General features: G+C 42.1%; 2 protein-coding genes across 3 annotated transcripts in view; one reads left to right on the top strand and one right to left on the bottom strand.

Annotated features, from left to right (window-relative positions):
- The window catches only part of IRF5 (interferon regulatory factor 5), a 33,817-nt gene extending 32,176 nt beyond the window's left edge, over window positions 1-1,641 (top strand). The window contains exon 9 of the mRNA XM_075857558.1: window positions 1-1,641. This exon is cut by the window's left edge and continues 532 nt beyond it. The gene's annotated coding sequence lies outside the window, so the exon portion shown is untranslated.
- An 11,029-nt stretch (window positions 1,642-12,670) lies between these two features.
- On the bottom strand, window positions 12,671-49,792 carry TNPO3 (transportin 3). Of its 2 annotated transcripts, none has more exons than XM_075857557.1 (23): window positions 49,382-49,792; window positions 46,270-46,470; window positions 41,267-41,340; window positions 41,029-41,185; window positions 39,549-39,692; window positions 38,661-38,836; window positions 34,749-34,887; window positions 29,810-29,956; window positions 28,777-28,884; window positions 27,950-28,041; window positions 26,747-26,886; window positions 26,345-26,536; window positions 25,740-25,831; window positions 24,746-24,822; window positions 23,620-23,680; window positions 23,356-23,496; window positions 22,421-22,537; window positions 22,195-22,289; window positions 19,781-19,937; window positions 18,635-18,802; window positions 18,352-18,464; window positions 15,394-15,488; window positions 12,671-13,332 (listed from the first exon to the last, which is right to left on the bottom strand). In XM_075857557.1, the coding sequence occupies exons 1-22, from the start codon at window positions 49,493-49,495 to the stop codon at window positions 15,428-15,430; spliced, it is 2,766 nt and encodes a 921-aa protein (XP_075713672.1). In that variant the 5' UTR covers window positions 49,496-49,792; the 3' UTR covers window positions 12,671-13,332; window positions 15,394-15,427. The 2 variants fall into 2 exon arrangements, with proteins under 2 accessions (XP_075713672.1, XP_075713671.1); XM_075857556.1 differs by having other exon boundaries at window positions 23,356-23,511.
- Window positions 49,793-72,089: the final 22,297 nt, after the last annotated feature.

Below are 72,089 nucleotides of genomic sequence, written 5' to 3' on the forward strand. Positions count from 1 at the left end.
TAACTTGGCATTCATAGAGCAGTAATTCATGGTCACCAGAATAGTAAACTACTTTATATTGGTAGTATACATATTATTGGCCACGATCTATGTTCTACTGTTATGTAGAATTTGAACGAGAAGGGGAACAGAATACATTTGGACATGGCTTCCCGTTCTACTTTTCTAAGCTTGTTGCCTATTACTGACGCCTTCTACATCGAAAGAAAAAAATGGCAAGTTTGTAAAGAGGATGTTTTTTAAAAAAAATTGAAAATCTTAGTGTTCTATATTCTACAAAGAACATTTCTTCTACATCTTGCTCGAGTAAAAATGTATTGAACAGAAGATCTACTGTATCATGTGGATGCAAGCTATTTAAAGTGAAACCAGTGCCACTCTTGTTCATGGGCATTGTCTGGTATCACAGTCCATACCCATTCACTCGAATCGGGATAAGCTGTATTACCAAGCACAAAGACTTTTTCCCAATTCTGGCCAACCCCTTTTAAGCTAGTAAGGGTATGTTCACACACAAACTCAAAAACGTCTGAAAATACAGATCGGTTTTCAAGGGAAAAGAGCTCCTGATTTTCAGACGTTTTTAAGCCACTCATGATTTTAACTGCGTTTTTTACGGTCGTATTTGGAGCTGTTTTCTATAGAGTCAATGAAAAACACCTCCAAAAACGTCCCAAGAAGTGACCTGCACTTTTTCTTTTTCGTGGCCGTTTTTCAAAATGGCAGCGTAAAAAAAACGGCCCATCTGACCAGAACGCCGTTTTTCCCATTGACATCAATGGGCAGATGTTTAGAGGCGTTCTGCTTCTGATTTTTCGTGCGTTTACACCCTGAAAAACGGCCGAAAATAGCCTGTGTGAACATACCATAACTCAGGAGCTTCTGCTGTGCATTCCAGCCTAGTTAGGAGCAAACATTCCTAATTGTGTCACCACTATAAAAGGTGTCTGCATATAAACATGTTCTACTAATGGGGAGTTTACATGGGTAGATATCTGCCCATAATGAGCTCCGATCGTTAAAGGTTGATCGGCAGTCATTTATAGGGTATCTGTAAGCAGTTGTGAGGACTCAAAACTGCTGACAGAGCGATATGTGGGAGGGCAGTGTAAATATATCTTTTGTCTCGGTCATGCAAGTTGCATTACCAAGAAAACTATATTTAATTCCAGGTGACATGATCGTAAGTACCACTGACCCGGGACAAGCTGCGCCTCAAAACTGCGGACAAATTCTCCTTAAAGGCTCTTTACATGAGCCAATGTAAACTGAATGTGGATGAATGATCGGTAGTTTGGTCTCTAGTTTACATAATGTCGGCAGCACATCCAGTGTACACAGTGAAATGTGCTGCCGACAAGGATTATTTTCAGAGCAGGATAAAAGAGGAAATCAGCAGCCGAGCAAGTGTTTGCTCATTTGTCAGCTGATCGCTACCATGTTCACGCAGGGCAATGATCGTGAACAAACATTCATACAAGCACTTGGCCTGTGTAAGTGGCAGGCATGTGCATGGTGCGTAAATACAAACACCTTTACAATGGTCCCATAATAGGTATATAGACCACAAAAAGGTCCAGGAACTTGAATGTACAGTGAGAGACCCCCACATCCCCCATTAAATATGCTCTTTCAGATGAATTGTGATCTTTAAACGTACTTCAATTCATATGTGGTGTCGATTTTAATGACTTTATTCAGCATTGTTTTATCATTTAAGAGAATATGCTTCAATCCTTCACATAAATGTCTACATTTCTTCTTAAGTTATCAACCAAGAAACTGGGAAACATGGAACGGTCAATGCCCCGGATTGCAACATTCACGCTTTGGACCTTGAGTAAAGCGTGTTTTATTTGTCTTTTAAATGAGAAAATCTCCCCCGATGCTATAGTTATACATAGAATGTCAGTTTGCATCTAAGGAAACAGTCTATAAGATACGTTTGAATAGTAAGTTGTAGGCTCCGTTCCGTTAGAATGGAGCCCTGACAGACCCAAATGGAAACTACGGAAGTAGACTACGCTATTGGTTCTGTCAAAACTATGGAACCCTTGCACAACTGACACAAACAGAAACCATTTGCACCGGATCACTCACCATTGAAATAAATTGTGACTGAAACCTATGGTTTCCGCTTGTGTCTGTCATGGCTCCGTTCTGACGGAAAAGAGCCCTAGTGCAGATGTGAACAAAGCCTTAGGCTACATTCACATGACCGTTTTCAGAACAATGATGTTCTATGGGTGTATTCACACGGCTGTTCTTTTAACGGCCCGTGAATATTGGCCGTCCAAAAATGGGACATGTCCTATTTTTGGCCATTTTTACTGTCAGACGGCCCCCATAGAAGTCAAGGGATCCATTTTTAACGGCCGTCGATACCTATAACAACCGTTGAAAACGGATCTGTGACATGGGGTTTGGCAAGGGAACTACTAGTTCCCTTGCTGGCTATCGGCAGGACACTCACCGACGCAGCGCCGTTTTCTTCAGATGTGGTGTCTTGTCTTCACGGGTACTGCGAAGGCGATACAGTCTTCGCCGATCCCGTGCACACGAGAGACCACACCTGAAGATGCATCGGAGTATGTAGGGCAGCCAAAAGTTAGGCTACATTCACAGCGTGAATGTGGTCCATTATGCATCGGTGTGCTTGCGAGTGGCAAGTGTTATTCATGCACTAGCAAAGCACTTTTAAAAAAAAAATATTTTCAATTGAATTAATGTGTAAATGACGCACAGCACACAGATGTGCATGATTTTCACACACCCATTGACTTCAATGGGCGATAGATGCATGAAAAATGCACTACTATAGGACATGCAGTGAGTTTTACATAACGGACACACTCTGCGTGAAAACTCCTGCATGTGTGAACAGCCCCATTGAAATCAATGGGTCAGTGCGCTGCACGTGATTTCCCTGCGAGGCACACGGACGTTATTCACGGTCGTCTGAATGAGCCCTTAAATGTAGTGTATTTTTGCGCTCACTACAAGGTGTGGCGCTAGTACAGGAAGCATTGTATGAGAGAGAGAAAGAGTCAAAGTCTACATCAGGGCTGTGTAGCATAGAGCCCATGTAGATAGTCACACCCCCATATATTGCCCCAGTGCCCATGTAGTTAGCACCACACCCATGTAGTTAGCACCACACCCCTGTAGATAGCACACCCACCCTGTAGATGACGTCACTGTAGCTCCCTGCAGGGTCAGAGGGAGGGCGCTGCTCTGGCCGGAGACTCCACAGTTGAAAGCCCGACATCACTCTCCATATATGGATAGTAATGTCAAGGGCTTCCCCGGGCTCAGCGCTCAAAGTAGCGATGTGTGTGAGTAACCCTCAGACAGGATCAGTTTTTACCAGCCATTTCAAGGATTGCTTTATAAAAAAACGGCCGGTAAAAACTGATCCATTGACTTCTATTGGAGCCGTGGGGCCATCAAAACGGTCAAAAATATGACACGTCCTATTTTTTGGCCGGCCAGTTTTCACGGCCGTTAAAAAAACAGCCGTGTGAATACACCCATAGAACTCTATTGTTCTGAAAACAGCCGTGTGAATGTAGCCTTAGACTATCTGCTTCTATACAAAAGATACAACTAGTAGAGATTAAAAAAAAATAAAAAATCCTAAGCAACTGTTAGTTGCAAACGCACCGTTTGTTTGCTGCTCTATATATATTTTGGTGCCTGTTGCAGTAGTTATAAACCACCGGAGGTCAGCCCAACATATTGTAGGGGCCTAGCCACCATTTGGTCATTATTCTAAACAGTGGCTAGATGTTACTATAATTTCCAGGTCCCGTTAGTGACCGCCAATACGCCTTTTCACGGCGGCCACCAACAGGCTTTATTCTGATGCATAAGCCTTTTAACGGCACTGCATCAGAATAAAGTAAACAGAGCAGGGAGCTGTCAAATCTTCCTTCTCTCAGCTGCCAGACGTAGCTGAGGGCTGGGAGCGTCCCTGCTCTGCCGGGTGAGATCGATATTAGTATCTGAGTGAATTTGGGATGAGAGGGAGCTCCCTCCCTCTCTCCACTGACACCCGGCGATAAGATCGCCGAGTGTCTGTGATGGCAGCCGGGGGCCTAATAAAGGTCCCCAGGTCTGCCTGTAATGAATGCCTGCTAGATCATGCTGCAGGCATGACCTAGCAGATGCCTGTCCGTGTTAAACGGACAGGCAGTAATACACTGCAATACAAAAGTATTGCAGTGTATTATAATAGCGATCGGAGGATCGCATAGTGAAGTCCCCCAGTGGGACTAGTAAAAATATTTTAAAAAAAAAAGTTTAATAGAGTTAATAAAAAAAAGTGAAAAAATATGAAAAACCCACTTTTTCCCCTTACAAACTGCTTTAGTATTAAAAAAATAAAAGTAAAAAAGTTACACATATTTGGTATCGCCGCGTCCGTAACGACCCAGACTATAAAGCCATTACATTACTTAACCCGCACGATGAACGCCGTAAAAAATTAAATAAAAACAGACAGAAAAATTGCTGTTTTCTGTGAATCCTGACTTTAAAAAAATGTGATTAAAAAGTGATCAAAAAGTTGCATCTACTCCAAAATGGTACCAATAAAAACTACAAGTCTTCCCGCAAAATAAAAAAGCCCTTATACAACTGCATCGGCGAAAAAATAAAAACGCTACGGCTCTTCAAATATGGAGACACAAAAGTAATTTTGAAAAAAAAAGCGTTTTTACTGTGTGAAACAAAAACATACAAAATCTATATAAATTTGGTATCGTTGCAATCGTAACAACTCGCTGAATAAAGCTATTGTGTTATTTATACCAAACGGTAAACGGCGTCGATTTAGGACGCAAAAAAGTGGCGAAATTTCAGATTTTTTTCTATTCCCCCCCAAAAAAAGTTAATAAAAGTTAATCAATAAATAATATGTACCTCAAAATGGTGCTATTAAAAAATACAACTTGTCCCGCAAAAAACAAGACCTTATACAGCTATGTCGACGCAAAAATAAAAACGTTAAAAATAGCTTGTCATTAAGGTCTAAAATAGGCTGGTCATTAAGGGGTTAAGGTCAACAGGAATGAAGAAAAGACGTGACAGTGTAAAAACTGCAATAGAAGCAGTTAAAGAGGCTCTGTCACCAGATTATAAGTGCCCCATCTCCTACATAATCTGATCGGCGCTGGAATGTAGATAACAGCAGTGGTTTTTATTTTGAAAAACAATAATTTTTTAGCAAGTTATGAGCAATTTTAGATTATCGTTTCTTAAAGACCAACTGGGCGTGTTTTTACTTTTGACCAAGTGGATGTTGTAAAGAAGTGTATGAGGCTGACCAATCAGTGACATACACTTCTCATTGTTCCAGCCCAGCTTCTTTCACTGCACAATCAGACTGTGCCGTGGATCATGCTGGGCTGGAACAATGAGAAGTGTATGACGCTGATTGGTCACTGATTGGTCAGCCTCATACACTCCTCTGTACAACACCCACTTGGTCAAAAGTAAAAACACGCCCAGTTGTCTATTAAGAAACTAATTAGCATAAATTTAAAATTGCTCATAACTTGCTCAAAAATGATCGTTTTTCAAAATAAAAACCACTGCCGTTATCTACATTACAGCGCCGATCTCCTTATGTAGGAGATGCGGCACTTATAATGTGGTGACAGAGCCTCTTTAAGAAAGGATCATAGAGTTTTTAGCTTAAAAAAACTGATGCAAACACAGGAGTGGACATAATAAGAGATGCATTAGCCTTTTCTTTATACTCTTCCTTCCTTTTGGAAACACTTCTGGCTTTCGGCCCAAAACTGTGTGATCCTGGCCTTATAGCAGAGAAATATAGATCACATGACTGTTGCAGTTCCAGGTGTGATAATGGTGGAGTGTAACCATGGCCCTCACTCAACTGCAGCGATTTCATCATAGGAAAGAAGTGTTTAACCCTTAACATTAAAGTGGTTTTATATGGGCCGATCAACGACATGTCCTTCGACGCTTGATTGATATACATGGAGCGATGATCATGGCTATATGGGGATGAACGATCAGGAGTCCCCCTACATTTTGCATATGGTCGGCAGCACATCAGACAAACGTTTTTCGGTCATATTTACACAGGACAACGACTGTGAACAAGCGTTTATTTACCCGATCCTCGGCCCTTGTAAGAGGGCCCATAGAGCTATACAAGTTCCAGCACTAAAACCCTTGAGAATAATGGAACTTGGCACCATCATAGAATACTACCTTCTCAATAAGCCACTTCAGATTTCTTCTAATTGAGGTGTCCCAACCCTCCCCCCATTGAAAACACATGCATGTATTCGGGAGTCTGAAGAAATAGGGTGTATTCACATGGTGTGGTTTGCCGGGTGGTCAAATCCGTACCAAAAAAAAAAACTTGCATTTTTAATTGAAAAATTGTGGCAAATCGCACTAAAATCGCATGCGTTTTTTGGTGCGATTTTCGGCTGCGTGGAAAACTGCACCGTGTGAATACACCCATAGTGTTCAGCCAAATGAGTAGACAGATGTCAGCCGAATAAAGTGTATAGCAACCTTAACCCCTTAGTGACCAGCCCATTTTAGGCCTTAATGACCAAGCTATTTTATTCGTTTTTCTATAGTCGCATTCAAAGAGCTATAACGTTTTTATTTTTTCGTCTACATAGCTGTATGAGGGCTTGTTTTTTGCGGGATTAGTTGTGCTGTTTAATAGCACCATTTTTGGGTACATATAATTTTTATATTAACTTTTATTAACCTTTTTGGGGGGGGATTATAAACAAAAACTGAAATTCCGCCATTGTTCTATGCGTTTTTAAATTGACGCCGTTCACTGTGCGACGTAAGTAACATGTTACCTTTATTCTATGGGTCGGTACGATTACGGCGATACCACATATGTAGAGGTTTTTTTATGTTTTACGACTTTTGCACAATAAAAACACTTTTGAACTAAAATTATTTGTTTTTCCATCGTCGCTTTCCAAGAGCCGTAATTTTTTTATTTTTCCATCAATGTAGTGATTTTTTGGGCTTGTTTTCTGCGGGACAAGACGTAGTTTTGAATGGTACTGTTTTGGGGTACATGGGACTTATTGATTCATTTTTATTATGACTTTTTTGGGGGGCAATGGAAAAAAATTGCAATTTCGCCATAGTTTTTGGCGTTTTTTTTTTACGGTGTTCACTTTGCGGTTTAAATTACATATTAACTTTATTAATGGAGTCATTACGGTCGCGGCGATACCACATATGTGTACTTTTTTTTTTTTTTTTACACTTTTACTAAATAAAACCACTTTTTATGGAAAAAAATGGATTTATTTTTTTACTGTACTTTTTATTAATAATCTTTATTTCACTTTGATGACTGATTTTATTAGTCCCACTAGGGGACTTTACTGTGCGATGTTCCGATCGCTGCTATAATGCTCTGGTATACTTCGTATACCAGAGCATTATTGCCTGTCAGTGTAAATCTGACAGGCAATCTGTTAGGACGTGCCTCCGGCGCGTCCTAACAGGCATATGTCCAGGGCAGACCTGGGGGCTTTTATCAGTCCCCCGGCTGCCATGACACCCCATCGGAGACCCGCGATTGCATTCGCGGGCCGCCGATGGGTGAGAGAGGGAGCGCACTCCCTCTGTAAACAAAGTTAAATGCCGCGGTCGCTATTGACGGCGGCATTTAACGGGTTAAACGGCCGCGATCGAAGTAAACTTCGATCGCGGGCGTTGGAGCAGGAGCTCAGCTGTCATCAGACAGCAGAGCCCCGGCACCAGCCTGCACGGGAGACCCGTGCAGGACTTAGACTAGGCTGACGTGAAAAGGCGTCAGCCTAGCCTAAAGCCCAGTAGTGAATGACGTTAAAAGGCGTATTAGTGGTCACTAAGGGGTTAAGATGGTACCAACACTGCCATCTTGAAGAGTGAACAAAAACAAAAAAGCTTGCCACCTACTTATCCTCAGGTTTTTTTTTTGTGGCTTTACATGGTTCTGGATACTACAGTATGGTGAGAACCACTGGTGGGGTGCATAAAAAAAAACCCCAAAAACAAACACCTGTTTGCTGCAATACTCAGGGTAAGGCCCCATGGGGCGACATTAACCCCTTAACGACCGCCAATACACCTTTTTACGGCGGCCGTTAAGGGTACTTATGCCAGAGCGCCACCTAGCACGGGTGTCCTGTGCCGGCTAAGGCGGTCTAAAGACAGCCGTACACCTGCACTAACGGGTGGGATCGATTTCAACATCGAACTCACCCGTTTAACCCCTTAAATGCGGCGCTCAACATTGCAGGGTGCCAATGGCTTCAATGGCAGCCGCAGGCCTAACAAAGGCCCCCAGATCTGCCTGTAGTGGATGCCTGCTAAGCCATGCCTGAGGCATGACCAAGCAGGTGCCTATTCGTTTTACTCTAAGGCCGGGTTCACACAACCTATTTTCAGGCGTAAACGAGGCGTATTATGCCTCGATTTACGCCTGAAAATACGGCTACAATACGTCGGCAAACATCTGCCCATTCATTTGAATGGGTTTGCCGACGTACTGTGCAGACGACCTGTCATTTACGCGTCGTCGTTTGACAGCTGTCAAACGACGACGCGTAAAATGACTGCCTCGGCAAAGAAGTGCAGGACACTTCTTTGAAACGTAATTTGAGCCGTTTTTCATTCAAGTCAATGAAGAACAGCTCAAGATTACGGGCTTCAAAGACGCCTCGCATAATGCGAGGAGGAGCTTTTACGTCTGAAACGAGGCAGCTGTTTTCTCCTGAAAACAGTCTGTCTTTTCAGACGTAAAAGACAGTTCACGTGTGCACATACCCTAACAGGCAATAATATGATGCAATACAGAAGTATTGCAGTGTATTATACAAGCGATCAGAAAACCGCATAGTGAAGTCCCCTAGTGGGACTAAAAATAAAGTTATCAAAAAGATGAATAAAGTTAAATAGATAAAAAAAAATTATTAAAAACCCACTTTTTCCCTTATAAAATACTTTAACCCCTTAGTGACCCGCCTATTTTAGGTGCTAATGATCAAGCAATTTTTTTCGTTTTTTTTTATAGTCGTATTCAGGACTTTTTTTTGCGGGATTAGTTTTACTTTTTAATGGCACCATTTTGGGGTACATATCATTTTTCGATTAACTTTTAATTAAGTTTGGGGGGGGGATAGAAAAAAACCCCTGAAATTCCGCCATTGTTCTATGCGTTTTAAATTGACGCCGTTCACTGTGCAGCGTAAATAACACATTATCTTTATTCTATGGGTCGGTACAATTAAGACTATACCACATATGTATAGGTTTTTTTTATGTTTTACCGCTTTTGCACAATAAAAACACTTCATTTTTGCATCGTCTCTTTCCAAAGAGCCGTATTTTTTTTTTATGAGATGTAGTTTTGATTGGTCCTGTTTTGGGGTACGTGGGACTGATTAGCTTTTATTATGACTTTTTGGGGTGCATTGGAAATATAGCAATTTCGCCATTGTTTTTTGCGTTTTTTTTTTTTTTACCGTGTTCACCTTGCAGTATAAATTACATATTAACTTTATTGTTTGGGTCATTAGTCGCAGCAATACGATATATGTGTAGTTTTATTTATTTTTTACACTTTTACTAAATAAAACTACTTCTTATGGGGAAAATATTTTTTTACTGTAATTTTTTTTTCACATTTATTACCTATTTTATTAGTCCTACTAGGGGACTTTACTATGTGATCTGTAGATTGCTGCTATAATGCTTTGGTATACTAATTATACCAGAGCATTATTGCCGGTCAGTGTAAATTTGACAGGCATCTGGCACGTCCTAATAGGCATATGCCCAGGGCAGACCAGGGGGCTTTTATCAGGCCCCCAGCTGCCATGACACCCCATCGGAGATCCACGATAGCATTTGCGGGCTGCCGATGGGTGACAGAGCTCCCTCCCTCTGCAAATTCTTTAATTGCCGCAGTCTGTATTGACCGCAGCATTTAACGGGTTAGACGGCTGCGATCGAAGTAAACTTTCATCGTGGCCGGTGGAGCAGGAGCCCGGCTCCAGCCTGCACGGGGCACCCGTGCAGGGCTTAGACTGGGCAACCGTGAAAAGGCGACGGCCTAGCCTAAGGCCCCTTAGTGACTGCCGTGAAAAGGCGTATTGGGAGTTAATAATGGGTTAATATGAAAAAACTAAAAATGAAAACATTACAAATATTTGGTATCGCCGCGTCCGTAAAGACCCCACCTATAAAGTGATTACGTTATTTAACGCTCACGGTAAACGGCGTAAAAACTAAAATAAAAAAAAATGCCAGAATTGCAGTTTTCTGTGAATCCTGCCTTCAAAAAATGTGAGAAAAAGTGATCAAAAAGTCACATGTACTCCAAAATGGTACCAATAAAACCAGAAAAAAAAAAAAAAACAAGCCCTAATACAACTGCATCGACCAAAAAAATAAAACAATTATGGCTCTTAAAACATGGCGACACAAAAAACAAATATTTTTGAAAACAAGTGTTTTATATAGATTTTGTATCTTTTCTTACTTTTACACGGTAAAATTTGGTTTTCGCCACAATTGTAATGACCCACTGAATAAAGTTATGTTATTTATACCACACAGTAAACGGCGTAAATCTAAGATGCAAAAAAGAATGGTGAAATTTATGGGTTTTTTTCCATTACCCCCCCCAAAAAAAGTTAATCAATAAATTATATGTACCCCTAAAAAAATACAACTTGTCCCGCAAATAAGACTATGCAGCTATGTCGACTCAAAAATAAAAAATAAGTTATAGCTCTTGGAATGCGACGATGGAAAAACGCAAAAAATAGCTTGGTCATTAAGGTTTAAAATAGGCTGGTCATTAAGGGGTTAAAGCATAACGCAGCCAAAAACCACACCGACGTGCTGGTTTTCAAACAGTCCGTTAATGGCCCCACGGAGTTGTGTAAAATGGTGTGGTCATTAATGCATGGACTCTTATGGCTGTACGATATTGGTAAACAGCAGTTGTGCCAGCAAAATCATTTTAAAACCAAAAAACATGTCAGCGTGGTTTTCAGCCGCGTTAATGTCGCCCCGCGGGGACTTACCCTAACTTTCAAGTTCCGAATGGTCCGTAAAAGAGATGGCATTTGGCAGGAGCTTTATGGACAGATTATTCAAGCAGTCACATACCAACCTGAGATCACCTAATTTGGGACCGCAAACGCATACAAAGCTTTGGGGTGAATTAGAAGGCCGACTAATCCAGGACTTCACAACCCAACATTTGTGCATCACTTTACTACTACACTTTTGGCTGGATTGGTTTTAAGGCCTGTTCCTAAAACATATAGTGGAACCAGTCAGAAGACTGGAGACTGTAAACATCAACTACAATAGTCATCTATAAAATCCGGGTTAGAAAGAAAAAAAAAAAAAACATTTTGGGGCAGGGTTCTCCCCTTTTTAGCAGAACACGTGAAGAGCATTATTTTCTCACTCCGTAGCTTTGGTTACCCAACCGATTGACCCAGTATACCAAATAATTCCACATAGGAGGATTGTTTACAGACACAGAACGGGTTCATTTGCATGACTGTCTTCAGTCTGGCTTGTGCCCATATATATTTTGCAACTAACAGGTCCCGGAAGAGTCAAGTTTAATAAGGCTAAGTTCACATCTCGTTTAGTGCAAGAAGACGTATGCGTTTTTAAAGTTACAAAAACGTATGCATTTGTAACACCCTTAAGTTTCATTATAGTATACGTTTGTGTCCGTTCTTACTTCAAAAAACGCACACGTATTTTGTTCTTGAGCTAGATCAAACTTTGTAAAGTCAAGATGTCCCATGTATGGTGACAAAAACGTGTAAATTTTACATATGCAAACTTAGGGTTGAAAGGGAAACGGTCACCAGCAGTTCACCTATTGAACTCTACTCACCCCTCACTGGCAGCTGCTGTCAAAAGTTCATTGGCGCTATCCCCTCTCCTAAACTCCTCCTCTGACCGTAAATAACAGTCTGAAAACATTTTGTGCCTTTTATGCTAATAATCCTGCAGTCTCGTTCGTTCCTCTTCTTATGCCCGCCCACTGCTTGATACTGGCCCACCCTGAATGCTGTCAATCAAAAGTAAGCGGTCAATCAAGAGTAAGGAGGCGGAGTTAATCAGAAAGACTTGAGGAATAAAGATATGGCTTTTCAAACGAAGATCTGACCCTTATGCTCATTAGCACAGGTACACTAAAAAACAGAATACTTCGGCTGGGTTCACACGACCTATTTTCAGACGTAATGGAAAAAACCATAGAAGTCAATGTACACGCTTTGACCCCGTTTGACGCGCATGGTTTGACATGAGACGCACAGTAAGAACAAGTGATGACCGTGCAAGGGGGGGGTACAACCCCCCCCACCCACCCTTACTTTTGGAAAGGTTTTCATTGTTCTTCTGCAGAGACCCAAAATAAGGGTGGGGGGGGGGTTGTACCCCCTTGCACGGTCATCACTGGAGTAATAGCGGATTCGGTTTAGTCATAGTGCTTGTAGGTGTAACTGTGTACACAAGTAACGTTATGTACTAGGCTATGGTTTCATTGATGAAGCATGTGGGATACAGAAAACGTCACACAATGCCATCCAGTGTAAACAAGAATAAACCATTGAAGTAAAAATCATTTTTGTAAGTTTTATTTGCACTTTTTCTTTTCACAGAAAGTTTAGCTGCATATTTTTGTTTGCATTCACGCAAATTTTATTTCCGCCAACTGATGATCTCATCCGACGGCTTGCTTTTTTTTTTTTTTCTTATCCATTTCATTTTTTTTAGTATTTTCTTGTATTTTATTTTATTTTAAAACAAGTCCATCAAGGAAAGCTCTAAACCCTCCTAACCCCACCTTCTTCTCCCCCAATCCCTCCCATAACGCATATGTGGCACTTGGGCACACACACAACATTGCCTGGAGAACCCCTTCACCCCCAAATATTAGGACAATGTGGCACTGCGGGGGATTGGGGCATCAGTACACTTCTGGCACGGTTTGCTCATCGAGGTTCTTACTACTGTGGAAGATTCTTACAGAAACCACAGCTCTACAGGGAACATTTGCCTCTGACCAGAAGTGAAGGGGTTTTAACTTTTACGCTTTTTCCCAGTTCTTTTCATTATCTTCAGCACACGTTACATAGGGACGCCATCCACAAAGCTTTCTGGTCGGTTTTTCCCCTTGCTTTGCGTCCCCCATTTGGCATCACACACTATGGGGTATAGAAGCCAATCCACAATGGTTCTCTGTTCGGAAGGTGCCGTCTTAGTGGCCTGGGTAACCTGACTTCACTGAGAGAAAAAATAAATAAAAAAAAAATTACTAGATATCAAATGTACTTAAAAAAAACCAGATACTTGATAAATCTCACTGGTGTCTATGTCTGATGCATCTCTAATGTCACCCAGGAATAAGGTGTGACCGGCCTGCTGTATCTCCGGTCTTCTAAATATATACAAACTTTCTGAAATTCCACGGCACTAGTAATAAATTGCATGGAAGACCCCCGCCCCATTAGCATTGGAAGCTGTTGTAAAACGCAAACCCCTGCTGTTCGCAGTCTCCGTCCAGCTACAGGTGCTTCACAACACTTTATAGCTTCTAATAAGCGGAGCCAGGAGAGGTTAGGTTTCTAGCTTTCATATGCCAATAAGAACCGAGGTGGTAATTCATGTAGTTTATTTAAAGGGGCATCTTTTCTAAATGGTTGGACAATTATTTTAGAAAGATCTAATATATTTTGCTTTATGTGAGATTATCTTCATATAAACCTACAAATTCTTCATCAATTTCAATCAGTATCTTACCCTAAATAGCTGCTCATTAATATGCATTATGGGTTCTGCCCCAGTACACCGTCCTAGAATATATTTAATGAAGGAACTGACTGGCCGGTTATTGCTGAGCAACAGTGAATGGCATTATCTTAACCTTTCAGAATGTGCGCGCACATGAGGAATAATACTATTCAGAACCATAATATGACATATATATGGCCATTTTTTTTAGCAGTTTTCCCCTCTGCAGGCTCTATTTCTCAGTTTTCTCTAAGCAGCTCCAGGAATGATTGTCACTCTGCACCTTCTCCCCCCCCCCCCTCTCCATAGACTTCTATGGGCAGCAATAACCTGATCCTTAGTTGATCTGATACTCCATCTTGGCTAAAACTGGGATTTACACACAGTTCGATGTGCCTATAATGAGCGCCAATCACTGATAATTACAGGTAGATAGTGGAAAGTGAGACAGCACTATCAAATGAGTGGAAAAAGTGATCCGGTTTAATTCCACATGCAACATTTCAGCTCAGTGCGAGCCTTTTTTCACTCATTTTATAGTGCGGTCTCACTTTCATCTATCTACATTAAAGGGTCATTGGACTACGACCTAAGAGGCATGCACCAACTTCAGTTGTGTGTCCAGTGCTGCTGATCCATACCGATAATTACAGGTAGATCGGCACCCATTTAAAGGCCTCTCACACAGGCCAATGTAGACTGTATGGGGATAAAAGATTGAGGAGTTTGATAAGTGGAGAAATACATTTTTCTATAATATGGTATTACAATGTTTCTTATATTCGCTGATACTATTGATTTATGCGAAGATTGTTTAAAGTACAGTGCCCATTGAAGCTTTAGCCATCAGTCAAAAACATCTTTAACTCATTTACTCTTGAGAAGAATTTCCAGAAGACTGAATGGGCACTAAGAACAGTAGCTCGTGTTGCGTGATCTATGTAAGATGGAGTATGTGAGCTTTCTGCACACTTATTATTGTGTTCAATCTAGAACAGTATGCAGTTAGCTCCTAGGCTCCCTATAATGGCAGCTGCAGATAGGCAGAACACGTAATCGCTTCGGGTAGTCTAAAGTCTAATGTAAACGCTTTGTTTTATATACGTAATAATGTTCCTTTTAAAATTTCGCAAAAGCGCCCAAATTATTATTATTATTATTTCTTTTTTTTTAAGCCTGTTGCATTGACCAAGCATTTACCCTGCTGTGTGCAAGTGTTGTGGCCACCATTTACATAAATGGCACAAAAATATCTGGCGCAAAGAGCTGTGGACATAGGCTTGTGTTCTACACTGAAACAGGTGTTCTCAAGTCACCGAGGTGTACACTACATCATTATTTCACCATCATGTACCACCATGACAGACTCTCTTTAAGCAAGTCCACGTTCAATGTAGCTTCATAGGGGTGGCTAGGGAATAGGCTTCAAAACGGAGCTCAAGTTTAAAGCAGGAAGTTAGACCAGATCAGAACCACCTGCCAAATATTCCTATTAAACTAGTTAAAAAATCCACCATATTCCACCGGACTGGATCCAAAACAAACGTAACTCACCGTGACAGACAGGCTGGGTGACGTAGGAGCACAGCTATCGGAATAACCTGGTGAAATCTCTCAGAGCCCAACACACCTGTTTACATTCCTCAGCACTGGAACAAAAACACAAAAAGAGGTGAATATGGTCACGAGTTACACATGTTGTAGTTCCTGCACACAAGTAGGTCACCGATAACGACACAAACAAGAAATACAGGTCAGAAAACAGCTACATTGTAGAAACGTGCAAGATTCCAGAAATGTGTGCTGGCAATAAAGTTACAATGTAGTGCGGCATGTTACACGTGGGTTTCATCTGCTCTTCTTATTTACATGTTTCAACTATTTGTACATTTATACCAAAGCCCTTGTTTCCGGAAGGCTCCTATTGTGTGATGCTGGATGCTCTTGACTAAGCACGGTCCAATTATCGGGCAAACGAGCATTCAAGGAACGCATAATTGCCCTGTGTAAACAGGGCAGCAATCAGCCTATGAACATGCAAACGCTCGTTCATCTGCTGTTCGTATCGTTTTAAACGTGAAAACTATATTCTTTGTCGGCAGCACATGCCAATGTATGGGGACAAGCAATGGGAGTAACGAGCGCTCGTCCCCATACTAGCTCCGTGTGACAGGAGCAAACGAGCGCCGATCAACGATCGGTCTACAAAAATGGGCCGGTGTAAAAAGTACCTTAAAGAGGCTCTGTCACCACATTATAAGTGCCCTGTCTCCTACATAAGGAGATGGGCGCTGTAATGTAGGTGACAGTTTTTTTTAAATAAAAAGCATTACTATCTATTTTCACAACGTTAGGAGATTTTGGTTTATGCTAATGAGCTTTCTAGATGCCCAAGTGGGCGTATTTTTACTTTAGACCAAGTGGGCGTTGTACAGAGGAGTGTATGATGCTGACCAATCGGCATCATGCACTTCTCTCCATTCATTTACACTGCACTAGCGATATAGTTATATCGCTATGTGCAGCCTCATACACAAGCCCTAACATTACTACAGTGTCTTGATAATGAATACACATGAAATCCAGACTGGACGTCATGTGTACTCAGAATCCTGACACTTCTGACTCTTTTCTGTGAGATTCCGGCAAGTGAAACCAAATCTCGTTTAGCTCCGAGATCTCGCGAGATTTCGTATCCGTTGCTGGAATCTCACAGAAAAGATTCAGAAGTATCAGGATTCTGAATACACATGACGTCCAGGCTGGATGGTCATGTGTATTCATTATCAGGACACTGGATTAACGTTAATCAAGCAGAATCGCTGTGTATGTGGCTGCAGATCATGTTCTAGTAAGCACGCGATTCTGCTGTCTAAATGAATGGAGAGGAGTGCATGATGCCGATTGGTCAGCGTCATACACGCCCCTGTACAACGCCCACTTGGTCGAAAGTAAAAATACGCCCACTTGGGCATTAAGAAAGCTCATTAGCATAAACCAAAATCGCTCTCAACGTTGTGAAATAAGATCGTTTTTTTAAAATAAAAAGCATCACTGTCACCTACATTATAGCGCCGATCTCCTTATGTAGGAGACAGGGCACTTATAATGTGGTGACAGAGCCTCTTTAACCCCTTAATGACCGGGCCATTTTGCACGTTAATGACCAAGGATTTTTTGTTTTTTCATGGTCGCATTCCAAGAGTCGTAACTTTTATTCCGCCGACATAGCCGTATAAGGGCTTGTTTTTTGCGGGACGAGTTGTATTTTGTAATTGTACCATTTTTAGATGCTTATAATATATCGATTAACTTTTATTAACTTTATTTTAGGAGAGTATTGAAAATAAGCAGCAATTCCAGCATTGATTTTCACGTTATAAGTTTACGCCGTTTACTATGCAGCATAAATAACATGTTCACTTTATTCTATGGGTCGGCACAATTACGGGGATACCAAATATGTAAAGGTTTTATATGTTTTTCCTACGTTTGCACAATAAAAAGCCTTTTAGAAAAAAATTGCTTGTTTTTGCATCGCCGCATTCCAAGAGCCGTCATTTTTTTATTTTTCCGTCGATGTGGCCGTATGTGGCCTTGATTTTTGCGGGCCAATGTGTAGTTTTCATTAGTACTATTTTGGGGTACATAGGACTTATAGATTAACTTTTATTTTATTTTTTATGGGTGGAATGGGAGAAAAGAGAATTTTGCCGTTGTTTTTTGCAGTTTTTTTGGACGCCGTTCATGCGGCGGTTTAATTAATGTGTTCATTTTGTTGGTCAAGTTGTTACGATCGCGGTGATACCATATATGTGTATGTGTGATTTGTTTTGACACTTTTACTGAATAAAACCACTTTTTGGGCAAAAAAAGTAGTTTTATTTGATTTTGACTGTAATTTTTTTTTTTTTTCCCCACAAACTTTATTTAACAGATTGACATTTTTTTTTAAAGTCCCACCAGGGGACTTCACTATGCGATGTGCCGATCGCATATATAATGCTTTGGTATACTTAGTATACCGAAGCATTATTGCCTGTCAGTGTAAAACTGACAGGCAATCTGTTAGGTCATGCCTCCGGCATCGCCTAACCGGCAGTTGCTGAAGACAGACCTGGGGGTCTTTGTTAGACCCCCGGCTGTCATGGAAACCCGACGGCGACCCGCGATTTGTTTGCGGGGGCGCCGATCGGGTGACAGAGGGAGCTCCCTCCCTCTGTCAAACACATTAGATGCCGTTGTCACTATTGACAGCGGCATTTAATGGGTTAAACTGCCGGAATCGGAGCGCGCTTCGATTCCGGCAGTTGCAGCAGGAGCCAGGCTGAGTATAACAGCCGTGCTCCTGCTGCTGATCGCGTGGGTACAGTCTCAGTACCCGCGCCATCACAGGACGGATATATCCGTCCTCCTGCGCGAAGTAGCAGCTGCTGAGGACGGATATATCCGTCCTTCGGCGTTAAGGAGTTAATGCATGGTGACCATCGTGCTTCGTAATCGGTGTCTCACCTTGTGACTTGCTTATGGAAGTCTGTTAACTGTTTATGAGTCACCGTGATAGCACCCCCTGACATCTCCTTTGGTAAACTTTTCAACGATGTTTCCAGCCACCTACAAAATGTCTAAAAAGGAGAAATAAAATGGTGTATACATTTCCAAAACAAGAATAGAATATCCGAAACAAGAAACTTGTATGTGTTTATATCATTTTGACTTGCTTTGAATTCTCACACTATTAATTCCAGGACTATACAACTCGAGAAAGGAGATTCATAGAATTGGTTTTTCTTACCGGCCTGTCGAAGATCATGATCTCCCAGATGACTTCAGCCACATCAGGCAAGGTGTAAGGTGGGAGGCAGAAACAGCACGCATGGAGTAGCTGACTAATCAGTTGCTGCCCAAACTGGTTCAGCACCTGTTGGATCAGGTCCTTCCGTACCTCAAAGTTTTCTTCATGCTGGGTATTGAGACAGATGAGACAAGACTTGAAAAGCTTCTCTGCTTTCTCTGATGGGATCCAATCCCGTTCCGTGGCCCACATCATATGGATTTCACACGCACCATTTCATATGAAGCCTTACTCAACAGAAATGGTCCGAATATTGGGCTGCATTTAAGGGGGATTTCCTGTTTTATGTAAATAAAGACGAATCATTGTATAATGAAAACCTGTGCAACTAGTATACTTTGTATTTCCACTCCTCAAGGTCTCTGCTTGATGTCAGTGAATGGAAACATTCTGGTATAAGCTAGGTCCACACTTGCTATATTGTTTTTTTTCCTCTGAAGTGGTTGAATCAGTTAAAAGTGGATGACAAACTGACTTCAGTTTGCATCGGTTTTATTCAATATGTCACCAACTGACCTCCAATTGAAAAAGTATATTAAAAAGATGCGGAACTATTATACAATGATTAAGCTTTCTTCACATAAAACTGGAAAACCCCTTTAAGAAATAAAAATAAAATGCACATTTATTTTCTGTCCTGTTTACAATGGCTTTGAAAAACGTATGTTGCTATTTCTACTATAAGAAAGAAAATAGGACAATGGAAGAGATAAATGTCAAAATGTATTTTGCAAAATCTAGAGCTAATCCTAAAGCTCTGAGCACAAGGCTGTATATTTAGTGTCCTGTACAATGAGGACAGGAAAGACTTTCACAAATCTTGCTTTGGGAAAAGTTTCCCGATCTCACAGCACATGATCTGATCATGCCCTTGGCACTTAATATACAGCGCCCACTGAAGCCTTAAATTAACTGAATAACCCCTGAATTACATCACTAGCTTCTCCTATGAAAATTAAATTGATACAAAAAAAAAAGAAAAAACACATAAATGAAAATCACTATTACAGATCAAACACCATAAAGAAGCGCTATGTCACGTCCTGGAGAAACCAGCCAGCACATGGTAACAGAATGTGAACTTACATCATTAGCCACCCCAGCATGGACAAGATCACGGAGAAACTTCATGACACTACAATTGGCATCTCGATGGTCTAGAGCAGTGGCGGCGATAGCCCACTGTAAAACATGCACCAGCACCTGACTGCGCAGCAGGACCACGGGGCAGCGCTGAATGAACCTAGGAGAGCAGATACACAAGATGACCTGGTGAGCGGAACGTTTCGTTTAGGTCGCCTTCACACTCAGGAGGGCCACTCTCCAGTTTGTCTTTTTTCCTAAAAGAGGAAACGGATCCTAGTCTTGAGGGACTGTTTCCCTTTCTCCTTTTTTGCTAGGATTCATTTCCACTTTTTCAGAAATAAGACCTAAAAGGAGAGCAGATAACCCAAATACAGAATGAATGCAGCTTAATCCCCATGGTGACAGACATACATTATATCACAGTTGTAAAGGCACCAACGGATAATTAACTGGCAAAATCTGACGAAATGGGGCAAGACAACAAGAAACGGCTGAACAGCATGTGGTAGAAGCAAGACAAACGCATCTGGAAAACAACGTGCCGACTCTTATATAGCATTATATAAAACAAGATTAGTTTTAGAAAACCATACCCAATAGAAAACCCAACAAAAAATGCGATATCAATATCACACGGTGCCAATTCTGAAAGATATATATGTAAAACAAAAAAGAAAAACTATATCAGAAATATAACCAGCCACTCTTGGGTCATTGAAAAATTATGAAAATTTATTTAATTATTTCAACTCCAAATATTTTGAAAATATAAATGTATTCACACAAATTAATTTTTTTTTATCTCCTGGCCAGGAAAAGGTTACATACAGATACAAATAACCTCCTATACAGAATGTATTACTAATAAGTAGAAAGCATTGATGTACACCTTGTTTTCCCCACAAATCGGGGTAAATAGCATAGATCCAAGAAAAATCGCTAGGTTGAATTCACACCTGCGGTTTTTTTCCCTTTGCACATACTTATGTATATTTCCTCCAAAAATGACAGCAGTTCTTGTCAAAGAAACGTGTAGTAGATTTATAAGGAAGGCCTTCCCATATATGAAAAAAGCATTCCCCTATAGAAATAAAGCTATCATTCAGTGAGGGGATTGTATTTTCTAATGTGTGTGGCTCTCATTCCTCCCTTTCAAGGATCGATCTTGCCTCAGGAATCAGGGGTAATAGACAGTCTATTTCTTAGACCATTCCGGTCAAAATATATTCCTCCCGATCCTTATCATTATCGCAGAGAGCTCCGTTCTTAATGATTTTATACGGCTTTTACCTTTAAACATCCGCAAAGAGACGTGGAAGAGCAGCAGGCACAATTTAAAGCTCCAATGCCTCTCACCAGGTGATATCTGTCTTCCTCAGCTCTGAGGAAATCCCGATAAGGGATGAAACGCGTCAGCTGACCTAATCAAGCAAGGCGGGTAGTGACGTCGAGACTCTGCCTTGTGAATTCCTGGCCGTGTTGGGAACATCGCACGAAAAAGGACACTATATGGATACTATATGGTTCGGAAAATCACCTTCTTGAAAGTGTGGGCCCCTCTTTCTTTTGGATCCAATACCTCTATGTTTTCTGTGGAGCAACCTTGCATGTCAGAGACGTAATAAAGCCTATATTGTAGAATCTAATCCTAAAGGCTTGAAGGAAGGTATGAGCTTATGGGCTGAATATCACCTGAATATCACCTGGTGAGAGGCATTGGAGCTTTAAATTGTGCCTGCTGCTCTTCCACGTCTCTTTGCGGATGTTTAAAGGTAAAAGCCGTATAAAATCATTAAGAACGGAGCTCTCTGTGATAATGATAAGGATCGGGAGGAATATATTTTGACCGGAATGGTCTAAGAAATAGACTGTCTATTACCCCTGATTCCTGAGGCAAGATCGATCCTTGAAAGGGAGGAATGAGAGCCACACACATTAGAAAATACAATCCCCTCACTGAATGATAGCTTTATTTCTATAGGGGAATGCTTTTTTCATATATGGGAAGGCCTTCCTTATAAATCTACTACACGTTTCTTTGACAAGAACTGCTGTCATTTTTGGAGGAAATATACATAAGTATGTGCAAAGGGAAAAAAACCGCAGGTGTGAATTCAACCTAGCGATTTTTCTTGGATCTATGCTATTTACCCCGATTTGTGGGGAAAACAAGGTGTACATCAATGCTTTCTACTTATTAGTAATACATTCTGTATAGGAGGTTATTTGTATCTGTATGTAACCTTTTCCTGGCCAGGAGATAAAAAAAATTTAATTTGTGTGAATACATTTATATTTTCAAAATATTTGGAGTTTAAATAATTAAATAAATTTTCATAATTTTTCAATGACCCAAGAGTGGCTGGTTATATTTCTGATATAGTTTTTCTTTTTTGTTTCTTATATAGCATTACCTTGTTAAGAGCCGGAACATGTCATCTACGGTGTCTGGGTGATTACGGAGCCCATTTGGATGCTCAAGTAGTTGAAAGGTTGGAACACATAAAGCCTGGTATTAAACGAAAAGGAAAAATTCAGCACGTTCATATTACAAGGCATAACCATCAACATGGTACGTGGAAATATGTTGCTGCAAAAGAAAATACGCTTTTTCCACCCTGTCTCTGGCAAGTGACCAACCTGCAGCATATCAAGCAACCCTTGCTGACAACCTTCTTCCATTCCATACTCATCCACCAGGATGCTGCCTAGGTAAAGGAAGCATGAGTGTTGGTGCATCTGGTACACATTTACCATCTAGTGAGAAGATACAAAGGTAACATAGTTCAGGTAAAGGGCTTTTGCAGATCCAAGACAGGTGTGCAGCATGTTGGATATGAAGTGATGACGGATACCAATACAAGGTCAAAAAGCACAGGTGAAAAACATTTTAAATGCTAAAATTTATTGTTTATAAGAAAAATACAATAAAAAGGAACTACAATTTAAAATTCCAAAATAGTCGAATAGTGATATAGCACAGAACAGTAGTAATGTATAAATACAGAGTCCTGAAAAACTAAACTGTGTGTCACCAGTTATTAGCACGGTTACCTTCTGGTTCCAACTTTCTTTTCTCACGTCATAAAGACAGCATCAGTAAAGGTTTATGAAATCGGACAACCCACTGACCACTAGAAAGAAGAGACCCCTCCTGGCGCTCTTCCAAACACGGCCTTTCACAGCTTTTCGCTTGGAGATCTGTATGTGAATGTTGGCATAGCTGCCTCCGGAATGAATGGGACTATATAGCACAGCACCACTCATTCCAATTACTATGGTATCAAAATGTACTTGGCGAAAGACAAAAGGACATGGCACTCAAAACTGCCCAGGGCTCTTTTGTTCTAGAGACTGGCAGAGGTCTAAGCTCATGCACTCTATACAAGCGCTATCCTTACGTCAGATGGTCACTCATGATAGAAAACGTTACCAGAAGTAACCCACACATCGCTTTGTCTCTTTATCCCTTGTATATCAGAGCAGTAGATCATACGTTCACAAAATCCACAAAGTATATACCACAGTGGATATAATCTGCTATTCCGAGTTGGCTGTTGGATATCCCACAATACCTGAGTTACAAGAGGCTGCAAGAGAGCAGCTGATCCTTTCCCGACACATCGCACGGCAAAACGTAGACATCGACAACACCGCTCCACAACGCGATTGTCTGCACGGTGCTTATTTAAAGTTTCTGACATCACAGGCCATATCTGAGAATACATGAACTATATTAAGAAATAAACACTCTGTATCTACTTTTTTAACAGGAAGTTAGCCTGCATGTGCTAACAATTGGCCCATGCAGGAAATAACACGTAATCTTTGGTACTTACTTCTTGGATGACTCTTTGACATGGGTGTGTCTGCCCATTTTCCACTGTGGGAGAAGTATGCCTTTAAAAAGGAAAAAACAAAAGCAGTTTCAGTACAATCCTTTTTTTCCCCCCATTATTTTCATGTGCCGCCTCAATAGAAAAAAATATATATATAGGAAAAAAATATATTAAAAAAAAAATAAAAAAAAATAGAGATATCTATCTCTCTCTCATATCTCTCTCTCTCATATCTCTCTCTCTCTCTCTCTCTCTCTCATATCTCTCTCTCTCATATCTCTCTCTCTCTCTCTCTCTCTCTCATATCTCTCTCTCTCATATCTCTCATATCTCTCTCTCTCTCATATCTCTCTCTCTCTCATATCTCTCTCTCTCTCATATCTCTCTCTCTCTCTCATATCTCCCTCTCTCTCTCATATCTCCCTCTCTCTCTCATATCTCCCTCTCTCTCTCATATCTCCCTCTCTCTCTCATATCTCCCTCTCTCTCTCATATCTCCCTCTCTCTCTCATATCTCCCTCTCTCTCTCATATCTCCCTCTCTCTCTCATATCTCCCTCTCTCTCTCATATCTCCCTCTCTCTCTCATATCTCCCTCTCTCTCTCATATCTCCCTCTCTCTCTCATATCCATCTCATATCCATCTCATATCCATCTCATATCCATCTCATATCCATCTCATATCCATCTCATATCCATCTCATATCCATCTCATATCCATCTCATATCCATCTCATATCCATCTCATATCCATCTCATATCCATCTCATATCCATCTCATATCCATCTCATATCCATCTCATATCCATCTCATATCCATCTCATATCCATCTCATATCCATCTCATATCCATCTCATATCCATCTCATATCTATCTATCCATCTCATATCTATCTATCCATCTCATATCTATCTATCCATCTCATATCTATCTATCCATCTCATATCTATCTATCCATCTCATATCTATCTATCCATCTCATATCTATCTATCCATCTCATATCTATCTATCCATCTCATATCTATCTATCCATCTCATATCTATCTATCCATCTCATATCTATCTCAATTAAAATGAAATATCCAATTTAAATTAATGAGAACCCACACGTTGTGACAAACCTACCTGAAGATGACGGCCAGTCTGTCCAGAAACAGTGTGGGGTCAGAGGATATACCATTGTTAGGGTCTTGAGAGAGAAGCTGGGTAAGGTAGCAGAAGACACATCTCAATGCATTTATTAATAAAAAAACAAAAACCACAGAAACACACATGGATGTAATAACGAACCAACAGACGAGCTAAAGCTCCTACACGCATTTGCTTTCCTTACTATAACGGATAGCAAGCAATCACAATATATAGGCCTACCACAAATGACAACTAATGTGCTTCATTTAACGTCGGGAGTCTTGGTCTTATATTTAAAGTGCGTTCTAGACTGGATGCTAAAACCACTTGAAGACTAGATCCAGAACATTCTACTGCAGAAGCCAGTGACTAAGAAAACGACTTTTCTACCCTTGGGAATGACTTTTGGCCTTAAAAATCTATTTACAAATATAAGCAATAAAAACAATATACTAAACCTTCTATAGTAGTATAGCATATATATATATATATATATATATATATATTAAAAAGTCTAAATATACTTTCATAAAACTTTTGACATGTCAAATTGACATGTCAGAAGTTTTAATCTGTGGGGGTCCGAGCACCAAGACCCCCACCGATCGCTAATAGGAAGCAGCAGAAGCGCTCGGGTGAGTGCGGTGCCTCTTCATTTCTGATAGCCGAGAAAGCGGTGTACAGACTCAGACTTTCTATTGAGCCCGTACACGGCTTACTCTGCTTTTTGAGGAAAACCAAACAGAAACGAACTGACACAGCGCTCACCTGAGCGCTTCATTTTCGCTATCGGTGGGGGGGTCTCAGTGCTCGGGCCCCACTAAACAAAACTTCTGGCACGTCACATGACATGTCAAAAGTTTTACGAGAAGCATAGTTACACGTTATATAGCAAAACTTGACTAAACTGTCAAACCTTTGCTATTGTCCTTTAAAATTACACACAAAACCAGCCATAATCATATAATCCACAGAATTATTTTCTCACCTTTTTAAGTGATTCAACCTGGACAGAACACAGCTCACTCAAGCACTCAGAGATCTTATCCAGAGGCAGACGTGTCAGGACTAATGCTGTGCCTAAAGCGGGGCAGAGAGAAGGAAGTGGGTGTGACAGTGGAAATCCTAGATTTCTGTGACGTAAATTACATGCAATACATAAGACCCAGATAGATTTTAGAATGTGCCAACTTATACTGTTCTTAGACTTGAATCAATTTCAGAGATTTAAGTGACTTTATCTAGGTCTTTGCAATTTCAGACATGACTGAATCCATACGACAAGTGAGTATGTGTAAAGGGACACTTCCACGTATGGTCCACGTTCTTTCACCATACTGTGCACATTGACACTCATTGGATAGGAATATCCACTTTTCTACTCAAATTACAACTGGTTATTGTTCAGAAAGCAAAGGAGCTTAACATTTCTACTTGCAAAGTTATAATTTACCTATTCCAGTCAACTCATTTTCAAGTGTCATAATAAGGACTGTATTGGCTTTTTTTAGTTTTATTAAATCTATTATATATTAGATCTTACTACTAATCTTTACTAAAAATAAGTGAAATAACTCATCTCTAACTTCTCACCTTTTAAAAGTCCGACAGAAGCCTCAGGTGGCAAAGTAAAAGAGTCCAAAGATTTTGCAATCCCCAGAAGTCCGCTAAAGTGCTGTGCCATGTGGTCTCTACACACAGAGCAAATATTCTGGATGGCTTTGGCAGAGGGCGAAGCCAAGGTTGACTGACACAAGCCTTTCATTAGGTAAGTTAACACTGGATCTACAATGAGAGGGATGGTTACAATCAATCATGTTAAAAAAATATGCAACAATAAGAACTTTGGAAGAGGAAAATTCAGTTACTGGCAGAAATATACAATGTCGAAAAAGCAATCCTATAATACGCATAGGATCTTAGATGAATCTTTCCAACATTTGATATACTGATGAAACAATCTGAAAAATGTAAAACATAGGTTCAAAGACTTACCAAGAAACTGAGGGTTTCTGTCCACTACTTCGCTCATTTCTCCTACCAGTTCAATGCTAGTATACCGCACAGCAACATGCACGGATTCAGGAAGCCTGACCACTCCTTCTAACACCTCCATTAAAGTTGGGTTTTTCTCCCTTAAAACGAATAGTAAAGAAAGTAAGCTGTAGTGCACAAAGGAGACTTGTACACACAAGATCTGGGGGAAGAGGTAAGATCATGTTTAAAGAGACTGTCACCACATTATAAGCGCCCTGTCTCCTATATAAGAAGATCGGCGCTGTAATGTAGGTGACAGCAGTGCTTTTTATTTAGAAAAACAATCTATTTTTACCACATTAGGAACGATTTTTAGCTTTATGCTAATGAGTTTTTTTAATGCCCAAGTGGGCGTGTTTTTACTTTAGACCAAGTGGGCGTTGTACAGAGGAGTGTATGATGCTGACCAATCAGCGTCATGCACTTCTCTCCATTTAGACTACACTAGCGATTTAGCTATATCACTATGTGCAGCCACATACACAAACTATAACATTACTGCAGTGTCCTGATAATGAATACACGACCTCCAGCTTGGACGTCATGTGTACACAGAATCCTGACACTTCTGACTCTTTTCTGTGAGATTTCCAGCGAGATTACGATGTAAACGAGATTATGCTTGCCTTGTTGGAAATCTCACAGAAAAGATTCAGAAGTGTCAGGATTCTGAGTACACATGACGTCCAGGCTGGATGGTCATGTGTATTCATTATCAGGACACTGCAGTAATGTTAGCGTTTGATTATGTGGCTGCACATAGTGATATAACTATATCGCTAGTGCAGTGTAAATGAATGGAGAGGAGTGCATGATGCCGATTGGTCAGCGTCAGACACTCCTCTGTACAACGCCCACTTGGTCTAAAGTAAAAACACGCCCACTTGGGCATTAAGAAACTCATTAGCATAAAGCTAAAAATCGCTCATAAAGTGGTAAAAATAGATAGTTTTTCTAAATAAAAAGCACTGCTGTCACCTATATTACAGCGCCGATCTCCTTATGTAGGAGATAGGGCGCTTATAATGTGGTGACAGTCTCTTTAAGCAAGTATCACAAGATATGTATTGCTTTACACGCTGACCCCCATGCGGATAGATTATATATATATATATATATATATATATATACACACACACATACACACACACACACACTTACGGGTCTATACTTTTGGCAATGGCAGCCATGATGAACAACACAGCCTCCGTGACTTCCCATGGTGGATTACTGTCTTTCAAGGTAGAATACAACTGTAAACATAATAAAAATACACAACGTTTAAAACTGCCAAGAAAAAAAAAAACATGGTCATCCAGTGAACATAAAACACTTGCTCAGCACAAAAATCCATCGCAGACCTCCTACAATTCGTGGCAGGAGGTGTCCAATGTAAATATCGGTATTAATTTCCTTATTATTTTACTATTATTTATTATTGAGGAGAGGGGGGCATATAGTAGTACTCAATGCTGAACCCCTTACTTCCATACACAAATACAGATGGACTCACAAATGCGACTGGAATGCTCAAAGCAGTCGTCTCCTCTAAAACTAAGCGGGGTAAAGACCGGTCACCATCGAGACTAGAAAATCTGTCCTGGTGAAAAGAAATGTTTTTCCCTGCCTTACAAGCACTTACCTGCTCTGCACACCAGGCCAAAATATAAAATAATAAAAAGGCACCCAAGTGAATTATTGTCACCCAAAAACACTTTGGCTATTTTTTTGCTCCCCAAAATAAAAATTATTATTACATATGAAATAAAGACTAAACGGCGGCAGTGTTTAGACTGGATTCATACATTCCGTTTTGATGCAGATTTTTGCATGTCCAATAGGGCATATTGAAAGCGGTTTTCTTCATTCTTTAATAGATTCAATGTCAATAATTGATCCAGCTAGCATCAGCGTAGACAGACTGTTTGCTCATACAAGTACATAAACAATGCCATTTTGTGAGCTTCAAGGATTTCTACAAAACACACCTGAGAAAAGCACTCCACCGAGCCCACTAGAAAGATCAAATCCTTCACTAGGTCAGAAACTCTCATACGAAATTCTCCAAAATCATCCGTTTCCTCAGGAACTCCCTCCTGGGAAGGCAAAAACAATAAATAAAATATGAACAATTCATTATGTTATTTTATATGGATGTATTAAGACAGATTTCTAGGTTATTGATGACATCTGTGATCCAGTACGGGGTGTTTACAACACATAACATTCGCTCGATTACCTGCCTATGAATTAACGAAGTTCAAGTCAAGAAAAGGTTTAGCCCTTGCTACTGGTTACCTGATATCATTTTCTTAGTATTGTCTAGCCTAAGCATTCCTGAGGACAGTGGATACAATTCCTTCAAAAATTAGTCGGGTTGTGGCTTGTAGGTCACATGGACAGGGGTTGTCCTAATCGGACATAAAGAGAAGGCAGAAGAGGGTCTTTACCGTGAGCACTGTGCCCGATCATAGCACAGAGGAGCCACAAGAGGGGGTTACTAAGATAAGCTACTGACTGCTGCTCACAGTAACTTCTTGCAAGGACATGGAATAATAAAGGGCGAAGACCTTTCATGCGGATGACACTTATCGTAGGCACTGGTACGGAGGAACTGTGACTAGCTCTTCTCATGTTCTGCCAGAACACATATACAGGGCGTGTTTACATTGCCATATTTGAAGTTTGTGATTTCTATTTTTTGGCAAAACCAAGAGCAGATTGGCAGAAAAATAAAAATGGAGGGAATGAAAACAGCAAGCCTTGCCAAAAGGTCCTGTGGGTACTCAAATCTACACTGTTCCACCCCTGACAAAACCTGTTCTGTTGTCCTCTGAGTCATTCGTGGTTTTATTATGTGGCCCTCTGAGACTATTAACGTGGCAGATTGGCCACCACTGGTCTACGGCCAGCTTAATACTCAGTCTTCGTAAATACAGGACTTGCTACATTGAAACAAGCCACTATGCAGATCAACTGATAATTCTAGCCAACAATACATTTTCTAAAAAGTTTACTTACATGATCTGGATCGAGCTGACAGTGCCGTGCTAAAGCATGCAGAAGCCTCTGTATGTATGGTTTGAAGATACTGTGTAGAACAGCATCATTTATTTTGTAAAGATGTTCTCCCAGTCTATACCAAAAGTTAAATGAGATTTCAACTACCTGCAAGACAACAAAAAAAAAATATGGAAAAATTAGCAATATATAAAAAAGGGGCTTCCGTAATACTATAGAGGGTTTGCAATATTAAGCAGAACTCCATCCAGTGTTCATGTTATCACATTCTCAAGATCCATGGAACTACTGACTTACCATGGACAGTCAGCTAAGGAAACAAAACTCCCATCTGTGCTGTGAAACGCAACAAGTAGACTCATCCCGACCAGCACTGAAAACGTTATCACACTACTTTTTAAAAAGGCCTGACATTACAGATGTGGCAAGGCTGGTGTGGGAAGTGCATTAATGTGTAAAATGCAGAACACTCAGCTAATGGAAGTCTTCAATACCCTGGAAAATGTATTCCACAAACCAAACTCATTACACACACGCTACACGGCTAAAACAACCCTCCCACTGCAAATAGGCACATAAAAAAGCCATTACTGCACAGCCATGCGATCTCCATAGACAAATACTGGAAGTAGTAGGAGTTCTACTGAAGAGCTCTGTGACTTTAAACGTGGCACTCGTGTACAATGTGAACTTTGGCACAAGTCATTTAGTGAAATTTCTGATCTCCTAGATGTGCCCCAGTCGACGGTAAGCGCGATTATTGTGAAGTGGAAGCGTCTAGGAGGAACAACAGCCCAACACAAAGCGGTGGTCCGCAAAAACGTAGAGTGGGGCCACCAAGTGCTGAAGCGCACGGCGCGTGAAAAACAATGTATCACCTTTCCTCTGTTGCATCACTTACCACAGAGTTCTAGTACAAAAACTTTGCAGCTGGAGCTTTAACAAATGGGTTTCCATGACTGTGCAAATGCACACAAGCTTAACCCCTTAATGACCAGCCTATTTTAGACCTTAATGACCAAGCCATTTTTTACGTTTTTCCATTGTCGCATTCCAAGAGCTATAACCTTTTTATTTTTGTGTCGACATAGCTGTATAAGGTCTTGTTTTTTGCGGGACAAGTTGTACTTTTTAATAGCACCATTTTGGGGGACATATTTATTGATTAACTTTTATTAACTTTTTTTTGGGGGGGGGGGGGGGGAATAGAAAAAAAACCTGAAATTTCGCCACTCTTTTTCGCGTCTTAAATCAACGGCGTTTACCGTGTGATATAAATAACACAATAACTTTAATCAGCGGGTTGTTACGATTGCAACGATACCAAATTTGTATAGTTTTTGTAGGTTTTACTACTTACACAGTAAAAACACTTTTTTTTCAAAAGGACTTGTTTTTGTGTCTCCATATTTGAAGAGCCGTAACGTTTTTATTTTTTCGCCGATGCGGTCGTATGAGGGCTTTTTTTTTGCGGGAAGACTTGTAGTTTTTATTGGTACCATTTTGGGGTAGATGCGACTTTTTGATCTCTTTTTATCACATTTTTTTTAAGTCAGGATTCACAGAAAACAGCAATTTTTCCATTGTTTTTTATGTCATTCACCGTGCGGGTTAAATAATGTAATAGATTTATAGTCTGGGTCGTTACGTTTTTTAATAGTAAAGCATTATGTATGGGGAAAAGCTGGGGTTTTCATTTTTTTTCACATTTTCTTTTAAAGGCATGGTATTGCCCGAAAAACATGTTTTTTTTTTTTTTAATTAAACATTTAGTGTGTGGGTGATTAAACATTGTTCAAATTTTTTTTATTTTTTTCACGAGTCAGGAAATAGTCAGGAAATATTATAAATTAATTCTAATTTATAATACTACCCATTTTTGGTCACTAGATGGAGCTATTTCCCAAAATTGCAGCATTGCAACATTGGGTTAAAAGCTCTCGCTCTAGTGAGCTCTCAGCATCCCCCCCTCCTTTATCCTGGCTAGTGCCGGGATAAACGAGGGGTTTGAACGGTGTAACCTCCTACACTGTGTGTCGCCATTTTTTGAGCTAACACACAGCGTAGTAGGTTTACATACAGTAGTAAACACGAACATACATTGAAATCTCTTACCTGCTCCTGCCGCCGCGGCTCCCTCCGGCCCGTCCGCTCCGTTTGCTGCCGCTGTTCCATGTGCACAAGTCCGGAAGCCGCGACCGGAAGTAGTAATATTACTGTCCGGCCGCGACTTCCGGTCCACAGGAAAATGGCGCCGGACGGCGCCAATTTCGAATAGGACTGTGTGGGAGCGGCGCATGCGCAGTTCCCACACAGACGCCGTACACGGCAGTCAATGGGACGGGAGCCGTTCGCAGTCCCTATGGGACTGTGGCTGCCGTATTCCATGTCTGTGTGTGTCGTTAATCGACACACACAGTAATGGAAACAAAAATGGCAGCCCCCATAGAGAAGTAAATCAATTAAAAACGTAAAAAGTACAACACAGCAACATACATTAATAAAATTTATTGATCTATCACACTAAAACACATAACATATTAAAAAAAAAGTTGGTCGTGACACTGTTCCTTTAAATTAACTTTATTAAACATTTTTTTCACTTTTTTACTAGTCCCACTAGGGGACTATAATATGTGATTCTCCGATCGCTATTGTAATACACTGAAATACTTTTGTATTGCAGTGTATTACTGCCTGTCCGTTTAAAACGGACAGGCATCTGCTAGGTCATGCCTCCGGCATGATCTAGCAGGCATTCGCTCCAGGCAGACCTGGGGGCCTTTATTAGGCCCCCGGCTGCCATTAGAGACACAGACACTCGGCGATCTTGTCGCCGGGTGTCGGTGGGGAGAGAGGGAGCTCCCTCCCTCTCTCCAAAACCACTCAGATGCGGTGCACGCTATTGCGCACCGCATCTGAAGGGTTAAACAGGTGAGATCGATACTAATATCGATCTCACCCGGCAGAGCAGGGACGCCCCCAGCCCTCAGCTGCCTCTAGCAGCTGAGAGCAGGGAGATTTGACGCTCCCTGCTCTGTTTACTTTATCCTGATGCAGTGCCGTAAAAAGGCATATGCATCAGAATAAAGTGGCCGCCGTTAAAAGGCGTATTGGCGGTCACTAACGGGTTAAGATCACCATGTGTAACGCCAAGCATTGGCTAGAGTGGTGTGAAGCACACCACCACTAGACTCAGAAGCAGTGTATGTGTTCTCTGGAGTGATGAATCACGTTTCACTATATGGCAGTCTGATGGAAGAAGCTGGGTTTGGCTGATGACAGAAAACACTACCTGCTGGAATACATAGTGCCTACTGTAAAATTTGGTTGAGGAGAGAATGGTTTGGAGCTGTTTTTTAGAGTTTTTTGCTAGATCCCGTGTTTCCAGTGAAAGGTAATATAAAAACACCAGCGATTCCAAAAATGGTACAAACCAGAAGGTCGTGTATAAAGGCAGTCTCATATTTTACTATAGGCTTTAACTAGTTGCCGACGCAGGATGAGAATCCTCATCCTGAGCGGCGGGTACTTAGCGCCTTAGGACGAGCATTCTCTTCCTGTGTGACAGCCGTGTTCGCGCGCCATCGGGGCAACGGCTGTAATGCACAGCCGCAGCCCCGCTCTAATGGCGAAGAGAAGAGAATCATCCTCTCTCTGCGGCGTTCAAAGTAAATAAGAGGAGGGGGAACTGATCATGTCACAGAAAATCCCTGTGACGCGATCAAAGCCGATAACTTGTATGGCCAGACAGCCCAGGGTCCATTGAAGGAACCCAGGGCTGTCTGAACATATTTCCTGTTGTTAGGGCATACAATCAGTACACAGGCTAATGTACTGGCATATGTATGCCAGTACATTACAGTTAAAAAAATCTAAATCAAAAATCCCTTTATGGGATTAAAAAAAAAAAAGTTAAAGTTAAAAAAAATAATGTTAAATAAAAAAATTACACATTTTTTTTACAATAAACTTTTTAAAATATAAGCCCCAAAACATGAAATGGACATATTTGATATCGCCACGACCGTAACAAATATATAACATTATTTATGACGATCGGTGAATGGTGTGAAAAAAAAATATTGCAGCGGAACTACTTTTTTTTCTGCATTTTCGCCAAAATAAAAATGTAAATAAAATTAAACGATAATGTATTTGTACCAAAAAATGGTACCTACATAAAGTACAACTCGTCCTGCAAAAAAAAATAAAAAATCTCATACAACTACGTCGTACAAAAAATAAAAAAAGTTACGAGCGTCAGGATGCAAAGAGGGAAATATTTAAAAAAAATTGTTCTCTCCTCAAGGCCAAAATTGTCTGTGTCCTTAAAGGGAACCTGTCACCAGCATTTCATCTATTAAACCAGCAATGCCTGCTGGTAGTGGGTGAAAATTCATTTTTATATAACCTATAATTGTCTTCTTAGTCGGCTCTGTAGCTTTAGTATTCCGTGTTTCTGTGTTCCAGCGCTGTATACTAATGAGCATAAAAGTCATATCATCGTTTGAAAAGTCATATCTTCATTCCTCAAGCCTTTCTGAATAAACCCCACCTCCTTACTTTTGATTGACAGCTCCTCGCCTCCACACAGCACTCAAGAAATCCTGTGCATGCGTATCAATGTCCTGTTCTGGTGTGTGCGCACAGTAAGACACTATAGAAGCATGTGCAGTAACTAGATTTGAGAGCCGGGACGGAGCAGGGAAGGGTGTCGGACAATACATGACGGGCACATGCACGCGATCTCAGACGAGATTTCGGCATTCAGGCCGGGCCAGCTTTATTTTTTGGGCAAAAAACCCCAAACAAAACGCGAGTTAGTGTGAATCCAATCGAAAAGGCATTTCACTGTATTTGGTGGTGTCTAAGCGCGTAAATTTTGCAGAATTTTAAAAATAAGACTATTAACGTTTATAAACACAACTCACACTACCTCATATTGTGGGTGACCAGCACAAATAAGTAGAAGGTCCAGCGTTCGTAGGTCTCCTAGCTCATGTCCTGGAGTAGAAACAATCTTCTCTAGAAAGGTTTCACACAGTTCTGTAAACATCCTGCAATAATTCAACACCCTGAAACGTAAGAAAGAAGAATTAACAAATGTAAATCTCCCAATATATGCAAGCCGAGGCTTCACAGAAAGAGTAAACACTTACAAGGAGAATCTGCACTTTTAGTCACTGTAAAGGCCCTATTATACCAGCCAATTTTGGCCGGTTCAATGAGCGCCGATCAAGGAGACAGCTCGTCGATCGTTTGCTCCTGTCACAAGTAGCTAGTATGGGGAGGAGCGCTCGTTACTCCGATCGCTCGTCTCCATACATGATCATCATGTCGACTGCACGCCCCCCTCAGGGAGATGTGCTGCCGACAACGTTAATATTTCAGTTTTTTAGAACGATACGATCAGCAGATGAACGAGCGTTTGCTAATTCATCTGCCGATTGCTGCCCTCTCTATGCAGGGCACTTAACGACAATGAGCGTTATATGAACAATCGTTTGCCCGATAATTGGCCGGTGTAAAAAGGCCTTAAGGCCCTGTTCACATTACATTTGTCATGTATGTTTCGTGTGTATGCTGTAAAAGCTCCCAAAGTAAATGGCAAACGTGTTCATAGGGCTCCATTAGCCAAACTGTGTCCTTTCGGCCTCAGTCGGGCTAACATACCTTTTTTTTTTTGTGGCACGGATTAGCGTAGTAGACTTTGCTGTTCCATATAACGGGAGACCGCAAAAAAAAAAGTATACCATGTGGTATACGTTTTTTAATATGGGAGCCTATAGGCGACATGATACTATATGGCATATGTCCCAGGCATCCGTTAAACCTATAGGTCATTGGCTTTTCATAAAACGTATGTTAAACCAATGCCATAATAGTCTATGGGTGACTGATGCCAGTGACAGAGGCCTAAAAGTAGCATCTGTCACCCATTGACTACTATGGAATCTGTTTAACGGATAAGTCATGAAAAGGTCATGGGAGTTCATGAAGTATACATTAAACCGATTCTAGAATAGTCGTAACGGATGCCACTGTCAGGCAACCCTCAGAGCCTACGTTTAAACATATAATCCACGAAAAACTCCCGACTTAGAAGTTAAGCCTAGGCCAAAAACGTGATATAGATGGGGATACAGGTCAGAGGATAATGTCGGAGGGGTCTGTAAACCGTTCCTGAGAAAGGGACAGCGGTGCTCAGAGCGACAGGTTGGAGATCTTAAATATCTGACACGCAGCCACATTACCGAGTCACGGAGCTTCTTTGTTGTGAGAACCGCAATGACATTCAGAAAAGCTGGTTCTAATTTGAACCCAAACGCCACGTTATCTTTTGAACCCTGGTTCCAGTAATATAACCCGGCCTGAATAGAAGCTGCATTCCTAAATGATTAATGTGCTCTGGGAGGATCATGTGGCCTGTGTCTGAGGTCAGCTGTGCACATCTAAGGTTCCATGAGGTGAGCAGACCCTCCAGCCAGGGCAAGTAAGAAGGTGGTGGCAGCGGAGAAGTCGCACATGGCATGCACTTGACAAGCAACACACAGTACACGGGTGTTGTAACACGCAGCACGCTCTTGTCATAGCTGACAGAATACAAATCAAATAGACAAAGATCATCATTTATAGGCAACTGCCATCTCTACGTAATAGCTCGTATTATTATAGTCATCAGCCTTGCTGAGTGACCTCAAATGTGCGCTGAGATACAAGAATAAAGGGTGGTGCATGTGTATAATTCCTGTGGACTGTTATAGAGTGGACGTTCCTTTCACGCCAATCTAGGCATACACTTGTTCCTGTTTTCTGACTACATTAAATTGCTGAGCACCACAAAAGATTAGAGGAGGTCTTTTCTCACTGGCATACTAAAATAGGATGACGGAGGTCCAACGCCATCAGCCAGTATAATATGGAATGACACAAATGAACGGGGCTTAAGGAAATCCTGAGTCAGCTGGCAGACAACACTGAATCAAACAGATCTCTCAGGGTTATCATTTCATGCATTAGATTTAGTTTGCATAAAGGACTAAATGAAACTAAAAAGGCTAAATCTCAAATTTTAGACGGAACAATAGCACCAACACTGGCGCTTGCTGCAGCAGTAGATTTGTAGCTCAACTAATACACAGCTTGTATCATATAGAAAAAAACCAACAACAGCAGCTATAGTAACATGTATTCCAACCTATGTACAATGCAGCATTAGAATAATTGAACAAGTCATTCTATGTAAACGCGCTCATAAACATTATTGCTCGATGCTGCTGCTAATTCAATGTGGGTGATGGTCTCCAATGTCCACAGCGGCTTATCTCTAGGGGGGAGCGTCAGCTTGCCCCCCACCACATCAGAGTGTTGAACAATCCTGCTCAAATCAGCAGGTTTAGACAACTAATCTAATGTCTATGGCCAACTTTAGTGTCCATTATATTTTGTTACCTTGGTTTGAATAAAAAAAAAAAAAAAAAAAAAAAGAAAGATCGGGTAAATAAAGGACTGCGTAAAAAGGGTACATGATATACATATGGGATGTTTGTATAGAGCTACGAACATACAGAATATATTCAGCCTTCAGACTCGGGAGAGACGGTTAGGCCATAGACTATGATGGACGGACAACATCTTTTCCAAATGAAGACCATGGGAGCTGAAAGAATAGTGCCCCACAGCCCAATAGTTCTAGCTAGGGGTCCCAGAGTCTGGACCTTCCCCAGTACTGTCTTACGATGTGTAATAAGATACAGTGAATGTGCACAAAATTCTAATGGAAAGTTCCACATAAACAAAATTCTCCATTTCCACCCTAGACATTTACGGCATATCCACAGGAGGCACACAGGCGTGGCCACCTCTCCATTAATTCTGTGTCTGGATGTGGTAGTGGGCTCATCAGACTAGACAGGGTTGGGTGACCCCCATTATGGAGACAGGTGCAGGTCTCAGAGCGGGATATGCACTTAAAGCATATCCCATGGCTAGATCATATGTCTACGGTGGGAATTCCCCTTCAACACTTATGTTTAATTTACTTAGAGATATTGGTGTCTTTGTTATGTCGCTCTTGCATTTTTGCAAAAAGTGCCAACAGCCCTTCTGGTTTTCACCTTTAAATTGGATTTTAGTAAAGTCATTGTTAGTGATTGCACATGATGACAAACCGTTTCTGGGAAGCTAGATCATAGGCGACAACCAATATGGGTGCATTATATAGGACTGAAGACATTGGGTAGATGCAATATTAAACTAGGGGAGATGTTGCCCATAGCAACCAAATTGTAGAGCTCATTATTGGAAAAATAAAATAAAAACAAGTAACCAATCTGGTCATTGCTTTCATTTTAAGGGCCTCTTGGAAATAAAAGAAGCTAGCAATTCCTCACCTTTTTATTCGTTTTGATAACTACACTGCGTGGATCCGAGCCTCTACGTTATAAGTGGATTGAATAATGGCAGTTGTATATAGAGACACTATTCATAATGCACCACAATCCTGGCGCACATGCCCTGCGGCACATTTATTAACGCTTTTAGACTCTGTTCTCGTCATGTTCAGCAAGGGGGTATTTCCCACAGTTGTGGCTGGTAATTTGCACCCAAACAATGTCTCGATGGAAAGGCCAAGGGACAACTATTGTAATCCATAGGGGGTTTGCAGCTAGGTATGGAGGCATAGGACAGGGCTCCTCAGTCAGTTATTGGTGTGCAGCACAGATGTCTGGAGCCCAGAAGGAATATACTAGTCATCTATATTGCTAGTTAGAGCGTAGAGCTAGCCCTGCAGCATGATTTTCCATTGAGAACTGGAGGGACACTTTAATGTATTCCTGTAACTTACTTGTCCATGTCCTCTCGAGCCACTGCCATATGGTAAGCTGGTTCAAGTGTGAGCACTCCCTGGAAGAGCTGTCTTCCCAGGTTCAGGTGGGTGTCAAGATTTTCAATAGCGTAGAGGGCAGAACAGACACAGTCAGAAGCAGCTTCATGCAGATTGGAAGGGGTCTGGTCCTGTTGCTGCAAAAACAAAAACATCTCATTTGGTCATAAACATAAGCTACAATTAAAAAAAATAAATTAAAAAAAATAACGATAAGATGTTAAAGTAACATTCACAATACTGGCTTACAAGTGCAGCTCATCATTGCTCTTTTAGGTCACAGATTTGCAACACTGATGCCATTTTGTCGCAGTGAAAGAGTTGTGACGCGTACAACTTGACAGGTCACCGATGCAGAGTGAAGCAACACAATATTCTATGGACTACTGTAAAAGTCCCATAACATCACAAGACAAAAGCACTGTGAAACAAGCATAGCCGGCCTTCAGCGATCTAAAGTCTAGTCTAGATAACAGTCGAGTCCGTACAAGAAAGGTCGTTTTACAGAAGTGCCTATAAAACAAGCGCTGTTCGTCAATACAGATTGTCCATTGGCACATTTTTTGCTCCTTTCAAATGATCTTTATTATGGGGACAATGATAGTTACTACAAGCGTTCGTCCTCATACATCTGCATCATGTCGGCAGCACATCACCATGTTTACACAGACAGATGTGACGCTGACTAGCGACCATTTTTTTGGCTGCATAAAAGACGCAGTCAGCCGATGAACGAGCGTTTGCTCATTCCTGTTTATACAGTGCAAGAATCGGGAACAAGCGTTCGTATAGACACCAGGTTTATATTAAGAGAACAGTGAATAGGAATAGGCTTGTGACATCGCTTACCAGGACCTGGAAGAGGAGCAGCAAGAGTCGATTGTTTGCCATGAAGTTGCTGTCTAGGACTCCCAAATTAAACCAGCTGCCCAAACATTTAAATGTTTTTATCAGCATTTTCTCGTTGCCAACAGATTTCTCTACGCAGTTCATCTAAAGAGTAGAGCGAGAATATAAACATCACGCACTTCTAGTATTTAAGTCGAAATTGCAGAACATTTATCAAAAAAAATAATGACCAAAGTTTATAAGTGGTGCTATTAATATATTGAGACAAATTCGGAGTGACTTAAAAAAGTAACAAATAATATTTTAAATAATTAATAGTAAAGAAAAAGGAAAAGTAATGTAAACTCCAGATTCTTAAACACAATAAAAATACATAACATTCCCTATGTTGCTTGAAATTTAGTGGAGAACCCCAATCATTGCAGCCAAAGTACCACGGCAATCATACATAACTGGAATAGGTGATATTTAAACCTCTGTTTTGCCGCGTTTAAGTAGCTGTGATACATTGCGCTGCATGAGAGTTGTAGTTTCCCAACACCTGGAAAGCCACAGATTGCAAACCACTGGCCTAGACCGAAGCCTATCAAACTGCAACCCACATTAGAAAACCAGGGCCACCAGCAGCAAAACACCTCCAACACCAAATGAATGTACATTACATGGGCTGGAGAGTATTTTACCTACATACATTAGTATTCGCTGGTATTTTACAAGCCTAACATGCAACACAATCACACACAATAAGGCCACATTCAGGCTATGTTCACACGGGGTCTTTTGCCGAGTTTTTTGACGCGGAAACCGCGTCGCAAAACTCGGCAGAAACGGCCCGAGAACGCCTCCCATTGATTTCAATGGGAGGCGTCGGCGTCTTTTTCCCGCGAGCAGTAAAACTGCCTCGCGGGAAAAAGCGACATGCCCTATCTTCGGGCGCTTCCGCGTCCGACCTCCCATTGACTTCAATGGGAGGCAGGAGAAAGCGTGTTTTATGCCCGCGGCGCTCAATGGCCGCGGGCGAAAAACGGCGCGATAATTGCTATTCACACGGAGTATTTTGGGGGAGGAATATCTGCCTCAAAATTCCGTTTGGAGCTTTGAGGCAGATATTCCTCCCCCAAAATACTCCGTGTGAACATAGCCTCACACTCAAGTAGTTTGGTCAGTATTTTGGCTTCAGTACTTGTAAGCCAAAACCAGAAGCGGGTACAAAACAAGTTACAAATCTTTCCATTATACTACTTCTCTTCTCCGGATACAAAATACGCAAGTGTGAATGAGACCTAAAAGCTTTATTCACGTGACCGTATTCAGCCCCAAAAAATGAGATTGGATGCTTGAAATGGAAACGTTTTAAAGAACTTTCCCAAAAAGTATTGGAAGCGCTGACTTTGTTTTTACACAAAGAAAAAATATGGTCAAATAAAGAGAATAGACTGGTAATGTAAAATACAAATCAGAGCTCGAGGAGTGTTCATACCAGAAGGGAAACCACAGTGCTGGAGTAATACGCCAAGTCCTCAATGATCTCAGAACGCCGGTTAGCACCGATACGCAGGGATCGGCTATGCACCTCCTCAGGCAGCACAATGAGGATCTCCAAGAGGAAGGGTAATGATGAGACATCATTACTATACCTGCAGAAAGAAACAGCTTAGTAAGGAACAAGTCTACATTATGCAAGACTGACAAGGGGGAGGCTGCAAGCAAGTACTTACGTTTCTACAAGTGTTTGCACACAGCCTTTCCAAGAAGCCATCTGCAGGGCAAGATCTGCTATTGCTAAAGCCAGCTAAAAAGACAAAAAAACAAACAGTCTCAAATTTATTTTCAATAAAATCGGCACATTTTCAGCACACCTTTGAGCATTATTGGGAACGTCATGTGGACAACTTAACATAACAACTGTGTGTGCTTGTTGTACCTCTTTTTCCAAAACCATGGGTATTAATATGTGCTCTGTCCCCAATGCTACTCTTTTGGGAAGGTCTAGATTTTGGAATAACTATATGAACTCACAGAGCGGTAGTCAGAGGTCAGCTAATGATTTTGTACAACAAGGCGGGCTCACAGCCGTTCTTCACAAAAGTGTTTGACGGCATCGAGGTCGCTTGAGAATGAAAAATTATGTTTTTATGGACCTTGATTTGCACACAAGGCAATGTCAGGCCGCAACGACTGAAGCGCACAATTCTACAGAATGTCATGGCATGATATAGTATTAGGATTCTCCCCTCACTGGAATTAAGGGATATACTCTTAATCTCATGTTCCATGATGGACATGTATCACCTATCCACAAGACAAGTGATAAATGCCTGATGGCTGTAGGCCCAACTGTGCGGTACTCGGCCGTTTACGTAGTTGAATGGAGCTACATGCGTAACCACCGCTCCATTCAAACTCCTCCTCACTGAGGTCATGCAGAGGAGGAATTGGGGCTCAGGGCCCATGTTCTAGGGATCAGTGCGGGTCCCAGCCATCAGACATTTATCACAACCTGTGGATAGGTTGAATAATGTTCTTCACAGAAGGAGAGACTATTGTTTGCCCTCGGTCTCCTGGAATCTGCCGAACAGATTCATCTTTCAGACTGCAGGATGGGGAGCTCATTCCAGAAAACATGCCTCCAATGCTACAATGTCCAAAGGTGATGGGGGAGATTTAATAAACTAGTGCAAAGGAAAAGTGGAGAAGTTGCCCACAGTTGTTATTTTTCAATGGCCCATTGGAAATGGAAGATTCAACGTCACTGTTTGCCAAGGAAAACGGCTTCACTTTTCCACTGCGGTTGCATCATAACTCATTGTCTTACCCCGGACGATGACTGGCATTGTGCCATGGAAACCCAATCAATGAAGCTCCCGACAACAGTTTTTGTGCTGACAATATTGAAGATGTTACTTCATCATGAATGTTCCAACAGAGGACAGGCAATTGACCCATTCTGAACTAATGTAATCCAGGGCTAAGTTGTTCTTAGGTATTCCTGCTTCACAATAACAGCACTTGTAGATGCCTGGGGCAGCTCTAGCTGACATTTCATGGACTGACGGTCAGTATGGTGGCATTCTATGCCACACAAAGTCACAGAGCTTTTCTGTAAAACCCACTAGGGCAGATTAGTTATTATTCTCTAAAATAAAGACAGGATAAACCTAGAGACAAGCAGAAGATGTGCCAAATTTTTCATAGCTTTGCACGCTGTGTGATTGATTTGATAGACATGTTCGACACCTCAAAATTGTGGCGTAGGTCTTCATTAAATTTGGCGCATTTTTAACTTAGCCACTCCCCTTTTCTAGACAAAAAAATTGTCTAGTGAGGCCCAAAATGTGTCTAAAACACATAACAATTCTGGCACACAGCATGTACGGCTAGACCTAGACTTTTTTTTTTTGTAAGATAAGACTCTCTGTACATAGGTATTTTTCCGCACGTAAATTGACCTACGGAGCAGATTTTAAAATCTGCAGCATGTCAATTTATATTGCGTTTCCGTTTGCGAATTGTATTTGCCTAGTGCGGAGGAAAACCGCACCAAAACACGCAGCATGAAAACCTAACGCAAAACGCATCAAAACGTAAAAACTGCACCGAAAGCAACACTATTAGGTGTGCTTTATACCTGTGAATTTCCTGCATATTGCTTCGGTTTTGGTGCAAAATACCAAACGTGTGCATGTAGCCCAATAGCTCTAGCCTAATGCATTCCTATGGGCAACATTTTATCGCTCACTACAAAAAAAGTCTATGTTTAGCCCCAGCCTTAGGCCAGGGCGACACCGGAGACTTTTTGCAGTGCTACAGATTGTTTTTTTTTGTGACAGCTACAGTTCACAAGATTGCATGAAACTCAACGTAATTCTAACTACTGAGCTCCAGATGAAGTCCAATGAGTAATCAGGAGCGCTGCGAAAAGTCTAGGTGTAACCCTCGCCTTACGGCTTTCATGCACCTTTTAACAATGGGTGTGGCTGAAAACAGCTTCGCCTTATAGTTATAAAGCAGGATTCACACCTCGGGTTTTTGGTGCAGATTTTTGAGCCAAAGCCAGGAGTGAATCCAGTAGGAAGGAAAAGTAAGTTTTTCCTTTATATTTCCCATTCCTTTCAAAACCACTTCCGGCTTTGGCTCAAAAATCTGCATCAAATATGCGATGTGTGAAACCAGCCTAAAGGGTGCCCACATAATAAGCAATGTACTTACAAGCGAGCGTTTGACTGCTTCCATCTCTCTCATTCATTTTAATGGGAAGAATTTCTGCAATTCCCAGCAATATTTCCACCAAAGACAGGGACTAGGACCAGGGGAGGTCCCAGCAGTTGCATTCCCACCAATTAAACTTTTAAAAAGGCATAGCTTATTGAAAACCCCTTAAAAAGGCGATAACCAGAAATGAAGAGATGATGACACTGTTCAGACAATATAGAGTATAACAAGTGCTTCAATAGTTATAAAAAAAAATGTGTGTGGAGTATAAACTACGAGACAAACAGGCAAGAAACCCCACAATAAGTTTAGAAAGCTTTGCTACTTTCCAGAAATCCTTGCCATTCCCTGCTTGCAGACAGTAAAGCTGAAAACCTGTACAGACCCAATACTTCTCACACTGGAGGGTTTGTCACAATGTACGCAGTGCAGGCAATTCTCTGTGAGCTAAACAGTCCAAACCGCTGCATGATAGACCATAGCAAACTCTCGGGACCGGAAAATGGTTGTTTTCTGCTGCTGTATTAAGCGCAAAGATAGTATATTATAGTATATCCTAGCAAACCATAAGCTCTGAGGAGTAGAAGGTCTCATCCACGTGGCTATGCCATACAGCAGCACATGGGGTGCTTACGGTTCTTTATTAAGGACCCGTAGGCACCATCAGTGGCACCGTATAATGCTTTAGTGAGGTACTGTATTCTCCCCAAGGAGCAATGCTGTAGGACACAGATCTCAAATACAACCATGTGCTCAAGACCCTAGGTCTGCATAGAATTTCAGCCTCTGGATGTAAACAAGAATCGTAAAAGCAAGCAGAGATCTTTAAATTGGCAAAGATCTGAAAGTTAAAGATCTGTTTATTATACAATAATTGAGCTTTTCATAAAACCCTCTCAATCTAGGCTTCCAGGTAACTTCATGCTGGCTTGTGAGGTTTTGTTATGGGAGTCCTGAACCAATAAATAAAGGTTAACACAAATGTAGAAAACAACTTTAGGCCCTGTTCAGACTGAGGTTTTTTTGGCGCCGATTTTAAAATGCAGAAACTCTGCCGGAATCAGCGCCAAAAGATGGCTGAAATCTCCCCCCCCCCCCCCCCATTGATTTCAATGGGAGGCAGATGCGTTTTTTTTTTTCCGGTGGCTTTTGGCCGATCACGGGGGAAAAAAAGCAGCATGTCCTTTCTTACCGCGGTTTCCGCCTCTGTGCTCCCATTGAATCAATGGCAGGCAGAAAAAACACACGGTCCTCGTTTGAGTGTTGTTCGCTGCATTTTATTTAGATTAGCTTCAACAGCCATGGGGGAAACACGCTGCGAAAACCGTGGAAAAAAGCACAGGCAGTTCAAGAGCTGCCTCAAAGTTCTAAGCAGATTTGTTGCTGCCTGCAAAAAACGGTGTGAACAGGGGCCTACAGATACAGTATTTGGGCTCCACAGATGACCAAAGGAGGCTCCAGTGTCCTCCAGCCTCAGCTCCAGTTACATCAGGCTCCTCAGTATATTCTGGAGACAGACAGGACGAACTTACCAAAGCTTGAACTAAACATTTAATATAGGCAGATCAATGTGCTGCAGCCGAGCCTTGCTGCCGGCAGAGGTGCCCCCCCAGTTATCAGGCAGGACGGCTTTGAGAAACAGGACAAATGTGTACTGTCACCAATGATTCCCAGGAATTTATGAAGAGAAAAATGCTGATACTTCACAGAACTTGGTTTCTGGAACCATTTCCAATATTGATTGTGAATAGAATAAACGGTAAAATAATCAAATAACGCAACAGAATCTGTGAGAATGCTCTATTGCATGCCGTATTAGGGAGTGTACACACTGAGGCTTTTTTTGGGGGTTTTTTCTTACGTTTCTAAAAAAAAAGACAAAACATTCTGCCGATTTTGCTTGCCTTTGAAAATCTGCCTCCAAAATCCGCCTGGAAAACAGGTTGTTCTAGCGCTCAATCTAACCGGCGCTGTTCCCATTGCTTTTAATGGGAATTTGTGGCAGGAAATCCGCACCACGATAGGTCAGGAGGCTTTTTCCCCAGTCCCGCTGAATTCGTTTTAATCAGCACCATGTGAACTATGGCGCTGATTCACATAGAAAAAAATGGGAAGCGCAGCGTTTTCAGGGCGGATTCTACTGCTGAATCAGCAGGAATAAAACCTTAGAGATCTTCTACTCTACAAGCATTGCTTCCAGGGGAGAATCCAGTGAAACAGAGTACTGATGCCATGGCCTAACTTTTGGGTGGAAAGTCTCTCCAATAAATAACTATGAAATTAATCTGCATTAGCAGAGACAAGAACTTATCTGCGTGATTATTTTATCCAGTTGTGTCAAACAGACGTGAAATGTAATGCTGCCCCGTCTAACCACATTCATCCTTTGGTTACTACAATATAGAAATTCCCTCACCTATGACAAAATATTGTGAAAAACGGAAATGAAGACCGGACAGAATTTAGACGTTTATCAACCTTTTTCACCCCAAAGAGAATACAACTGTACCTGAGTTACAATGACATGTGACATGTCCTTCAAGTTCTGTATATGAGACAACAAGGAGTCCCGCAGGGAAGCATGAGAGTCTGCGGGAAGTTCATAAAAAGAGGTCTGAATCTTCATTTTCATGGTTTGCGCTGCAAAGTAGCAAGACTCCACATCCTGGTGAATCTGCAGCAACTGGTCCGAGATCTCCCAAGCATACACCTGTAAAGTAGACAGTCGGGAAAGTTAAGCAAGGCTTTTTAAATCAGTTTTATGTCATTACAGTTGAACTACCAGTATAAACAATTGTATCATGTCTCCTGAGCCACATTGCCATCACTTTATATTAATATCAGGTTAGGTGCATTCAAAAAAATGATACGACAGATGTATGATGTTTTTAGCCGCGTAAAAAAACGGCCCGTCGGAGCAAAACAACGTTTTTCCCATTGCAATCAATGGGCAGATGTTCGGAGGCGTTCTGCTTCTGATTTTTCGGCCGTTTACAGCCTGAGAAACGTCCGAAAATAAGCCGTGTGAACATACCCCAAGTCTACATCCTGAATGGCTTGAATAGTGGGAGTTATAGTTAAACATTGATGTAGGTGGTGATTTGTGAACACTGCAACTGGAAGAAATCAGAAAAGGATATTTTGTCTTCAGTCTTCCTGTAATGCAGCCTCAGGCTTTGGGCCTGTAAGTTCCAGTGACTATATCTCACCTATGTTTCCCATCTCACCCATGCTGGGTTTCCTTTCCTATCTTTAAATGCAGCCCAAGGCCTCATGCACACAACCGTAGCCATGTGCACGGACCGCGATTACGGCACAGACAGCCGCGGAGTGTCATCCGTGGGCCGTTCGCAACTCACGGACCATGCACACAGCACGGGCCGCAAATGTGGCCCGTAAAATGACTTGTACTATTTTTTTGTGGTCCAGGCGCATGGCCAATGCATGGACCGAGGACACCACAGTCGTGTGCATGGGCCCATAGAAGTGAATGGGTTCGCAATTCATCCATAGTTTTGCAGATGAATTGCGGAATGCGAAAACTTTCGTGTGCATGAGGCCTTATCAAACAGGGAATTACTGTAAGGCCGGATTCACACGAGCGTGTGCGTTTTGCGCGCGCAAAAGCCACTTGACAGCTGCGCGTGTCAGCCCCGTATGATGCGTGGCTGCGTGATTTTCGCGCAGCCGCCATCATTATGACACTCCGTTTGGATGTTTGTAAACAGAAAAGCACGTGGTGCTTTTCTGTTTTCATTCATCCTTTTCACTGCTGTTGCGTGAAACACGCGCGTCCCACGGAAGTACTTCCGTGTGGTGCGCGTGATTTTCACAGACCCGTTTACTTCAATGCGTGCGTGATGCGCGAAATACGCGCAAAGAACGGACATGGCGTGAGTTTTTCGCAGCGGACCCACGCTGCGTTAAAATCACGCAACTGTCTGCAGGGCCCCATAAACTAATATAGCTCCGAGCGACGCGCGTGAAAATCACACGCGTTGCACGGACGTATATCCCGTTCGTCTGAATAAGCCCTAACCCTGTAATAAATCTTCCTTTTCAAATAAACGGTTTAAAAAGTGGAGCAGAACGCTACTTTTGTAGCCAGATTCTAAAGTACAACAGGGAACACGGGACCCTCTTTCTCTCGATCTGTGGCGATCCTAGTGGTGGGCCCCCTACCTACCAGACCTTCATGCCTAATGTCAGAATGATATCAACGGGGAAAGATGTGTTAGTCACCGCACATTCCACCCCAGTGGCCGCTGCATTTATATGTCCCCTGACAACACAAGTGGATGGTCCCCTGGATAAAATAGCTCCTCGTGTCAGTCCTCCCATTCCATTTACATTGTAAGATCTCTCCTTTTCATTCATTGCTTGTTCAATTGTGATTATTCATTTTATTTGTTTTTTTTCTTCCCCGATTGTAAAGCGCTGTGGAATATGTTGGCGATATATAAGATTACTGTTGTCAGTAATGGGGATGCTGCTTTATAAAGAAGCAGACAGTTGGAGTCTTCTCAATAAGCTCCCGGTCACCATCACTACCTGTGCTAGGACAGGTAAGCAGACACCTCCTTTAAAGCGACTGTCCAGTCTCCTCACTGGCTAGACACGGAGACCACCAATAACATAAATTGATCATTGGCGGATATGTAAAAGAAAAAAAAGTAATATATATATATATATATATATATATATATATAAAAAACACTCACCTAGCCTCCATGTCCTCCTCCCACATTAGAATAAAGCGGGCAGCCACTGATGAGTGATGTCACCCGTACCCCCTTTTAGACTCTGCTGACGAGCAGTGGAAGGAATCTCAGACTACTGCTGACCCCTTATTGCTGCTGGAGGGAAGCAGTAGTCTAAAAGCCACGGTTACATCCATTGCCATGACTACTGCCAGGGAAGTGCTGGCAGATTTTACATGCTAATAAAATCCTCCAGAGAAAGACATCAGGACTGAATAAAGCTGTTCAGTCACTTTAGGACGGTGGTTACGTCAGTACGACCGGTGTCCACCTTACGTCTTAGATCACAACATAAATCCCATTTATTCTTAGTCCTGATGACAAACTCTTCTGGTACTGTATTCCCACTGGTCAGTGGTCACAGGGGATGATGTGTTTCCCTTGGGGGACCTGGAAATCATACACCCCACTAATCACCACCATACCCAGACAGGTTTGCCATTCAGGAGTCAGGGAAAGTTGGGTGACAAACCCTGTGAGAGCTGCAGTGATGATCATATTGGTTGTCATTCTGGGAGACCTGCATAACTAAAAGGTATAGCATTCTTAACACCCTGAAAGTACAGGACAACTCAGTGGCTATCATTTACTACTAATGTTCTGATTTTAGGGGACATGCCCTATAACTAGTGGCAGTCTGATCCATCACCCCGCATTTATAATCTGCTATACCAGGCTGCCTATCTGCTACACTACAGTGCCCTCTGTGCCAGGCGAAACTACTCCATAATTTATGGCAAGGCCGGCATTCTAGCCTCTCTGAACCTCCACTGTGCGGGCTCTGTGAGGGGGTAGGACAGGGAAGCCCCAATAGCTTCTCTAACACCGTGTCCCCAAGGAATAGTACATGAGGCCTCTCACCGATCTCTGCAGTTCTCCTAGCCATAGCGATGCCCTCTCTTTTCCGCTCGGGTCCGGGTCGTGGTAGAGCGCCTGCACGGCCTGATAGACGGTCTGCAGGCCCGGCTTCTCCATATCTCAGCGTGGACGCTCTATCTCGTAGTGTCTTACAGCCGCCGCTCCCCAGGACTCATCCTCTTCCTCGGCCGGAACTGTGATTGTGCACCAGCAACGTGTCCGACCGGCAACTCCTTCACAGCACAGTAACGTTCCGCCTCCTCTCCCCGGAGATGGCAGGGAGTAAGAGCCGAACAGTGTTCTAAAAAGCACCAGCGGGGGATCCTCACCCGTCACACGCAGCCTCCCCACCTCTCCAGCACCTCAGGAAGGCGGCTGCTTCCCGGGCAGGACGTACGTCACCAGCCACTTCCTGTAAGTCCGCCTGTCATCTGCGCCCCCCAGTTGTACGGAACTAAGAAAGCGGAAGCAAGTGTTGCCCATTGTGAATGGGAGAAGTAACTGATAGCCGAGCCCGAATCACTCAGCACTGCTCGTATCCGTAGTTGTACGAGGGCATCCTCATGTACTTATTGGACGGTCCGTGTAATGGGTACACTATGCGGTGTTTGGGGGGATGTTTCTTTCCAGGTGTCCCAGATGGGAAGACAACTTCCCCAAACATCCTTCATTGACTTACAGATTTATCAATGCAATATTATTCAAAGTCAACTTCCTCATGTATTTTTATTAAAAATTCTGCTCCCTGCTTGCAATGGGCACCACCTTTCCTTGGCTGTGGTTCAACCCCTATATGAACTCCAGTAACAGTAAGGCTGGATTGGATTTTAGCATCTGTAGTAGGCCAGGATCACGTACAGTTTTTTTTTTTTTTTTAGCTAAACACAGGAGTGAACACAAAAGAAAGGCGATCCATCAGTCTTTTCTTTATACCTTTCATTCCTTTCAGATCCACTTCTGGCTTTGGCTCAAGAAACGACACCAAAAACTTTATCAAAACTTTTTTGTGATCCTGGCCCTACAGCTGTAACACCCGGACCTCCTAACCTAACATAAAACACAATAGAATCTAACCTTGTATCAAAGAGGGAGCGTAGTGTCAGTCCGAGTAAGGCCCCATGCGTACGACCGTGGAATTCCTACAGACACCCCGTATATTTGCGGAAAGGTGTCTGTGCCGTAGAAAGGCTCCGCAAAAGATTGGACGTCCTATTTTCTGCTTTTTACGGACCATGCTCCCATACGGGAGCACGGCCCACAAATGCCGGTGGCTGTCAGCGGCCGGCCGTGCCCATAATCACGGACCGTGGTTACAGGTACGGTCGTGCGCAGGGGTCTAAGGAGGTTCTGTTTATGTTACATTATTGTGTGCGTAGGTAACTCTAGGGTTAGAAACAAGCAGACAAGAAAGCTGACCTCCACAGAGGCTGAGAAAAGCAGCAACAGTTTTTAGCATGAACACACCTCAGAAGAGGTGAGAAAATACAGTCATTTCTAAATGATTGATAATGACATACCTATCTGAACATATTGATGAATTTACATTCCACACCAATATTAAAGGTTATCTCAACAAGGCAAACCTTTTTAGAAAAAAAGGCTGCCATGGTAATCAGTTGATCAGCTTGGATCTAGCTCATACTTGCCAACTTTTTGAAATGGCTTTCAGGGAGATTCCAGTGCTACTGTTATCTTCTTGTGACAGCTTCTTTAAAAAGGACCTGTCACCAGGTCCTAACATCTAATGTACAAACATTACCTTTAGCCTCTCCCTTTCTGTTACCATGTATGTTTTTCTTTTTGTTCTACTCCCCCCGGTTCCTGAGTAATTATGCTCTATACTTTAGGCGCCCGATATGGTAATTTACTGTAGTAAGCCAACGGGGCGTGAACTACAGTGAATCTCCCTGGGTGGAGCCATCTCATTTGCCTCTGACGCTGTCCAATAAAAAAAAACAAGCCCTCAAACCATCGACTGAAAAATCTAAATGTTACAGATCTCAGAATGTGGCAACACAAAACAAATATTTTTTCAATAAAGTGTTTTTACTTTTGTAAATTTGGAGAAAAAAAAATATATAAATTTAGTATTGCCATAATCGTATTGACCCGCAGAATAAAGTTAACATTATTATTTTTACCACACAGTGAATGCCGTAATCACGAAACCCCAAAAACGATGGCGGAATAGTGGGACTTTATTTCAATTCCACTCCGCAAAATAATTGAATGCGACGATGGAAAAACTAAAATGAAAAAGCAAAAATTGGCTGTGTCTCCAAGAGGTTAAAAAACTATGGTTAATAGCTAATGGGGGGGGGGGGAGTGCCAAGTGGAGGACAGCCCCTATTACATCCATGTTACCTAATGTGCATATTCAAAGGGGTGGTCTAAACCAGACATCCCCTTTAAGGTCAGGTTCACACAGTGCAGTTTTTTTCATACTTTTCCCTTTAGTATCTATTTCTGGTTTTGGCATTTGCAAAACAAAAAATCCACTGTAAACCGGTCTTATGCCAGGATCACACACACACAGTTTTGTGGCAGTTATTGGCTCAATGTTTTGAGCCAAACAGAGGAGTAGACACAAAAGAAAGGAGATGCATCAGTTTTTTTTATACTTTTTATTCCTTTTGGATCCACTTCCGGCGTTACAATAAATGTACCAACAATCTTCGTATAATGAAAACTTATACAATTTTCTTATATACTTTCTGTATTCATTTCTCACACATTTCTAAATCTCTGCTTGCTCCATAGTTATAGACTGTACATTCTTGTTAATTTGTATGTGCCCAACATAGGTCAAATTTCCTTTAATTAGAAAGATTTAAAAAAAAAAAGATACGTAATATTTCTGGATTCACATACGCCAGTCTTAAACAGAAGCCGGCTGTAATAAGATGCGCCACATTTATTAAAAGGCACGCGTCAAAATTTATTAAGAAGTGCACGCCTCTTAATACATTTGTCACATCTTGTGCTGTCCATGCGTTACAAACAGCATGGACAGCACAAGATGAGCTGTCGATGGACGTCTTGTGCATGCACATCTATGAGCCGCCGTAGATTTCCACCGTAATTTCTGGCATAGATTATAGTAAATCTGTCGGCCCATGGGTGGCCACTTCCCTCGCTCTAAGTCCCACCTTCTTTTTAAAAAAAGCAGAAAGCAGTGGAAAATTGACAAAAAGATTTTGGAGCAAAACAGGCATGCGCCAAAGCCTGCAACTTTAATCCGCCAGAATACTGGCGCAAATGGCATAATAAATCCCCCCCACAGTGTTTTCCTGCGTTTTTCGTGACATTTTTATTGGCTATTTTACTGATTTATTTTTAGGTCAAAATTGTTGTGTCCAGATGTAACTTTAAAGTCTATAGTGAATAAATGAAAAGGCTACATACAAAGCATATTGGTTTGTGGCGTGTTTGGGGTCATTGGTGTTTTTTTTCAACACGCAGAATGCTCTGGGTATGGCATATTTTTCTAGCCTTTTTCTCCACAGTACTTGAGATGATGTATGTCAAAATCTTTCATAATAAAAAATGCTTGTAAACAAACCGCTTGAAATTCATGGCTTTTTTTTTACAAGCATTTAAAAATGTAAAAAGAATAGTGTGTAAAGAAAAATGTCTAAGGAAAATGTTAGTATGGTCAGAGATTTCATTGTGATTATTGAAAGTGCATGTAACAAAACAGAGCCAAGTGCCTTCTGACCTGTCCGACGGTCCCTTCTTCGGGGTGCTCTCCTTATCCTGGCGATCCCTCTGGTGGTCGACATGTGGTACTACATGCCAGATCTGCCTCTAGTTGTCAACGTTGGGTGCTACATACCAGAGCTCCCTCTAGTGGTGAGGGACTACCTTCAAATTTGGAGGCCTCCCACTGGTGTCACATGATTCAATCGGACTGCTTATATAAGCCTCTTCTGAGCAAGAGTATTAGGTCCCATCCTGACTTCTGCACCTGTAAATTGTCTATTCATGTACCTGACTTTGGCTCGTAACTCCATTTCTGAACCTCTGTCTGTGACCCTGACCCATGCTTGTTTACAGTCTTTGAACCTGAGTTTGTGACCCTGACCTAGGCATCATTTGACTATTCTCTTGTATCTCAATTCAGCGCTGCTTCATACCATTATCTGTAGGTCTCCAACTAGCCACATTAAAGGGGCAGTTAGAGGGCCGTGACCTGCAGATCCCTGACAACTAAAACCATGCCGCCTTGTGGGTGTGACTGGTAAAGACTGGGGGGCCTGTTTGAATCTGTGCCTCGACACTGCCAGCGCTAACCCTAAACTGGCAAAAAAGAATCTAATATGTCCTGCAAGGTTAGTTACAGCATACTATAACCTGAAATGGACTTCATTGGAGACCAGACACAAAATACTTTTTCGAGCATCTCATCAGGCAAGTCAAGAAATAAGAAGCTAACCGGGAACAGCTTATCGAGTGTCTACAAATGCTGTCAGCTCATCTGGATACTTTGCAACCTACAGTGGTGGCACAGACAACCCCCCCCCCCCCCCCCCCCGTTCCTGCTTCTGCTGTACACGTAAACTCCCAGCTTTGTATGCCAAGTTTGATGAAGATCCCAATAGCTGCAGGCGATTTCTTAGTCAGTGTTGAACCACTTAAAACTTCAGCCTGGGAATTTTGCCTCAGAGAAAGCTAAAGTGGCCATCATCATCTTTCTGCTATCTGGGCAAGCCTTGGCCTGGCATCTCCTCTGTGGGTACAAAACCACTACCTACTCCCTACTGCTCGGATCGATCCAATTGAGAACCAAGCCACTCACAATGTGTATACACATCCTGCCATGAGGAAACCATATCGTCGTGGTCCCAAAGTCCATTAATCTCATTATCCTGAGGTTACCCTGGTTACAGAAGCACGCTCCATGGATGAATTCGTACACGGTTTATATCCAAGCTCGGGGTTTCAGTTGCCACCTCTAGTGTCTGGGTAAAGTAGGCATCACTCTCTGAATCTCTGACATTAAGGGTTCTATCCCTCCCCAGACGTCCTTAGCAAATTACAAAAACTTCTACCTTTAGGGAATTAGACTGTGCCATTAAATTGTTGCTGGGAAAGACTCCAACCCAAGGTTGTATTTATCCCATTGCATTTACCAGAAACACAGGCCATGTCCAGGATAACCTTGAGCGAGATTTCATCTGACATTCCTCGTCAGTAGCGGTGTCTCGGTTTTTCTTTGTAAAAAAAAAAAAAAGATGACGGCGTCTATCGAAGCATTGATTATTAAGGGCTTAACAAAATCACATTCAGAACAAGTACTCCCTTCTGCTAATATCTGAGTTATTTGATCAAATCAAAGGAGCCATCCTTTTTACCAAGCCTGATTCAAGGAGAGCATACAATCTTATGCGCATATAACAACCCAACGATTAAAAACCCAACGATTTCTTGCAATTGCTATCTTGCAATTATCAGCATTTTATCAAATAATTCACTAGTAGCGCCTATTACAGGACTTACTCGGAAATCAACTGATCCTAAGCATTGACACCAGAGGTCATTCAAGCTTTCCACCTGCCCCAATTTTTAACCAACCTAATACCTCTTCCTAGAGGTGGACGCCTCCTTATTTGCAGTAGGGGCAAATCTGTAGCAGTAGAAACCCGCTGGCAAGATCAAGCCAGGTGGCCACTGTCCTTTTCCAGGTTTAACCTAATTACTTACCGTCCAGGTTCCAAACATACCAAAGAAGATGACCTCTCCCGCTCATTTGATGCCTCATATTTAAAAATCTCCATGAAACCCAAGAGAATCATTGACCTCAAAAGCATCACCATATTACCTCAAATCTCACCAACTCCTCTAGCTGGGAAAATCTTTGTGGTGCCCAGTTTATGTCCTGAACTTTTTATGTGGGCCTCAGCTTCCAGTCATGCAGAAGCAAAAAAAAGACTGTAGACTTACTTTCCAGGAGTTGTTGGTGGCCTACACTACCCAGAAGATATATATGGGAACAGCACTCCTCTTAGTTCCTTTGGATCCTACGCAAAATATAAATCACCAGTGGTTTATTCTAGTGTGCAACGTTTCAGCTTGTGTAAGCCTTTATCAAGCTTTACCAGTGTGCAATGCTTCAGCTAGTGTAAGCCTTTATCGAGCATCATCAGTGGTTTATTCCATTGTGCGACGTTTCAGCTTGTGTAAGCCTTTATCAAGCTTTACCAGTGTGCAATGCTTCGGCTAGTGTAAGCCTTTATCGAGCATCACCAGTGGTTTATTCCAGTGTGCGACGTTTCGGCTTGTGTAAGCCTTTATCAAGCATCACCAGTGGTTTATTCCAGAGTGCGACGTTTATCAAACATATGCTTGATAAAGTCTTACACAAGCCAAGCCAAGCCCAATGCAGATCGGAAGAGGCAAATTGTTTGTAAATGGAGCACAGTCTAGCTTTCCACCCACTCCCTTAGACTCAGAGGACCCAGAATGAAATTCGCTGCATGATACTTTTGGCCAAAAAAGACCTGCCACTTTGTCTACGAATTCCAAACGTACTTCATGCCTCCCTGTTGAAGCCCGTGGCCATAAACACATTCTCTTCATCTCAAATGCCACCCTGCCTAGTCTGTGGAACAGCCAGAAGAATATGAAGTTGACAATATACTGGACTCCCGAGATTTCAAAGAGAGTAATCTTTAATCTCTTTTCAACTAGAATGGTTATGGCCCTGAATAATGCGCTTTAGTTAAAGAATCCGATTTCTATGCCTTAGAAAATTTCACAGAAGCTGCCCCACTGAACCTTTTTGGGGGTGCTCAGAGTCCTCCCCTAATGCGCAGGGGAGGGGGGTACTGTAACAAAATGGTGTTGAGCAGATACTTAATATGTTCGACGGTCCCAGCTGCTGGGCAGACTCGAAACTCCCCGATGTCATCTTCTGTAGTTTCCAGCGCCAGAGCGCTTTCCAGTGGTCAGCGTATGGTACTACAAACCAGAACTCCCTCTAGTGGTCAAAGTGAAGTCCTATATGCCAGAGCACCCTCTGATGGTTAGCGTGAGAAAATTAAATCAAATTAGAAGACCTCCCTCTGGTGTTACATGATTCAATTGGACTGCCTATGTAAGAGTCTTCTCGCGGGAAAAAGAAGTATCATGCCCTTTCTTCAGGCGTTTACGTCTCTGACCTCCCATTGACATCAATAGGAGGCAGAGAAAACAGTTTTTGAAGCATTTTTTTGCCAGCAGCGCTCAATGGCCACGGCCGAAAAACGCGGCAAAGCTTGTGCAGGCAGTTCAAAATCTGCCTCAAAATTCCTGAAGGAACTTTGAGGCAGATTTTTCTGCCTGCAAAAAACCTCTGTGCGAACAGGGCCTAAAACTAAATGTTATTTATCCTGCATGGTATAGGCCATAAAAAAAAGCCTGAAAAAACAATGCCAGAAAAGCTGTTTTCTCCTCTTCTCGTCTCCAAAGAACTGGAATAAAGAACGATCAAAAAAGTGACATGTACCCCAAAATGTTAAAAACGATATAAATTTGGTATGTCATAATCATAACGACCCATAGAATAGTAATCTTGTCATTTAAACTGCACGAGGAACAACATAAAAATAAATCCCCAAAAATGTTTTTTTTTTCCATTCCCCAAAAAATAAACACAAATTACAAGTAGGTAAAGCCCCTGGTCCAGATTGGTTTCTGAATGAATACTACGTAGTCCGTATTGACATTATAGAAACATATTTAACCCCTTAAGGATGAATATATCCATCACGAGCTGGTGCTGGTCCCTACATCGTGACGGGAATATCCATCACTGAAATCTCAAGGGTACTGCCACTGTACCCACTGGATTAGCGGCAGGAGCACGGCTGCTTTACAAAGCCAGGCTCCTGCCGCAACTGCTGGAGTTGGAGAGAACTCCTATTTCAGCACTTTAACCCCTTAGAAGCCGGGGTCAATAGCCACCGCGGCATCTAAGGTGTTTAAAGGAAAGGTGGCGCGATAAAAAAATTTTTTTATATAAATGAGCTTTTAGTATGTTATTAAATTACATTTTATTTATTTGTGTTTTTGTGTTGTACTTTTTTTTTTTTATTACTTTTACTTCACTATGGGGGCTGCCATTTTTTTTTCCATCTCTGTATGTGTCGATTAACGACACATACAGAGATGGAATACGGCACATATATCCCCATAGAGAATGCGAACGGGAACCGTTCCATTCACTATGGTGTACGCCGTCTGTGTGGGAACGGCGCATGCGCCGCTCCCACACAGTCCAAAAGGAAGGTCTTCGGCCGAGCGACATCCGGCGCCATTTTCTTGTGGACCGGAAGCCGCAGCCGGACAGTAAGATGACTACTTCCGGTCGCGGCTTACGGACATATGTTCCAGGCAGCGAAGACGCGAGGAGTAGGATTGGAGGCAGCAGCGGCGGCAGGAGCAGGTAAGTCATGTTTGTGTATGTGATGTGTGTATTATGTTCGTGTTATACTGTCTGATTACCACTGTATGTAATCCTCCTACACTGTGTGCCGCCATTTTCTGAGCGAATGCACAGTGTAGGAGGATTAGAAGATTCAACCACCTCCTTCTCCTGGCACTAGCCAGGATAAGGGATGGGGGATTCTGTGAGCTCACTAGAGCGTGCGTGTCTACACCAAATTTGCAACATAAAGCAATGAGGTTGCTTTACCACGTTGCAATGCTGCAATTTTGGGAATTGCTCCCTCTAGTGACCAGCACATGGAAATGTTATAAATTAGAATCTAATTTATAATATTTCCTGACTTGTGAAAAAATTCAAACAATGTTTAATCACTTAAATACTAACTGTTTAACTGAAAAAAAAATATATAATTTCTAGCGACACATTCCCTTTAACAGAGAGAGGGAGCTTCCGCTGTCAGTCCATTGCAACGCAGTCGTGGGATGCTGAAGGGTTACTATGGCAGCCGGGGGGCCTAACAAAGGCCCTCAGGTATCTCAACAGTAACTGATAGGCAGTAATGCTCCAGAATACTTAGTATTCCAAAGCATTATACAGGCGATTATACACGCTGTACTCGGCTATCTCCCATATTGAATGAATGGAGCAGCAGTGCACATGAGCGACCTGCTGCTCAGTTAAAACGAGGGGTACGGGACCCCCGTTCTCGTAAATGGTGGGGGTCCCAGATGTCGGACACCCACTCATCAGCAAGTTACCCCTTACCCTACGGATAGGGAGTAACTTGTTGTAACCGGAATACCCCTTTAAGTCCCCTAAAGGGACAAAATAAGTTTAAAAAATGAAGTTTAATAAAAATTAAAAAGTACCCCCTCAAAAAAATAACGAATTATAAAACTAAAAAAATAGTTTCTTAGGATCAGGCACGCCCTGCGATATGTAGATACTTTTCCTGCGGTGGTGTTTTACTCCAGTTAGGTTAGCTCAAATGAATAAATCTAAATCGGAGTTCTGTTGGAGGCAATGCGGATTTAAGGGGACATCTTTGTATGTGGTGGACATGCCCGGTAATTAAACAACTATAGGATTCCAGTTTTAATTTGATATATACAGTCACGTCCTATCGGATCCTCCTGGAGCCATCTTTGGCTTTGTGCTTTTTAGGAATGGAATATATCCCAAGAAATCTGGTAGTAGTGATTGGTCATATTATCCTTGCCACGAGATTAATCATCGCTCGGCATTGGAAACTATCTATTACACCCTGAAAAGAGGAAGTGATTAATGAAGTGACCCATTCTTGTAAGATGGAACAGCTATACTCTGCTAGACACCCTGGAGGTCGGTTAAATACAGCCCTTTGGTCGCTATGGTCCGTATATTAGACTGGCACTCCTATGTAGTTTCTTTTGTCACTCTGTGACTTAGAGATAATATATAACATGATTAGATGGCTGGTTTTATCAAGACTTTAATTGTCTTTTAAGTGCACCAATTGCTTTTTGCTCAGTAAACAGAAACTGTTACTTGTTTGTTATCTGCATATACACCATGTTCCAAATTATTATGCACATTGGATTTAAGTGTCATAAACATTTAATTATTAGTTTTTCAATGAAACTCATGGATGGTATTGTGTCTTAGGGCTCTTTGGATCATTGTAATCAATCTCAGACACCTGTGATAATTAGTTTGCCAGGTGTGCCCAATCAAAGGAAAACTACTTAAAGAGGCTCTGTCACCAGATTATCAAATCCCTATCTCCTATTGCATGTGATCGGCGCTGCAATGTAGATAACAGTAAAGTTTTTTTGTTTTTTTTAAAAACGATCATTTTTGGCTAAGTTATGAGCAATTTTATATTTATGAAAATGAGCCTTTCTAATGCACAACTGGGCGTGTTTTCTCTTATTTCCAACTGGGCGTGTTTTCTCTTATTTCCAACTGGGCGTGTATTGTGTTTTTAGCAACTGGGCGTGTTTCACTGCACAATCACACTGTGCTGTGGATCATGCTGGGCTGGAACAATGAGAAGTGTATGTCACTGATTGGTCACTGATTGGTCAGCGTCATACACTCCTCTGTATAACACCCAGTTGGTAAAAAGTAAAAACACGCCCAGTTGTCCATTGAGAGTCATTAGCATAAATCTAAACTAGCTCATAACTTGCTCAAAAATGATCGTTTTTAAAAATAAAAACCACTGCTGTTATCTACATTACAGCGGCAATCAGATTATGTAGGCGATAGGGCATTTATAATCTGGTGACAGAGCCTCTTTAAGAAGGACATTCCACATTATTAAGCAGGCCACAGGTTTCAAGAAATATGGGAAAGAAAAAGGATCTCTCTGCTGCCGAAAAGCGTGAAATAGTGCAATACCTTGGACAAGGTATGAAAACATTGGATATTTCAAGAAAACTTAAGCGGGATCATCGTACTGTGAAAAGATTTGTGGCTGATTCAGAGCACAGACGGGTTCGTTCAGATAAAGGCATAATGAGGAAGGTTTCTGCCAGACAAATTAATAGGATTAGGAGAGCAGCTGCTAAAATGCCATTGCAAAGCAGCAAACAGGTATTTGAAGCCGCTGATGCCTCTGGAGTCCCGCGAACCTCAAGGTGTAGGATCCTCCAGAGGTTTGCAAGTGTGCATAAAGCTATTATTTGGCCACCCCTAAATAATGCTCACAAGCAAAAACGGTTGCAGTGGGCTCAGAAATACATGAAGACTAATTTTCAAACCGTGTTGTTTACTGATGAGTGCCGTGCAACCCCGGATGGTCCAGATGGATGGAGTAGTGGATAGTTGGTGAATGGCCACCATGTCCCAACAAGGATGCGACGTCAGCAAGGAGGTGGCAGAGTCATGTTTTGGGCTGGAATCATAAGGAGAGAGCTGGTAGGCCCCTTATGGGTCCCTGACGGTGTGAAAATGACTTCTGCAAAGTACGTAGAGTTTATGACTGACCACTTTCTTCCGTGGTACAAAAAGAATAACCGTGCCTTCCGTAGCAAAATTATCTTCATGCATGACAATGCACCATCTCATGCTGCAAAGAATACCTCTGTGTCATTGGCTGCTATAGGCATAAAAGGAGAGAAACTCATGGTGTGGCCCCCATGTTCCCCTGACCTCAACCCTATTGAGAACCTTTGGAGCATCCTCAAGCAAAATATATATGAGGGTGGGAGGCAGTTCACATCAAAACAGAAGCTCTGGGAGGCTATTCTGAGATCCTGCAAAGATATTCAAGCAGAAATTGTCCAAATACTCACAAATTCAATGGATGCAAGAATTGTGAAGGTGACATCAAAGAAGGGGTCCTATGTTAACATGTAACTTGGCCTGTTAAGTTTTTTTTTATTGAAAGAGCTTTTGATTTCTGTAAATATGACCTCCTGATGCTGCAAATTCAACAAATTACCATTTTAGTTCTCTTTACATCCTTTAAAATGTTTTGATCTCTGTTGTGCATAATAATTTGAAACAGTGCATTTTGAGTTTTTTACTTCTAAAAAAAAAATCTGTTATCATTAGGAGATTTATTCAATAAAATTTGCATTATACTCCAACGGTTGATGGCTTGAAGATTATACTGACTGTCATTTGCATTGACTATTTTGGAAAATCAGCGAAAAATAACATTTGCATAATAATTTGGAACGCGGTGTATGTACTCAGGTTTATTTATTTATCTATTTTTTTCTCCCCCTTTTTTATTTTATTTTTCTCTCTTATGTGTTATTTGTGCATTGTTTATATAGAAGCAAATGAACGCAAAATCTTTTATTGTATGTCTTTGTAAAACTAATAAAAATGATAATTTAAAAAAAACCAAAACTAAATTAAACTGTTTTTCATGAAAAATTATGGGCCACTGTAAAAAAAAAACCCTACATATTAGGAACTGCCGCAATCGTAATGACCTGTAGAATAAATCTAACCTTTTATTTATACCGCACGGTAAATGGTGTAAAAAAAACCATAAAAAAAATAAATATAAAAGCTAATCAATAAATTGTATGTACCCCAAAATGGTTACAATAAAAAGTACAACTCATTCCACAAAAAAACAAGCCCTAATACGGCTAAATCGACAGAAAAAGAAAAAAGTTATGGCAACACAAAAATTACTTCTTTCCATAACACAAGTTTTATTCTGCAAAAGTACTAAAACGTAAAAAAGGTTATGCATAGTTAGTATCAACGCAATTGTATTAACCTGTAGAATGACGTTAACATGTTAGTTTTACTGAACCGCAAACAGCCTTCGCAATCCCTTAAAAAAAATATAATAATAGCTAAATCAATAAATTGTGTATCCCAAAATGGTGCCATTGAAAAATACACCTCGTTCTGCAAAAAACAAGCCTTCATAAAGCTGCATTAATAGAAATATGAAAAAAAAATATATGGCTTTTGGAATGTGAGGATGAAAAAATTACAGAAAATGGTTTGGTCATTAAGGCCCAAACAGGCCTGGTTATTAAGGGGTTAACACATTTATATAACAAAATCCTATCTGGTTCCAAGGAAATGTTAGAAGCAACAAACATTACAATTCCAAAAAAGGGGCATTTTCCAGATTATCCAGACAACTACAGGCTCATATCAATAGTTAATACAGATCTAAAGATATATGCTGTGGTTGTTGCCGCCAGGCTAAGGGTATGTTCACACGATGAGAGGCATTTACGTGTGAAAAGACAGACTGTTTACAGCTGCCTCGTTTCACACGTAAATGCTCCTCGTAATTTACGAGGCGTCTGAGACGCTCGTAAATCTTGAGCTGTGCTTCATTGAGTTCAATGAAGAACAGCTCAAATTACGTGGCAAAGAAGTGCCCTGCACTTCTTTGCCGAGGCAGTCTATTTACGCGTAGTCGTTTGACAGCTGTCAAACGACGACGCGTAAATTACAGGTTGTCTGCACAGTACGTCGGCAAACCCATTCAAATGAATGGGCAGATGTTTGCCGACGTATTGCAGCCCTATTTTCAGACGTAAAACGAGGCATAATACGCCTGGTTTACGTCTGAAAATAGGTCGTGTGAACCCAGCCTAAGAAAGGTTATCCCGTTGTTGGTGGACGCAGACCAAGTGGGTTTTATGCTCTCGGGCCAAACAAGGGATGCTTCTCTGCATTTCATTAATCTTACTCAGTTCACCGCGTTAAGTGATCTTCCCAGTATGTTCTTTTCTTTCGACGTAGAGGAAGCATTTAACCTAATCGACCAAGGGTATATGAGAGTCACACTAATGAAATTTTGTGTAACGATGGTGGACCTGAGAGCTGTAATCCAATGGGAGGGGCAAACGACACAGTTCCCTATTATAGTCCGATGTAATGCAGGGTTCGGTACACAAGTAGAGAGATCAGCCGTGGTCAGACTTAGTGCCGATGTTAGGGATCTGCCAGGTACTTCATCTAGCTATACTCCTGGGATTAATCAATCCACACCTGAGGCCAGACCTGTTCGACTGACACCATCTCCCACCAACCAGGGTGGCAGGCTCAGGAGTGGGAGAGCCTATCGCGGCCTGGTCTGTCGGAGTTAGCTCCGCCCCCTGCCCTTTATTACCTGCCCTGTGCTCTCCCTCAGTGCTTGTAATTCTTTTGGATTCCTGGCCCCACTGCTGCTTGCTCCAGCCTGCTTCTGCCTTGCTGCAGTTCTGCTTGACCTGCTTGCTTTGCCCCTGGCTTGCTTCTGTCTCCGTGCCCGCTCGGGTGTACTCACTTCGTCCTGGTCCTGACTGTTCGTTCGCCGCCCCATTTCCTCGTGGCGTTCCGTGGCTACTGCCCCTTCCCTTGCGTGTTCCCTGTTTGTCTTCCTGTGCACTTAGCCAGCGTAGGGACCGCCGCCCAGTTGTACCTCGTCGCCTAGGGCGGGTCGTTGCAAGTAGGCAGGGACAGGGCGGTCGGTAGATTAGGGCTCACTTTCCCTTCACCTCCTTCCTGCCATTACATAATTACAAGCCTAACTCTATTTCCCCCCGGGAGGAGGTAAACACGCTTCCATCCCGAAACTAATGGCCAAACGGAAAGGACCAACCAATCCCTGGAACAATATTTAAGGTGTTTCATCTCTGACTGTCAATTCGATTGGGTCTCATTCCTTCCCCTCGCTGAATTTTCCCTGAATAACCGGGTCAGTAACTCGTCAGGGGTCTCCCCGTTTTTCTGTAATTTCGGGTTTAACCCAAGGTTCTCCTCCGTCTCCCCTGGTTGTTCCAATAATCCTGAGGTAGAGGAGGTTCATCGGGAACTGTGCACTGTCTGGGCCCAGGTTCAGAAGAACCTAGAGGCGTCCCAGAGCGCACAAAAGATTCAGGCGGATAGTAGACGTTCTGCTAACCCCCGGTTTGTCGTCGGGGATTTGGTCTGGTTGTCGTCCAGGAACTTGCGCCTTAAGGTCCCGTCCAGGAAGTTTGCTCCCCGATTTATTGGACCTTATAAGATCATTGAAGTCCTCAACCCTGTATCCTTCCGTCTGGAGCTCCCCCCATCCTTTCGCATACATGACGTCTTCCATGCCTCCCTCCTTAAACGCTGCTCCCCGTCCTGGTCCCCCTCGAGGATACCTCCTGTTCCCGTTCTCACCCCTGAGGGGGTGGAATTCGAGGTGGCCAAGATTATGGACAGTAGGATGGTCCAGGGCTCCCTCCAGTACCTGGTCCATTGGAGAGGATACGGGCCGGAGGAGAGGACTTGGGTACCTGCCCGTGATGTTCACGCTGGGGTATTGATCAGGAGGTTCCACCTCCTCTTCCCCACTAAACCGGGTCCCCTTAGTAAGGGTCCGGTGGCCCCTCATAAAAGGGGGAGTACTGTTAGGGATCTGCCAGGTACTTCATCTAGCTATACTCCTGGGATTAATCAATCCACACCTGAGGCCAGACCTGTTCGACTGACACCATCTCCCACCAACCAGGGTGGCAGGCTCAGGAGTGGGAGAGCCTATCGCGGCCTGGTCTGTCGGAGTTAGCTCCGCCCCCTGCCCTTTATTACCTGCCCTGTGCTCTCCCTCAGTGCTTGTAATTCTTTTGGATTCCTGGCCCCACTGCTGCTTGCTCCAGCCTGCTTCTGCCTTGCTGCAGTTCTGCTTGACCTGCTTGCTTTGCCCCTGGCTTGCTTCTGTCTCCGTGCCCGCTCGGGTGTACTCACTTCGTCCTGGTCCTGACTGTTCGTTCGCCGCCCCATTTCCTCGTGGCGTTCCGTGGCTACTGCCCCTTCCCTTGCGTGTTCCCTGTTTGTCTTCCTGTGCACTTAGCCAGCGTAGGGACCGCCGCCCAGTTGTACCTCGTCGCCTAGGGCGGGTCGTTGCAAGTAGGCAGGGACAGGGCGGTCGGTAGATTAGGGCTCACTTTCCCTTCACCTCCTTCCTGCCATTACAGCCGAGTTCAGTACACAAGTAGATAGATCAGTCATGGTCAGACATAATGCAGGGTTCGGTACACAAGCAAGTAATTTAAATAAGCACAGGAATGCTGGATCACTGACCAGTTAAAATAATTAGGCACAGGAAGTACCACACTGTTGGTTCATACAGGGAAGCAATTACTATGATTGGCAAGTGCAATCTATTAACTAATCACTAGGTGCAAAAAACACATCGCTGGACAAAGCTGGATCAAGCACAGACTCTTCCTAGCACAGTCGTTGGCTGCTAAGTATGACTTGGGAGTGCAGAGTTCAAATTCACCTACTAACATTATGTCTCCTTCTCTAAGAGAGTCCTCTCCTTGACCATGCTTATCTAGTAGTGGTATTCTCTTACTAGCTGGAGAGCATGAATATTTCTCACAAGTGGTCTTCAGGACCATAACCTTGCCACTATATCAAGTACTGAAGTTGATTGCTAAAGATACTAGAAACCAGAATCCTTTATACAATATACTCCTTTTCCCCTTGAACTGTAACCAGTTCTGGTGGGAGCTAATTCTGTCCTCGGAATGTATTGTCAACATAGGGCTTGAGTGAAGAAGAAGAATGAAAAACAGGGTAAATCCTCAAAGTCTGGAAGTTTTAAACAAAAAGCTAAAAAATTCATTTGGGCCACAATTTTAAATGGTCAATGAATTTCCGAGGCAATATGGGTAAAGCTGTTTTGAGCTCAAATTTCTTGTGGAGAGCCACACCTTATCACCTACACCACAAGAAGGAAAAAATGTACAATGTCTATCTGAGGCTCCCTTGTAGCAATCTTGGGTTTCACGCAGATTGTTTGTCAACCTCTCTTGATTTTTGTAAAGTCTATGGCCGCGGACCGTCGTCCTGACTTACCCTCTGACAGCCGAGGCCATGGACGAGTGAGTTCCCGGCGGTATCTCCCTCCTGAGAGTCGCCGGCACTCACTTCCTGGTCCGGACATTGTCTCCAGCAGGGCGCGCACGCACCCGCACGTGCACAGCCTTAAAGGGCCAGTACGCGCAAAGTTGCAGAATACTGCAATTAGCCCAGAATGCTTCGGCACTATAAAAGGGGCTCTGCCTTCTCGATCCTTGTCTGAGCGTTGTTGTGTTACCTAAAGTTTGTCATTGCAAATGGTCTCCTAGTGTTTTCCAGTTCCCAGTGTTACCCGTGCCTGCTGCCTGTACCCTGTGCTACCGTGTCTCTGTGCCGTCAAGAGTTGGAGTCGTGTTGTGCCCTCCGCTGCATCTATTGTGTCGCACCCCGCCGGGTGTCTGTCTACTGTCGGAGCCTCATCTTAGCCTGAATCTACCGCTACTGTCTACATTGCCTCAGGTACTCTTTCTGAACTATAGACATTGCATTGTACCTGTTTGGCCAGCTGCTATCCCGCTACGCGGTACGGCCCAGTGGGTCCACACCTTGCGCCGTAACAATTTTGTTGCAAGGTAGTCAGTTTATCAGTAACAAAAGGAACTGAAGAAGAAATAGGGAGGTAAGGAATCAAAGTGGGATGAAAACTCAGGTTGGCAAAATAGGGACTCTGAGAAGCAGAGAAGTATTGGGCGTTATAGGCAAATTCTGGAGTAGCAAGAAAGTCAACCCAGTCAATCCTAGAGATAGCTTGTGTAACAGCGCACATACTGTTCCAAGGTTTCGTTATTACACCCAGTTTGTCCATTAGACTCTGCATGGAAAGCAGTGGATAAATCTACTTTAATTCCCAGGGTGGTACGAAAACTTTTCAAGAACTTAGAAGTAAACAGGATGCCAATTTTAGAAGGCACATTGTCAGAAATGCTATGTAGACAGAAGGCAGTCCCTTAATGGGTATAAAGTGAGCCATCTTGATATGACGATTTATTATTATGAAAATAGTGTCCATAGCCTTAGAAGATGGTAGTAGAAAAAAGAAAAACCGGAAACGCCTGTAAAAAGAGAGGGCACTCAACTCTAGATTTATAAAAATATCCCAATTTTTTTTCCCCCAATTGTATGTAATAAACTTTTTCAAATATGGGTTACAGGAATAAAAGGGGGGGGGGGGGGTACAAAATAAAAATAAGTACATAAACAAATATAAGGAGGGTGGGGGAATACCCAGAGACATGTTGTGGATACAACTAGATTACAGGTCTAAGGCTATGTTCACAGAGTTTTTTGCAGGAGGAAAATTCCTCTTTCTGACTGATTGAAATGGGGTTTTGGAGGCGGAAACCGCCTCAAGATGGGTCATGACGCTTCTTTTTACTGCGACGTATTTTTTTTACTCGCGGTAAAAATACTCGTCCAACTCCCATTGAAATCAATGGGAGGCATTTTCGGCCGGTTTTTGACGAGTTTTGCGGCGCGGTTTCCGCGTCAAAAAACTTGTAAAAAAACTCAGTGTGAACAGGGCCTTACAAGGTACACATCTAGGAGTCAAAATATTTTGCAGTATTATCCAGGGGAGGAGGGGGAAGGGGAACAAACATGAACAAGTTAGCCTGTCTTCAGAACGATATCTCTTGCCTCTTCAACAATATCAAAAGTAGACAGGATGTTTTCCCATCTCTCAGACAAAGCTTAAAGAGGCACTGTCACCACATTATAAGTGCTCTATCTCCTACATAATGTGATCGGCGCTGTAATGTAGATAACAACAGTGGTTTTTATTTTGAAAAACACAAATTTTTTAGTAAGTTATGAGCAATTTTAGATTTATGCTAATGACTTTCTCAATAGACAACTGGGCGTGTTTTTACTTTTTACCAACTGGGTGTTGTACAGAGGAGTGTATGACGCTGACCAATCAGTGACTAATCAGCGTCATACACTTCTCATTGTTCCAGCCCAGCATGATCCACAGCACAGTGTGATTGTGCCGTGAAAGAAGCTGGGCTTGAACAATGAGAAGTGTAGGACACTGATTAGTCACTGATTGGTCAGCATCATACACTCCTCTGTACAACACCCAGTTGGTAAAAAGTAAAAATACGCCCAGTTGTCTATTGAGAGTCATTAGCATAAATCTAAACTAGCTCATAACTTGCTCAAAAATGATTATTTTTCAAAATAAAAAAACACTGCTGTTATCTACATTACAGCGCCGATCACATTATGTAGGAGATAGGGCACTTATAATGTGGTGACAGAGCCTCTTTAACACAACCATGGACAAAGAAGTGGGATGGGGACCAGCCAACCGCCCATCTCCGCCCACGCCACTGTAAAAGCTGGAAAGGCGTCCGAGAGAAGAGAACACGCCAACTCCCACCAACACCAAAATCAATCCAGAATCCTGTACACCTCTCATACTGGTGCGTTAACTAAAAGTATCTGTTCATGAAACCAGACAGTGTTTTGAAAACAATACTTAATATCCGTCCTAAGGGTATGTGCACACGATGAGAGGCTTTTACGTCTGAAAAGACAGACTGTTTTCAGGAGAAAACAGCTGCCTCGTTTCAGCCGTAAAAGCTCCTCCTGGTATTATGCGAGGCGTCTGTGACGCTCGTAAATCTTGAGCTGCTCTTACATAGTTAGTACGGCTGAAAAAAGACACATGTCCATCAAGTTCAACCAAGGGAAGGGAAAAGGGAAGGAAAAATTTCTACACATAGGAGCTAATATTTTTTTGTTCTAGGAAATTATCTAACCCTTTTTTAAAGCCATCTACTGTCCCTGCTGTGACTAGCTCCTGTGGTAGGCTATTCCATATATTCACAGTTCTCACTGTAAAGAAGCCTTGTCGCCTCTGCAGCTTGAACCTTTTTTTCTCCCGACGGAGGGAGTGCCCCCTTGTTTTTTGAGGGGGTTTTACAAGGAACAGGATTTCACCATATTTTTTGTATGTGCCATTAATATATTTATATAAGTTAATCATGTCCCCCCTTAGTCGTCTTTTTTCAAGGCTAAATAGGTTTAATTCTTTCAATCTTTCCTCATAACTTAAATTCTCCATGCCCCTAATTAGCTTCGTTGCTCTTCTTTGTATTTTTTCCAACTCCAGGGCATCCTTTCTATGAACTGGAGCCCAGAACTGGACTGCATATTCTAGATGAGGCCTCACTAATGCTTTGTAAAGTGGTAATATTACATCCCTGTCCCGCGAGTCCATGCCTCTTTTAATACACGACAATATCCTGCTGGCCTTTGAAGCAGCTGATTGACACTGCATGCTGTTATTGAGTTTATGATTTACAAGTACACCCAGATCCTTCTCAACAAGTGAATCCGCCAGTGTAGCTCCCCTTAGGACATATGATGCATGCAGGTTGTTGGTACCCAGGTGCATAACTTTACATTTATCTACATTAAAGAGGCTCTGTCACCAGATTTTGCAACCCCTATCTGCTATTGCAGCAGATCGGCGCTGCAATGTAGATTACAGTAACGTTTTTATTTTTAAAAAACGAGCATTTTTGGCCAAGTTATGACCATTTTTGTAGTTATGCAAATGAGGCTTGCAAAAGTACAACTGGGCGTGTATTATGTGCGTACATCGGGGCGTTTTTAATACTTTTACTAGCTGGGCGCTCTGAAGAGAAGTATCATCCACTTCTCTCTTCAGAACGCCCAGCTTCTGCCAGATCACGCTGTGACGTCACTCACAGGTCCTGCATCGTATCGGCACCAGAGGCTACAGTTGATTCTGCAGCAGCATCAGCGTTTGCAGGTAAGTAGCTACATCGACTTACCTGCTAACGCCGATGCTGCTGCAGAATCAACTGAAGCCCCTGGTGCCGATGTGGCCGACACGATGCAGGACCTGTGAGTGACGTCACAGATCTGCACTGCCAGAAGCTGGGCGTTCTGAAAAGAAGTGGATGATACTTCTCTTCAGAGCGCCCAGCTAGTAAAAGTATTAAAAACGCCCCGATGTACGCACATAATACACGCCCACTTGGACTTTTACTTTTAAACACACCCACTTGGACTTTTGCAAGCCTCATTTGCATAACTACAAAAATGGTCATAACTTGGCCAAAAATGCTCGTTTTTTAAAAATAAAAACGTTACTGTAATCTACATTGCAGCGCCGATCTGCTGCAATAGCAGATAGGGGTTGCAAAATCTGGTGACAGAGCCTCTTTAAACTTCATCTGCCAAGTGGACGCCCAAACACTTAGTTTGTTTAAATCTGCCTGTAATTTATGAACATCTTCCATAGTCTGAACTATATTACATAGCTTGGTGTCATCTGCAAAAATAGAAATAGTGCTATTAATCCCATCCTCTATATCATTAATAAATAAGTTGAATAATAGTGGTCCCAGCACTGAACCCTGGGGTACACCACTTATAACCGGTGACCATTCAGAGAAGGAATCATTGACCACAACTCTCTGGATACGGTCCTTGAGCCAATTCTCAATCCAATTACAAACTATATTTTCTAAACCTATAGTCCTTAATTTACCCATTAGGCGTCTATGGGGGACAGTGTCAAATGCCTTTGCAAAGTCCAAAAACACTAAATCCACAGCGGCCCCTCTGTCTAGACTTCTGCTCACCTCTTCATAAAAACAGATTAGGTTAGTTTGACAACTTCTGTCCTTAGTAAAACCGTGTTGGCTGTCACTTATAATGCTATTTATTGTCACATAATCCTGTATATAGTCCCTCAATAGCCCCTCAAACATTTTCCCCACGATGGATGTTAAGCTTACTGGTCTATAATTACCTGGGGAAGACCTAGAGCCCTTTTTGAAAATAGGCACCACATTTGCCCTGCGCCAGTCCCTTGGCACTATACCAGTCACTAGAGATTCTCTGAATATTATGAAAAGGGGGACAGAAATAACTGAACTAAGCTCTTTAAGAATTCTAGGGTGTAACCCATCTGGTCCCGGGGCCTTGTGCACATTTATTTTATTTAATTTAGCTTGGACCATCTCTACATTCATCCAATTCAGTATATCAACTGATATATTAACAGCACTGGCACCGGCTACATCAGCTGCTCTTTCTTCAGTTGTATATACAGAGCTAAAGAACCCATTTAGTAACTCTGCCTTCTCTTGATCCCCTGTGATCAACTCCCCATTACCATTATCTAGGGGTCCTACATGTTCAGACCTGGGCTTTTTTGCATTTATATGCTTGAAGAATTTTTTAGGATTTGTTTTACTATCCTTGGCCACCTGCCTTTCATTTTGTATTTTTGCTAATTTTATTACATTTTTACAGATTTTATTAAGCTCTTTATATTTTACAAAGGCTACAGCTGTACCCTCAGATTTGTATTTTTTAAATGCCCTTTTTTTGTCATGTATTGCCCCTTTCACAGAAGGTGTAAGCCATGTGGGGTTTAATTTGAGTCGTTTATACTTGTTACCTATAGGAATACATTTTGCACTATAATAACTCAAAGTAGATTTGAAAATCTCCCATTTATCATTTGTTCCATTATTTGACATTAGTTCTTCCCAGTCTATATCCTGAATTGCCGCCCTCATCCTGGGGAAATTGGCTTTCTTAAAATTAAATGTTTTTGCCCTCCCAGCCTGCGTTTGTTTTTTACAGTATAGGTAAAATGTAACTATATTATGATCACTGTTACCGAGGTTTTCACGAACATTGACATTCCCAACAAGATCTGCATTATTAGAAATGACCAGATCCAACAGAGCTTCACCTCTAGTCGGGTCTTCCACAAACTGGCCCATAAAATTTTCCTGCAACAGGTTGAGGAAATGTCTCCCCTTTGCAGTTGAAGCCGAACCATGACACCAATTAATATCCCGGAAATTAAAATCTCCCATTATCACTACAGTACCCGCCTGTGCAGCCTGCTCCATCTGTTTATATATCTGACCTTCCATCTCCTCAGTTATATTGGGGGGTCTATAGATTACACCAAAAGTAATTTTTTCAGTGTTTACCTCC

Source organism: Rhinoderma darwinii, chromosome 3, assembly GCF_050947455.1.
Source record: "Rhinoderma darwinii isolate aRhiDar2 chromosome 3, aRhiDar2.hap1, whole genome shotgun sequence".
In the NCBI taxonomy this organism is placed as follows: domain Eukaryota; kingdom Metazoa; phylum Chordata; class Amphibia; order Anura; family Rhinodermatidae; genus Rhinoderma; species Rhinoderma darwinii.

What these genes read in the sequence shown, in the direction of transcription:
- TNPO3 (XM_075857556.1), bottom strand. Translation starts at nt 49,495, where the DNA reads ATGGAGAAGCCGGGCCTGCAGACCGTCTATCAGGCCGTGCAGGCGCTC. An exon ending in TAGGAGAACTGCAGAGATCG is followed by an intron (nt 46,471 to 49,381) that starts GTGAGAGGCCTC and finishes TCTACTTTACAG; the next exon opens with GTGTATGCTTGGGAGATCTC. An exon ending in GTCAGCTCGATCCAGATCAT is followed by an intron (nt 28,885 to 29,809) that starts GTAAGTAAACTT and finishes TTGCCTTCCCAG; the next exon opens with GAGGGAGTTCCTGAGGAAAC.